Source organism: Cynocephalus volans, chromosome 6, assembly GCF_027409185.1.
Source record: "Cynocephalus volans isolate mCynVol1 chromosome 6, mCynVol1.pri, whole genome shotgun sequence".
Lineage (NCBI taxonomy): Eukaryota > Metazoa > Chordata > Mammalia > Dermoptera > Cynocephalidae > Cynocephalus > Cynocephalus volans.
The window spans coordinates 125,863,540-125,927,412 of record NC_084465.1 but is presented as its reverse complement, the minus strand read 5'-3'; the positions used below and the strand labels follow the sequence as shown (position 1 = coordinate 125,927,412).

At 42.9% G+C, this 63,873-nt stretch overlaps 1 protein-coding gene across 1 annotated transcript; it reads left to right on the top strand.

Annotated features, from left to right (window-relative positions):
• Positions 1-25,532: 25,532 nt before the first annotated feature.
• On the top strand, positions 25,533-54,514 carry ASB13 (ankyrin repeat and SOCS box containing 13). The gene is made up of 6 exons (XM_063099984.1): positions 25,533-25,660; positions 43,059-43,246; positions 44,491-44,641; positions 46,838-46,972; positions 51,879-52,070; positions 52,716-54,514. Exons 1-6 carry the CDS (start codon positions 25,618-25,620, stop codon positions 52,841-52,843), a joined length of 837 nt encoding a protein of 278 aa, XP_062956054.1. The 5' UTR covers positions 25,533-25,617; the 3' UTR covers positions 52,844-54,514.
• Positions 54,515-63,873: the final 9,359 nt, after the last annotated feature.

The following is a 63,873-nucleotide window of genomic DNA, read 5'->3' as shown; positions in this document are numbered from 1 at the left end:
AAGTGAAAACTGAACTGAGGCGTCCCCCAGGAGACTGTAACCAATCACGGGGGAGAAGCCAAGGCGCAGGCGCGGGCCGCGGTCAGTGTTCACGCGGCGCTCACTTCTCCCCTCTGCGCAGGCGCGAGGCTACAACTCGCTCTGGGTTGGACAGCTGAACCCGGCGCCCACGCGGCTCTCGCGGGACTGGTGCCCCGCCGGATGCGGAAGGGGCACGAGGGAAAAGGTGGGACATGCCACCGTGGCAGGCCTGCGCTTGATGTGGTGTTGCTCTGCGACGCTGGCGCGTGCCTCCCGCCCTCCCTGCGTCTCCTGCCGAAGCTGCAGCGAGGATGGTTGTTCTCTCTGGTCCTAAGGCGACATTTCCGAAATCTTGCCCTTGTTTTAATTTACCAAATATTAAATCTGTATAACACATGTCTCTGTGCTAGTTCCCTCGGAAAGCATCTCTAGAGGTTTATAATCTATGAAGAGTGAGCTAAGGTGACTGTAAATAGCATTAATTCAGGTCTACCCTTAACCTTGGTAAGTAATAATGCGAAATTTAAGTGCTTTGGGTACTCACCATGAGCCAAGCACTGTGCCTTAGGGATGGGAATACAAACAGATTTAGTCATTCGTGGGATAGTTTAGTGTTTACTGTGGCAAGGTGCTGTATTAGACACTTGGATTACAATCGTGACTACGCTAGACAAAGACCCTGCCCACAACGGAATTTATTCCAGAGGTGGGTGACAAACACAAGTAAACCACCACCACAAGTATAGAATATCAGAGCACAATACTGCTGTGAAAACAAACTAGAAATGCTGGTGGATGGGTGACAAGCTGGAGGCCAAGACATAAGAGGTAGATCTACAAGGTTTCACCGAAAGGGGGACATTTGAGGCCAAATCCTAAAGATGAAAACCCACCATATCAGCACTTGGAAGATCTGGAGGAAAAGCTTTACGAACAGGCAACACAAGTGCAAAGTCACTGAGAAGTGAAACTAAGCCCGTTTAAGAATTGAAGAAGGCTGACTGTAGACGTAGACAGTAAAATGTAACAATTATTTTAAAAATGCACAAAACCAGAATGTACAACTCCATGATTTATCACAAGGCAAATATTCATAAGACCACCACACAGGTCAAGAAATAGAACATTTCCAGTACTCCAGAAGCTCCTTCTTGTGTCTCCTGATCAATATCACATCCCCTTCCCTACCACCAAACCTAACCACTCTTCTGACTCCCATGGTAATCTCTTCCCTACGTTTAAAAATAGGCTTGGACATGTAACACTAAGGTCAAGGGTTCAGATCCCCATACTGGCCAGCTGCAAAAGAAAAAAGAAAAAAAAAAAAAAAAAGGCTTGGCACCTAAATATCCATATTTAAATGTTATCATTTTGCTTGGGGTTTAAACCCCATATAAATTGAATAATTTTATGCCTATTTCTGAGACTCATTTTTTTGAGTATACTTGTTCTTCCATTTTTATTGCTGTATATGTAGGTGTGGATGCAGCACATTTTCTTTATCCACTGTACTGTTGATGGACATTAGGTTGTTTCTAGTTCTTGGCTATTATGAATAATGCTGCTATTAACATTCTTATTCATGTCTCTTGGTGCACATGTGCACTTACTTCTGTTGGGTGCATACCTAGTATAAAAATGCTGTAAAGTGTATTTGGATTTTTTGTTGCTGCAAATATTTGTTCTTTTCCTCCTCCCCCACTGATGCCCAAGTTTACTTCATTGATATTGGGCTTGGTTAAATAAGTTCTTTTGGCTGATAAAATATTAGCGGACATGACACAAGCAAGAGTCTTATGTGTGCTGGTGTAGTATGACTTGACTCTTGCACTCAGGTGATTCACATGAGGAAAATGTGTCTCATGTAGATGTTGCACCTTCAGACTGGGTTTCTAACAAACATATGTGAAGCAAGTGTGATGCCAATACACAGCCCAAGACACTTTGGATTAGCAGAGCCTTAGACATCCCAAAGATTGATGAGACAGAATTAATACTGTTATCATAAGCTTATGAGTTTGAGGTGGTTTATTATGCAGCATTATTGTGGCAATAAAGGCAGCATATGTTCAACTTTAGTAGATATGCCAAACTTTCTGCAAATTGGTTTTACCAAGTAACGCTTCCACAAGCAATGTATGAGAATTTTAATTCCTTTACATCCCTGCCAACACTTTTTAATTTTAGCTACTCCAGAGGGTGTATTGTGGTTTAAATTTGTATTGCCTCCAACTTTGTTCCTTCTCAAATATATTTTGGCTATTCTAAGTCTTTTGAATTTCTGTATAAATTTTAGAACCAGCTTATTTTCAACCTAAAAAGACCACAAAAACCTATTAGGATTATGTCAAATATACAGATTAATTTGGGAAAAAAATTAATATCTTAATACCTGTTCCTCAAATCCATGAACTAAAAAACCTATTTATTTAGGTCTAAAATTTCTTTCAGCAGTATTTATAGTTTTCAGTGTACAGGTCTTGCACATATTTTATTATATTTATCTCTTTATATTTTTGATGCTATTCTTAATGGTATTTAAAATATTTAATTTACAATGGTTTGTTGCTAGCATATACAAATACAATTGGTTTTTTACATATTAACCTTTTATTCTGCAACTTGCTAAACTCATTATATCTAGTAGGTATTTGTTTGTATGTGTGTGCATTCTTTAGGACTTTCTAAGAAAAATGTTGCCTGCAAATAAAAATATTTTTATTTATTTATCTACAATCTATATATTTTTTTATCGTTATTGCATTAAGACCTATAATGTAATGTTGAATATAAGGGATGAGATCAAACATCTTGTCTTGTCCCTAATCTTAGGGGGAAAGCATTTAATTTTTCACCAATGAGTATAATATTAGCTTTGGCATTTTTACCCTTTTTTGGATTTAGAAAATTCCCTTTTGCTCCTAGTTTTGGAGAGCTTTTTTTCATGAAGGGGGTTACAGTTTTGTCAAAAAATTTTTTGCATCTGTTGAGATGATTATTTAATTTTTCTTGTTTAGTCTGTTAATATGGTGCATTACATCAACTGATATTCAGATGTTAAACTGACCTTGAGTTCCTGGGATAAACCCAATTTATTCAGGATGAACTATCATTTTTATTACTGAACATGAATTGTTGATATCTTGTTAAGGATTCTGATATTTATGTTCATGAGGAATACTGGTCTGTATTTTATTTTTCCTATAATGTCTTTGGTTTGGATATCAGGATAACTTTGGCCTCATACAATGAATTGGGAAATATGCCTTTCTCTTTTAATTTCTAAAATGCTTTGATTAAAATTATTACAATTTTTGACATAAAATTGAAAAGCAATAATCAGTGAAGCTATCAGGGCCTATATTTTTCTTTATAGGATGGTCTTTAAGTGTAGATTATATTTCTTTAATAGATAGAGAGCTAAGTACCATTGTCATACGAGGGTGATTGTGGACATACTCAGAGTTGTGTCTCCCCAAGGAGCAACATCAGAAGTTAATGCTCTGTATGTGAGAAAATAGTACAAAGAGTTGGGGCAATATGTTATGTAAAATGTCCAGTTTCTAAACAAGAATTATGAGGCATATAGAGAAACAGAAATGCGTAACTGGGGAAAAGCAAGCAACAGAAACCGCCTGGAAGAGTCAGATTTAACAACAAAAAAGAACTTCAAAGTAATCATTATAAATATGTTCACTGAACTAAAATAAAATGTTGAAAGTCAAAGACAAGGACAAAATCTTGAAAGCAGTGAGGGAAAAATGACTTGTTACTGACAAGGAAACTCGAATAAGATTAACAACTGACTTAGCAGAAAAAAGAAAAGCTAGAAGGCAGTGGGATGACATATTCAAAGGGCTCAAAGGAAAAAACTGTCAACCAAGGATCCTGTATCCAGCAAAGCCATCATTCAAAAATGAAGGTGAATTAAAGATTGTACCATAGAAACAATAACTAAATTTGTTGCTAGCAGATCTGCCTTACAAGAAATACTAAAGGAAGCGCTTCAGGTGGAAAGCAAGTGACTCCAGATGGTAATTTGAATCCATACACAAAAACAGACACCAGTAAAGATAATTATGTAAAAACTTATAAAATGTAAACATTACTTTTCTCCTTTTTTCTCATAGCTAATTTAAAAAGCAATAGTATGAAAGACTGTGTACATAATTTAATGTTGGCGCTAACATAGAGAAATGAACTATATGTGTAACGTATTTGCCAATAACAGCACAAAAGAGGTAGATGAGAATAAAGCTGTGTTTAGCCAAAAATATGACCACAGATGGTAAAGTAATAGTTATAGCAATAAATTGTTGGGTATGTGTAGTGGATTGAATTATGTCTCCCCAAAACTCACTGGATCTTAATTGTATCCCCCAAGCTTTATGTTTGGAAACTTAGCCCCCACTGTGACTGTTGAGAGGGTGGAAAATCCTATTATGGTAATTGAAAGGTGGAGCTTTAAAGAGATGATTAAATTATAGGGCCATGCCATAGTGAATGGATTAAAAATGGTGGTCAAGGGTGTGGTTCTGAGGGCATTAAAAAAAAAAAGAAGAGGAGAGTCTGTCTTCTCTCTCTCTGCTCTCTCTGCTTCCACCATCTTGTAATGTGAGACCCCTGGGTCACTGCTGCCACCATCAGATGGACTTTGGATTTCCCAGCATCAGAAACTGTAAGCAATCAATTTCATTTTTCTTTATAATTACCCAGTACCGTGTATTTTGTTATAAGCAACACAAAACGAACTAATAAAGAAAATTGGTACCAGAGAAGTGGGGTATTGTTTATAACAAATACTTGAAAATGTGGAAGCGGTTTTGGAACAGGGGGTTGAGGAGAGGTTGGGGGAATTTGGAGGAACAGGGTAGAAAAAGTCTAGATGCTAGTGAAAGTCTAGAAGACAAAAAAAAAAAACAGGCAAAATTTTAGAGATTGGTTAAATGGTGGTGACAGGATGCTCACAGACATATAGATCATAAAGACCATTCTAAGGAAGTCTCAGATAGAAATAAGAAGGAGTTTTTCAGAAATTTGGGCAAAGATCACCCTTGCTGTGAACTGGAAAGGAAATTGGCTGCATTGTGTCCACACCCTAGGACTTTGTGGAAGTTGGAACTTAGGAGTTGTGAACTCGAGTATTTGGTGGAAGAAATTTCTAAGCAGCAAAGCATTAGGGAAGCTTCATGGCTACTTCCAACAGCCTACGCTGAGTTATGGCAGCAGCAACAAAGGCATGACATGAAGCCAGAATTTAAAAGGGAAGCAGAGAGTAAAGATTTGGAAAATTTACAGTCTGGCCATGTGGTAGAGAAGCAGAGAATATTTTCAGAAGGAAAATTCAATGGTACTAAGAAGATTAACACAAAAGAACAGGATTATCAAGAGAAGGGGGAAAAGGCCCTGAAGGCATTGCAGAAGCCTCTGGGGCCAACCCTTTCATTTCAGGCTGAAAGGCCTAGGGAGACAGAATGGTGTTGGGGAACAGGCCTGAGGCACCCTACACAGGCTTGCTGCTCAGGGCCACCCCCAGAAGCTGCTTCTAGCACCAGCACCCCAGCTACTTTGGCTGCTCCAGCTGTGGATAAATTGGCCCCAGGTGTGGCTGGACCTGCTGCTTTGGAAAACACAAGCGGGAAGTCTTGGCAGCATCCACGTGGTGTTGGGTTAGCAGGCTCGCAGAATGCCAGAGCTGTGGAGGCTTGGGAGCCTCTGTCACAGTTTCAAAAGATGTATAGAAAAGCCTGGGGACCCAGGAAGAGATCTGTCACAGGGGTGGAGTCACTGCAGACAGCCTTCACTAGAGTAATGCCAAGCAGAAATGTGGGGTCAGAGTTGCAGCAGAGAAACCTCATCAGTGCCATGTCTAGTGGAGCCATGAGAGCGGGACTGCCATGGAGACCCCAGACCTGTGGAGCTACCAGAGTGGAACGCCATCCTGGGAGAGCTAAAGCATCACCTGAGAGATGGAAAGCCATTGAGGTTGAGCTGCCTGAGAACTTGGGGACCCAACCTCCACACCAGTGTGCAGAGGATGTTGAACATGGAGTCAAGTCACAAGATTCACCAGCTTTAAGATTTAATGCCTGCCCTGGTGGGTTTCAGACTTGTTTGGGACCTGTTTCTCCTTTCTTTTGGCCTATTACTCCCTTTTGGAATGGGAATATGTACCCTATGTTTGTCCCACCATCATATCTCGGAAGTAGACAACTTGTGTTGATTTCACAGATGGGACTTTTAATTTTGGGCTTTTTAGTTGAAACAAGTTAAGACTTTGGGGATGAAATGAATGCATTTGCATGTGAAAAGAACATGAGTTTTGGGGGGCCATGGGTGGAATGTAGTGTATTGAATTATGTCCCCCTTAAACTCTCTGAAGCTTGAATTGTATCCCCCAAGTTTTATGTATTAGAAACTTATCTCCCACTGTGACTTTTAACAGGGTGGGAACTCCTATTCTGGTAAGGTAGGGCCTTGAAGAGGTGATTGGGTTGTAGGACCATGCAGGAATGAATGGGTTAAAAATGGTGGTCAGGGGTGTGGTTCTGAGGGCTTCAAAAGAAGGGGAGAATCTCTCTCTCTCTCTCTCTCTCTCTCTGCTCTCTCTGCTTTCACCATCTTGCAATGTGAGACCCCTGGCTCACTGTCACCACCACCAGATGAAACTGGACTTCCCAGCCTCAGAAATTGTAAGCAATAAATGTCGTTTTACTTTATAAAATACCCAGTTCTGTGTATTTTGTTATAAGCAACACAAAGCAGACTAATATGGTATGTAACATTAATATATGTAATATGTATAACAGTAATACCATGAAAAAGAAGGAAAAGGAATAAAGCTATATAGGTATAACATTTCTACTTATCACTGAAATTAATATAAAATCTGAAGCTGATTCTGATAAACTGAGATGTAATGGTAAACTCTGGAGCAGCCACACACACAACCCCCCCCCCCCAAAAAAAAACTCTCAAAAATGTAGTGAAAAAATCATTAAAGAAATGAAAATGCTACATTAGAAAATGTTTACATAATGCAAAAGAAAACAGTAAAGGAGGAATAGATAATGAACAAGACATGGGTCATATAGAAAACAAAAAGTAAAATGGCAAACATAAATCCAACTATATCAACAATAACATTAAATATGAATGGATTAAATGATGCAGTCAAAAGGTAGAGATTGGGAGGATGGATAAACAAAATGATTCAACTATATGCTGTCTACAGCAGATACACTTTAGATTCAACCATGCAAATACATTGAAAGTTAAAGGATGGAAAAAGATGTATCATGCAGACAGCAACCACAAGAAAACTGAAATAACTATACTAATATAAGACAAAAGAGATTTTAAAACAAAAAATTGTTACCAGAGCCAAAGAGGGACATTGTGTAATAATGAAAGGGCCAATGCATCAGGAAGATATTACAATTATAAACATGTATGCACCTAATAACAGAGTGCCAAAACACATGAAGCAAGAACTTCCTGGAGAACCTTCAGCACATTTGTGTAGCTTTTTAAAAATGCAAGTGCTGAGCCCCACACCTGGAGTTTCTTTTTAACTAGGTAAGGGTGGGGCCCTGGAACTGGTCTTTCTTACTATCTTTCTATCTTTCTCAAGTGCTTCTCTATAAGAAGTAAGACACAGAAAATAGCAAAATGGTAAGTATAAAACCTACCTTAACAATAATCACGTTAATTGTAATTTTATTAAACACTCCAATCAAAAGGCAGAGATTGGCACATTGAATAAAAAAACATGATTCAACATTATATTGTCTACAAGGGACACATTTAAGATTAAAAGACACAAATAGGTTGTAAGTAAAAGGATAGAAACAACATACCATGGAAACAGTAACCAAGGAAAGCTGGAATGTCTATACTAATATCAGTCAGAATGGACTATAAAAATTGTTACTAGAGACAAAGAAGGGCATTTTATAATGATAAAAGTTTCAATCCATCAAGAAGATATAACAATGATAAACATACGCACTAAACAATAGAGTACTAAAATGAATTAAGTAAAAACTGACAGAATTGAAAGAAGAAATAGACAATTCAACAATAATAGTTGGAAATTTCAATATCTCATTTTCAGTAATGGGTATATCAACTAGACAGAAAATTAGGAAGAAGGTGGAAGACTTAAACAAACTATCAACCAATTAGACCTAACAGACATCTAGAGAACTATCCACCCAGCAACAGCAGTATACACATTCTTCTTAAGTGCACATGGAAAATTCTTCAGGATAGGCCATATGCTATTTCTTAAAAAGCTTCAATAAGCTGAAAAGGATTTATATCACACAAAGTAGTTTATCCCATCACAATGAAATTAAACTAGAAATCAGTATCAGGAGGAAATTTGGGAAATACAAATATGTAGAAATTAAACAACACATGCCTAAATAACTGGTGAATAAAAGAGGAAATCACAAGGGAAATTAGAAAATCTTTTGAATGAATAAAAACAAAAACACAGCATACTGGAACTTATGGAATGCTTAGAGGCACATTTATAGTTGTAATTATCTGTATTAAAAAGAGAAGATCTCAAGTCAACAACCTAAACTTCTACCTTAACTAGAAAAATAAGAGCACACCAAACCCAAACCAAGCAGAAGGAAGGAAATAATATGATTAGAATAGAAATGAACAGAGAAGAGAAAAGCAATAGAGGAGATCAACAAAAGCAATGGTTAATTTTTTGATAAGATAAACAAAATTGACAAATTTTTAGCTAGACTGATAAAGAAAAAAAGAGAAGACAACTTACTAAAGTCAAAAATTATAGAGGGGACATCTTTACCAATCTTACAGAAATATTTAAGGAAGAGTTAACACCAATACTTCACAAAGTCTTCTAAAAAATAGAAGGTGAGGTAATAATTCCAAAATAATTCTATGAGTTCATTATCACCTTGATTCCAAAATTAGAAAAACATAGTGAGAAAACTACAGACCAACATCCCCTATGAATACAGATACAAAGATCCTCAAAAAACCCCCAAAACCCCAAAATAGCAAGCTAAAACCAGCAACATATATTAAAAAAAAGGATCAAACTCTATGACTAAATGTGATTTATTCCAGGAATGCAAGGGTGTTTCATCATCTGAAATCAACCAATATAATATGGTATACTGACAGGTACAAAATAACGTTCAAAAACTTCATGATCATCACAATAGACGCAAAAAATTATTTGACAAAATCCACCATCCTTTCATGATAAAAACACTCAAAAAACTAGGAATAGAAGGGAACTTCTTCAAACTAATAAGAAGTATCTACAAAACACTCATTCTAACATCACACTTAATGGTGAAACGCTAAATCTTTTTCCCCTAAGATAAGGAACAAGACTGGATGTCTGATTCCACCAATTCTCTTCAGCATTGTACAATGGTGCACTTAAGGGCACTTAACCAAGAAAATGGGAAAAATGCATCCATGTTAGAAAGGAAGGAGCAAAACTATCTCTATGTGAAGAAAACATAATCTTATATATTGAAAATCCTAAGGAATACACACAAACTATTAGAACTAATAAATGAGTTCAACAAGATTGCAGGATATAAGATCAAAATACTCAAATTAATTGTATTTCTACACTTGCATGAACAATCCAAAAATAAAGTTAAGAAAGCAATTTGATTTATAATAGCATCAAAGGGAATAAAATACTTAGGAATAAATTTAACAAAACAAGTGGAAGACATGTATGCTGAAAACTACAAAATGTTTTGAAGGAAATAAAAGGTGTAAATGAATGGAAAGTTATCCCATGTTAATGAGATTTAATACTGTTAAGAAGGCAGCTCCCTAAATTGACCTACAGATTTAATTCATTCTCTATCAAAATCTCAGCTGTTTTTTTACCCCTAGATTAACAAGCGGATCTTAAAATTACTGTGAATGCAAGGGATCCAGAATAGCTCAAACAATCTTGCAAAAGAAGAACAAAGTTGGAAGACAGATTTCTGGATTTCAAAATTTATTACAAAGTTACAGTAATCAAGAAAGTAAGGTACTGGTATAGGATAGATATATAGACCAATGGAATAGAATTAAGATTCCAAAAATGTAAGATTCTTTTCATTTATGATCAAATGATCTTTGACAAGGATGCCAAAATAATTACTTGGGAGAAAAAAATAATATTTTCAATCAACGGTACTGGGATAATTAGATAATCACAATATAAAGAATGAATTCAGACCTGTACCTCACACTATATACAGAAATTAATGCAAAATGGATTATAGATCTAAATGTAAATGCTAATACTATAAAACTCTTAGGAAAAAACTATAGGAGTAAATCTTCATGACATTAGGTTAGGCAATGGTTTCTTAGATATGACAATAAAATTATAAGGACAAAAGAAAAAATGCGCAAACTGGACTTCATCAGAATTAAAAACTTTTGCAGGGCTGGCCTGTGGCTCACTTGAGAGAGTGTGGTGCTGAGAACACCAAGGCCAAGGGTTCGGATCCCTATATAGGGATGGCTGGTTAGCTCACTTGGGAGAGCGTGGTGCTGACAACACCAAGTCAAGGGTTAAGATCCTCTTACTGGTCATCTTTAAAGAAAAAAAATAATTAAAAACTTTTGCACTTTACACCATCAAGAAAGTGAAATAGGGGCTGGCTGTTTAGCTCAGTTAGTTAGAGAGTGGTGTTATAATATCAAGGTCAAGCATTTGGATCCTTGTACTGGCCAACAGACAGACAGAGAGAGAGAGAGAGAGAGAGAGAGAGAGAGAGAGAGAGAGAGAGAGAGAAACTGTAATACACAGACTGGGAGAAAATATTTGCAAATCACATTCTGATAAAAACTTGCATCCAGAATATATAAAGAACTCTCCAACCAACAATAAAATGACAACCCAATTTAAAAATGGGCAAAGAAGATATATAAGTGGCCAATGAACACGTGAAGAGATGCTCAAATCATTAGTTATGAGAAAATGCAAATCAAATCCACAATGAGACACGACCTCACACCCACTGGGATGACTAAAGTAAAAAAGATAATAAAAAGAGTTGGTGAGGATGTGAAGAAGAAATTGAAACTGTCATATTTTCCTGGTGGTTCTGTAAAATGGTGCATCCACTTTGGAAAACAATTTGACAGTTCTTCAAAATGTTACCCATAGAGTTACCATATGACCCAGCAATTCTACTCCTAGATGTCTATCAAAGGGAAATAAAAATATATGTTCTTGCATATACTTGTACACAAATGTTAATAACAGCATTATTAATAATAGCTGAGAAGTGGAAATAGCTCAAATGTCCATCAACTGAACAATAGATAAACAAAAGGCAATATATCCATACAATGGAATATTATTTGGCAATAAAAAGGAATAAAGTACAACTGATACATTTTACAACATGGATATATCTCAAAAACATTATGCTAAGTGAAAGAAACCAGTCACAATATTGTGTAACTCCATTTATGTGAAATGTTCAGAGCAAGCAAATATATGCAGACAGAAAGTAGACTGATAGTTTAGTTTAGGGTGGGAGTGGGGAGTGACTGCTAATGAGCAGAAAGTTTTTGTTGGGGTGATGAAAATGTTCCAAAATTAGATTATGGTGATGGTTTCACAACTCTGTGCATATACTGAAAACCACTGAACTATATATACTTTAGAAGGATAGATTTTATGGTGTATAAATTATATCACTAGAGTTGTTATAAAACACGTGTTTAATAAAAATAATAACAATGTATCATAGGGCTTAAAACAGATGTAGGAAGAAATATTTGGTAATAGTACCAAGGATAAGCATGGAGAAAATGGAGGTATATTGTTGTAAGGTTGTTAAATTATATATGAGTGGTATAATATTATTTGAAAGAAGAATCTCGTAAGTTCGATATACATTATGTAATCCCCAGATCAACCTTTAAAAAATAAAAAAAGAGGTATAAAAAATAAACAATAAAGTAGGCAAATGGAATGCTTAAAAAAAGTCCTTAATTCTAAAAAAGGCAGAAAAAGAAGGGGAAAAAAGAACAAAGGACAAATGGGACAAATAGAAAAAAACAGCAAACCCAACTATATCACTAAATACATTAAATATAAATACACTAAACTCATTAATTAAAAAGTGTAGTTTGTCAGACCCAAGTATATGCTAAGTGGAAGGGATATACTTTAAACATAAAAACATAGGTTGAAAGTAAAAGGATGGAAAAATATATACTTAAAAACACTAATTATGAGCAAGCTGGAGTGGCTATATTCATATCAGACAATGCAGAATGTCCAGCAAAAAATATTACCAGAGATAAAGAGGAACATTAAATAATGATCAAATGGTCAATTCATCAAGAAGATACAGCCTTAACTGTATATGCATTTAATAAGAGAGCTTCAATAAACATAAGGAAAGACCCTGGTGCTGAAAACACCAAGGTCCAGGGTTTGATCCCTCTACTGGCCAGCTGCCAAAACAAACAAACAAACAAACAAACAAATAACCCATAAGGCAAAATCTAGTAGAACTGAAAAAGAAAAAGACAAATACACATTCATAGTTGGAAATTGACCCAACTTTCTCAGGAATTGACAGAAGTAGATGGAAAATCAGCAAGGATATAGAAGACTTGAATAACATGGTCAAACAATTTAAGCTAATTGAAATTTACAGAAACTTCACCCAACAACTACCCGATATGCATCCTATTAATGTGTATATGGAACATTTGGTAAGACAGACCAACCATATGCTGCACCATAATATAAGTCTTAATAAATTTAAAAGGATTGAAATAATATAGAGTACATTGTGTATATATTCTGCATTAAATTAGAAATCAATGACAAAATGATATCTGGAATATTTCCAAATATTGGAAAATTAAACCACACATCTATAAATAAGCCATGGGCCAAAGAAGAGATCATAAAATACATTAGAAAATACTTTGTACTGAATTAAGATGAGTCATAACTTATCGAATTTGTGGGATACAACTAAGGCAGTGATTAGAGGGAAATTTATACCTGTATCCATTTTATTAGTCTCTCACCTCATTGACATGGCTAACAGAAGGTGCTGGTTCCCTTCACCATGGAGCCAAACAGACTCCTGGCCCAGGACTTTGAGAAGCTGAAGATAGAGATCCAGGGATGGATCTTCATGGAGCCAGTTGCTGCTTATATTGGAAGAGAAAAAAATGTTTAAAATGAAATATATTTAGCATCAAAAATTCAAGGGAGCCTATTCAGCATCGTGTTTCTTAGTTGTTGGAGGGGTCAGATGCAGTCAGTTTCCCTTCACTTTGGGGGGGAGATATCTTGATATGCCCCAGATCACTAGAAATTTCCCTGAGATGACAAGAATCTGAAATTTTGTGGCATTTATTTCCCACCCTCTGTTATGCGTTTGTCTTACCAAGATATCTAGAGTAGATGTTAATTCCCACTCATCAGATCTAGTCAGCTCAATATCATCAAAATAATGGACTAGAGTGATGCCCTGTTGCATAAGGCAGTCAAGATTCCTGCAGACTAGATTGTGACATAAGGTTGGAATGTTGATAAAGTTCTGAGGTGAGACAGTAAAAGTGAATTGCTGCCATTGCCAGCTGAAAGCACGCTGTTCCTCATGGTTGTCACTAACAGGTGTAGACAGAGAAAGCATTCATCAGGCCAATAGCTGCCTACCAGTGATGAAACCATTTCAGAAATAGCCACTGCAATTGAAGTCATCCCTGCTCAAATTCACGAGAGATCCAATATCATTCTCCAGTGTCCATCTGTCTTCTGCACAGGCCAAATATGTGAGATGAATGAGGATGTGGAGGGAATCACCACCCTGCATCGTTCATGTTCTTGATGTGGCACTGCAGTCCCTCCAGAAATATGAGGTTACTTTTTATTGATTTAGCAGACATAGGTAGTTTTAGTGGCCTCCACTCCATGATTTAGGGAATGAATGTAGGGACTCTGCCAGTTGCTAGTGTATCTATTTTAATTATGCATTCTGGAACTGGGAAAATAACTACAGGATTCAGAGACCCACAGGGCCCATCCGAGATGGACCTGAGCCAGAACTCATGGGTCATTTTCTCCATCAGTCCCTATTCTGACTGGTAGACATAATGGCATTTTAGCTCTCCAGGACTTAGTATCAATTCAGAGCTGGTGACCAGTAATCCTTGAATAGTCTGATTATTCCTCCTTTTCAGTGAATAGTCAGTACACAATCTAGTAGATATCCATAAGATTCTATGGGAAGGTTAGGAGGAAGATTTACAGTATGAACTCTGTGTATCAGAGTCCTTCCTCAAGTGGAACTGGTTTTTCCTTCATTTGAGGAGCTCTGGGGTTGTGAACTGGCACAAACTTCGGAATTGGCTGAGAAGCTAAAAGTCCCTCTTGTAGTGATTCAAGACAGTATCACTGTTCACCAGACCTAGAACTTTTCTGCTTATACAAATCAAGTAAGACTTTAGTAGGCTACCCATGTATTTCAGCTCTAGAGACACCATCAACTAGTCAATGCCAAAGCTCTCTAAGGACAGACCATTATGATTGCTGCATTAGAACTGCTGCCCATGATGGTAACTAGTCCCATGTTGTCTCTGGCAATTAAGTGCCACCACTTGGTTCCTGTCACCATGGGACCTTTCATTCCAGTGAATTCAGGGAGCCCAGCTTAATTCAGTGAATTCAGGGCAGCACTCCCCACTGTTATTACTGACCTGGAGATAATAGACATCATAAAGCTCTTCAAGGATTATGGGGCTCCCCCATGAATGCAGTAGTCCATTTCTATTCCTTCTAACAAAATACCCGGAACTGGGTAATTTGTAAGAGAACAAAATTTATTGCTTATACTTTTGGAGGCTGGGAAGTCCAAAGTCCAGGGAACACATCTGGTGAGGTGACTCTACAGCAATGCAGGATGTCACATGGCGAGAATGGCAGAACAGAAAGAGACAGACTCTAACATGCTTTCCTTTTTGTAATCTTATTTAAAAATTTTTAAAATTAATTTTTATTTATTTATTTTCATGCTGTCCTTTTAAAGCCCTTAGAACCATGACTATGAACTAGGCATGGTCCTTATAATCTAGTCACCTCTTCAAGGCTCCACATTTCAGTTACCATAATAGGATTTCCCACCCTCAACAGTTACAGTGGGAATTAAGCTTCAATGAGATTGGGGGAACATAATTCAATCCACTGCAGTGAAGAAGTGTTGTTCTTTGGATCCTTCTGAGAGCCTGATATAGTTTGGATATGTGTGTCCACACAATCTTCATCCCCCAAAAGCTCATGTTGAAATCTGATCCCTAATGTGGCAGCATTGGGAGCTGTTTGGGTCATGAGGGGGCAGATCCCTCATGAACAGATTAATGACCTCCCTGGGGAGGGGTAGTGAGTGAGTTCTCAATCTCTTAGTTCCTGCAACACCTGGTTGTTTGAAGGACCCTGGTTCCCCCTCTCTTTCTCTTGCTTCCTCTCGCCATGTGATCTGCTTGTACCCGCTGGCTGCCTGCCATTTTCTGCCTGAGGCCTGCGCCAGATGCAGCTGTCCCAGAATTGTAAGCCAAATAAGCCTTTTTTCTTCATAAATTACCCAGTTTCAGGTATTCTGTTATAACAACACAAAACTAGACTAATACAGAGCCAAAGTTGGGGGATAGGTGGGCAAGTTTTACACGATAAATCCACTGTAGCATTCCAGTCTCCCTAAGCCTTCAGGATACCTTTCTCCAAAGTATACCAAGGAAGTTCTGGCATTTCAAGTGTAGAAGCATGCCTAGCCTTTTGAATGCATACTTTGAATGTAGAATTGCTGTGTAATAACCTAATGAAAAACTTTGGCCTGATCCAACATTATTTTCCTTCCACCCTGATTCAATACTCCTTTGATCCATCCCCATATACATTCTCCAGATTTCTCTCTATCTAAATTGGCAAAAATCTTGTAATTCTTTTGGTGTGAGTTGTACCTTTTTATGCCTCAAACATCCTTGTATCTTACCTTCCATGGTCTAGCAGGTCAAGTCTGGTTATAGGTCTAGAAGCAGTGAGAGGTGATGGGAGCAGGTCCTGAGGAGGATCAGCAGTCCTTTTGCAAAGCAACTACCTTGGGTAGGTCCATTGTAGGTTCTTCAGGCAAGATTAACCATTCTCAGTAAGTAGAGGACAAATTCCTTCTACTGGCAACGAAGGCTCAACAAAATTTAGGAGTTTAAGGTCTCCAGCTTCACTGGAATTTGCTCATCTGCGTCCATCCCATTTTTCAGCAATGCACTCCTTTCCAATTAACACCCTAACTTTACCATAAGAGGCTCTGCAAGGTTGAGAATACAATGTGTATTAGATCAGTTGCCTGCGAGATTATACTTTGGGTTTAGTTTTCAGAAATCTTGGCTCTATCACTAGTCATCAGAGAAATGCAAATCAAAACCACATTGAGATATCGTCTTACCCCAGTTAGACTGGCCATTAGTGAAACTGAGAAAAACAAATGCTGGTGAGGATATAGGGAAAGGGGAACTCTTCTACACTGTTGGTGGAACTGTAGATTAGCACAGCAATTACAAACAACAGTATGGAGGTTTCTCAAACAACTACAGATAGAGCTACCATATGATCCAGCAATCCCACTGCTGGGTGTACATCCAAAGGAACGGAATTCATCATGTCAAAGGGATACCTGCACTCCCATGCTCACTGCAGCTCTATTTACAATAGCCAAAATATGGAACCAACCTAAGTGTCCATTGGCGGATGGCTAGATAAAAAAAATATGGTATATATACACAATGGAATACTACTCAGCCATAAAAAAGAATGAAATTCTGCCATTTGCAGCAACATGGATGAGTCTGGAGAAAATTATGTTAAGTGAAATAAGCCAGACAAAGGAACAGAAATACCACATGTTCTCACTCCTAACTGGCTGCTATGAAGGAAGGGAGGTAGGTAGGGAGGGAGGGGTGAGGGAGGGAAGGAGTTGGGGGAGAGAGGGAAGGAGGGAAGAAGAAAGGAATAAAGGAAAGAAAGAAAGACCACAACAGTATGTTGAACTTTCAGAAGGACAGAACAAACTTAAGGATACTAGAGATGGGAGGGAGGAAAGGAGGGGGCTTGGGAAATGATAGGTTGGGCAAAGGGCACAAAGAAATATCACAATTCGTAAAAATGAATATGATAATAAAAAAAGAAATCTTGGCTCTGTGACTACGGGAGATAAGGGTTTCTTTCATAATAATCATATAAGATCTCTGGCCCTTTGCCTGGGCTTTGAGCTGGATAAAGCCGTAAGCTTATCATTTTCTTTCCCTTAAACTCTCCTGTGCACTTAGAAGTAACCAATCCTTTCATTATAACCTTTACTTTCATTAAAATGTTCTATGGCAGCAACTACTTGGTCACCTGATCCTTGTCTTCTTTTAGGTGTCTACTTCTACAGGTGACAATTTTAGTAATTTCTTTGCCGCTGCATGCTACAGACTACCAGTATTTCCCTTGTTACTGACAACAGGGTGTTAACACCTTAAATCTAATCGGATCAGGACTTCTTGAGCCAGCCAAGACGGAGTCAGCCATTATAGTTGATGTTTCCTGCTGCTACACCTAAAAACAGGACAAACTACCAAGAGCAAACTCCTGAGGACTCTGAAAAGCTAACAATAGCAGGAAGACTGGAGAAAGGAACCAAAACTTGGAGATCCCTGTGCACTCTTCAATACTCATATTTAGAAAAATTATCAAGAAATATGTATTTTCAAAGGCGTGTTCTTCTATACAGCCTTGGGAAGACAGGGAACAGCAGTGTTTGTCAAATTTTTTTATGGTAAGAATCACCTATAGTAAAATTTTTTATAAAAGTACAGGGCTACCTCCTAGGTCTCTCCTTGGAGTTCAGAATATCTGGGGAATGTACATTTTTAGCGAGAACCTTAGGTGATTCTCTTAATTCAGCAAGTTTAGAAAAATTGGTTTACCCAAGCAAATAGAATTGAACTCTCTACAAGTTCAGTCCTCATTCAAGCTGACTATCCCTTTTCAAGGTAAAAGGAGAGTATTTTTTTTTTTTTTTTATGACCGAGATGATTCTCATAATGTGGTATGAAGACTGTATTAGAAAAACCAGGGGTGCTGATAATCATTTGTTTTTGGCAGACAGGGCCTAGAAGTCTGCATTTTAAGAATTTCCCCCCCCAGGTGATCCTTATACTCTAGGTTTTGTTAGAGAGACAGGAAACCAAGATCTAATCGATGAAGAAAACCGTAAAAATGACAGATTATAAAGGACAAGAGTTATGATATAGTTAAGGACCGCAAGTTAGAAACATGGAATTTCAGAAAAGGTTTCCACTACCGACATGGAAAAAGAAAAATGTGGCTGATGGATGGTGAAGAAGAGAGATGCAAGCTTCCAAATAGTTCAGAAAGAGGCTTCAGGGTTACAAACGTCTCTTAGCGTTGGCCTCTTTGTCTACAGAAAGAGGCCCCTGGATTATGGAGAGCGATTTTGAAAGCTTTGCAGATTGCAAAGGCATTTCAGTCTTGCATTTGATGTCTGCGTGGAACATATGGTAAGGTATTGCCATTTTACAGAGGGAAAATAAAAAAGATAAAATTCTGATCTCTTAAAAATGTAAACCAGACCCTTTTGCTTAAAACCCTCCAGTGCCTTCCACTGCACTTGAAATGAAATTCAACCTTTTACCAAGTTCTTACCTTTGCCTTGGAGAGATGTTCCCATCTGCTGTGACCACTGGGGACTTCTCTATTTTATATCTTACTCTTGAGAATAGCGCCCGGCTCTGAGATGATCCTTTAAAAAAAATGTGTTGAATAAATGAGTAATTAGATACTGGCTTTCAGGAATGTTTTCTCCCTTTCTGCTGGCAGGAAGTCCGTTGAGATGCTGGCTTGGAACCTGAAAAGACTCGGATGAGAAGAAGGCTTGGAGCTAAGGTGTGGAGGAGCAGCAGTCTGGGAGAAGCCGCTTTCTGGAAGCTCTACCCTGGCAGCCCTGGGCAGCCTGTCTGACTGCCAGGGTGGGGGTGAAATACACTGTCTTGTGGAGCATCTGTGCTTTGGGGTGCCTTTGTACCCTAAATATATTTGGTCATTGGCTCCCCACCCCAGAATGTCAGAATGGCTGGCGATTTTGTGCTTCTTGTAACCTAGATTCCAAGAACAGGGCCCGGCACAGAGCATGGGCTCCAAAACTATTTATTAAATAAATCAATGAATAGTCAAAAATATGTAGATCCATTGTTACATATGTAATCGTGGTTCAGATGAAATGTGTTCAAATAAAATGACAGACACCCATCAGGAGAAATAAAAGAAGACACGAAAAAGCAATTTTTAACCTAACACATTCCTGATTGTTAGGTTAAATTTAAAAGGATGACCTCATTCCCGAAGCAAGAGTCTTTTTAAGATGTATGTGCCTGCCACGTAGACCTTCATTCCTCTATAAAAGCTTTTGTAAGTATTTTATTCTGCTTTTGTTGCTATTTCTTATGCAGAAAGGGAGGGGAAATTACCCCTTCGATCCCTGTCGTAGGAAATTGGATCTGAAATCAGCTGGGAGCGCTGACATCTCAAGATAATTTGGTGTAAGCCTTAGTCATAAAGGTATTACTTTTCTGGGGTGGCATTGTAATCTTAATATTAACCCTGGACAAGAGTATTAACATTTTAAAAAGGAAAACATAGACTTACTCTGCCAGTTATAACATTAAAAAATTTGTCATACCGTTTTTAAAATTATAAAAGTAGTACATGTTTTTATCGTTAACATGAAAAGCAGAGAAAAGTAGAACAAATAATATCACCCCCTCAAAAAAATAATCCCATCTAAATTACTGTTAATGGGCTGGTTTATTTACTTTGAGATTATTTTCTATGACTAGATATTATTTAAAAATATAGATGTAATCATATTATTTTTATATTTTTGACTTCTGAGTTTTAACTTAAACTTATGATTTTTATGTTGTTTTATACTCCCCCTTAACATTGTTTTTAAAGATCTCATCATGGCATTTTGAGTGAAACATCTATAATTTAACCCTGTGCCTGTCACTTTGTGTTTAAATTGTGCTATATCTTTTCATTATTGTTAATAATCCTGTAGTGAACATCTTCTTATATTTATTCCATATTTACTATTTTTTAAAAATAGATACTAAGATAACCAAAGTGGGTGAACATTTTAAACACTCTCTTGATATATAATGCTATGTTAATTTTTAAGAGTTTCCTAATTTACACAGTTGCCAAGAGAATTGTAAATTCTAATAGGCTTCCCTGAATTCTCACTTAAATATTCTCATTTAATATTTTAAAAAATGAATTAGTATTAGTTAAACTAATTATCCTCTATTAGGATAAACGTCCTAATTCCTGTTTTATTTTGCATGACCCTGATTAATATTGAGGCTGAATGGTTTCCCATATATTATAGTCAAGTAATTTTGTTAGCTCTTTAGTGAACCTGCTTAGTAAAAGAAGTGAGGGCTCTGGATCTAGATCAAGGTTGGCTGTAATTATGGCTCTGACACCTACTAGGTGTGGCCTTGGGAAAGTCAAACTTTCCTACATTTAGTTCCCTTCCTTATAAAAGCAGATAATAATTCTTCCAGGTAGGGTTTTATGAGAATTAACAGTAGCAAATGGCACACAGCATATAGTACATAGTAAATATTCAATATGTGTATTAAGTCAGGGTTCTTCAGAAAGACAGACCCATGTGTGTGTGTGTGTAAATATACACACACACACATATTTATAGATATATAATATATATATCCTATTGATATATAATATATATATCCTATTGGGTGGGATTTGGCTCATGCAGTTATGGAGGGGAATTGGCTCGTGCAGTTATGGAGGCTGAGAAGTCCCATTACAGGCCGCCTGCAAGCTGGAGACCACAGGATGCTGGTAGCATGGCTCAGTCCAAGTCTAGAGGCTTCAGAACCAGAAAAGTCGATAGTGTAATTCTTAGTCTGAGGCCGAAGGCCTAAGAACCTGGAGGGACTGCTGGTGTAAGTCCTGGAGTGTGAAAGCCAGAGAGCCTAGAGTTCTGGTATCCAAGGACAGGAGAAGAGTATATCTCAGCTCTAGGAGAGAGAGTTAAATTGCCTTTTTGCTCTATCCAGGCCCCCAGCTGATTGGATGGTGCCCACCCATGTTGAAGTCCAATCTTCCCTGCTCGTCCACTGACTCACAGCCAATTTCCCCTGGAAACACCCTCACAGTCACACCCAGAAATAATCCTTCACCAGTTCTTCAGGTAATCTTTAATCCAGTTAAATGGACAGCTAAAATTAACCATTACAATGCATGTTTTATCAGGAGCTACCACATGGCACAATCTGTTTTTGCCTTTGCCATTTGTGGGTGTTACGTGTTTTCTTTATTGTTTGCTTTCTACAGTTAATGATATATTAATATATTAGCCATTTATTTATTATATTTTCTGGAATTATTTTCCAAGTTTGTTTTTTTACTTCCAATTTTGCTTGTAATCCAATTTGACAGTCTTTCTTTCAATAGTTAATTTAGCCTGTTTCTAAGTATTGAAATGACAAATATGTTTGGCCTAGATTTATGACAATATTTCTTGTTATGGTTTCTACTTTTATAGCATTTAAAAACATCTTTCATTTAACGTTCTTTGTGTGTTTCTTCTGAGAATTAGGTAATAAAATGTTTATGTTTAATTGTGAAGTGTTTTAAACATATAAAAATACAGATAACGATACAACAGATATATGAATTTACCAGGAAGATTAAACAGATGTTACTATTTTGCTATATTTAAGATACCTCTTTTTTTTTTTTTTAGAACTAAAAACGCTATAGACGTAGTTAAAGTACCCTCCCTCCCCAGGGGAAACCATTCTCTTGAAATGGAGACATGTTCATCCTATGCACATTCCTGTCCTTTTGGTACATATACGAAAGAATCCATACCTGTTTTTGTATTTTTACACAAATGCCATCATATTTCAAGTATTCTCTTGCCCTTTCCCTTTTCATTCACAATTTAATGGGTTTGTTTTTTTGGTGGCTGGCCATGTGGGGATCTGAACTCTTGACCTTGGTTTCACAAGATCGTGCTCTAGCTAAATTTACTCACAGTTTAAAAACCATTTTTGATATTTATTCAGGTTGATACATGTAAATATAGCTCACACCACTAATGAGACAACACAATTGGCTTACCCTTAGACGGCTTCTACTTTTTCTCCTATTACAGCAGACAGTCCTGCAGTGAAGATCCATGCACATGTCCCTCAGTGCCTGCGTGGGAGAGAGGTGGACGTGCCGGATCACACACACCTGTAATTTGTCATCTGGCCAGGACATTTTCAAGATGAAAGGCAGCGTTACTAATAATTATACTGGGATGAGAGGCTTAAACCATGATTGTGGCAGGAAAGCCTTAGGTATGTGCATCTTCAGGTTTACTCGGCTTTGTCAAAGTGATTATACCAATTTGCCCTTCCAATAGTTGTAGTTAGGGGTTCTTATTTCTTTATATCCTCACCGAGCCTCTTATTTCCTTATATACTCACCGAGCCCCGTCATTGTCAAACTTTAACACTTTTGCCAAGCCAATGAGTGTAAAATGGCATCTCACTGGCGTATCAAATGTTCATTAACCATTTAATTTTTTTCTCTGTGAATTACCCATTCATATCCTTTGCTTAATTATTTTTCATTTATCTTTTTCTCACTGATTTGTAGAACTTTATTAGGTTGTACGGGAGAGTAATTTTTTGTGGGCTACGTGAGTTGTAGCTGTCTTCTTTCTACCTGTGCCTTATCCTCTCCCCGTGTTTATGGGTCTTTTGTCCTACAAAAGCTTTTTATTGTAATGTAGCCAAATAGATCAATATTTTCCTTTATGCTTTGTGCTTTTTGTGTCTTGTGTAAGAAATCCTTCCCTATCACGATGTCATAGCAATTTTCTCTTATAGTATAGTCACATTTTTGCTTTTCACATTTAGCTGTTTAAGCCATCTTGGATTAATTTTTGTGTGTGATGTGAAGTAGGAAGCAAATTTGATCTTTTTTCATATAGACAGATGTTTGACTCAGTACAATTAATTGAATGAGTTTCCCTTTCCCATTGAATTGTAATACTTTTTTTTTTTTTCCCCAATACAAGCCACCCTTATGTAAGTGAATCTATTTCTGGGAGGCTCTCTTTTGTGTTCTGTGTTATCATACTGTTGTAATTACTGCTTCATAGTAAGTATTGTTATCTGGTAGACAATCTAACTTTTTAAGACATCTCAACTCATGATGCGTGGAGAGTCCCTAAATATACCACTTTCAAAATAGTTGCCTTATCAGATTTACAACTCTAACAAAACAGTTGTAATCTTATAAAATTATGTTTATTAAAAAAACCCATGTAGTGGTTAGTTTAAAAATTAGCTACCTTAGATTAGGTAATCACTAAATATTTGCTAAATGAATAATAACACTTTACTAATATCACAGAAGTTCTTACAATAGATTCAAAAGATAATTGGAACCTAACATGCAGTAAAAGGAGATTAACACAAAAACAGATGATTGTATTACTAGTTAATGAATATTTTGGGAACAATTCTGTTTTAGTTTAGAAAAGAATTAACTTAGATCCTATATTTTCATCATATACATTGCAACAAATTCCAGATAGGTCAGAGACTTAACAACAGAACAGAATAATATCCATATTCTGGCTCTAGGTGGGGAAATACATTTTCAATACTGAAAAAAAGAAAATACTTTTAGAGAATATATTTCTGAACACATAAAAATTTAAAAAAGCTTTCCTGCAATAAAATATTGAAATCAAGCAACAGAATGGAGAAAAAATTACAACATAAGGAAATGATAAGCAAACACTTGCTTTCTAATGTATTTAGCAAATACCTGCATAACGCATATACACATATGAATATACGTATGTTCTATATTTATATTCTTTTTTTTTTTTTTTTTTTTGTCTTTTTCGTGACCGGCACTCAGCCAGTGAGCGCACCGGCCATTCCTATATAGGATCCGAACCCGCAGCGGGAGCGTCGCCGCGCTCCCAGCGCTGCACTCTCCCGAGTGCGCCACGGGCTCGGCCCTATATTTATACTCTATATGGTCTATACTCAGATCTAGATGATACTTTCTGAAGGAAGAAATATTAAAGAAATACAAACATACAAGCACACAGCATTGTCACTGGGAAACACATAACATCCTATGACAAATATATTAATACAAAAATCTATTACATTTAGTAAAAAATGCAGAAAACTTGCAAGAAAAATTCAAGAGCTTAATTCCTGGAGACAAGTAGCAAAAAGGGTGCAAACACACACTGCTAATAGGCTTGTAATTTCATCCCCAGGCCTGGTGCTCTGAATTTCCAGGAGCTTTGGATTCCAGCAGATGCTTCAATGCCTCCTAAATACAGAGCATCAGAGAGGCCTTGCATGAAGCCAGACATCATATTGCTGTCTGCTAGTCCTTACCTATTTCCAGACCAGATGAGTCCTGATATTTTTACTTTCCAGTTCAAACTAACTTGCACATTTAGGCTCAGTACAGATCAGGGTGACTGAGGAATTTTGAGACGAGGATGCAACAAACTTTTTGGCAAACCTTCTGAAATCTGGAAGCTGCTTTGCAAAAAAACAAAGCTCGCTTACTCGTTGACTTGGAATCATTTGGGAAACGGGTTCTTCATTTCTGCCAGGCTGTGCCTCCGCTTCCATCTGCTAAGCCTCTTAGGGGAACATTGGATTAAAAACCGTCTGTAAAGGAAAGGTGTTAAAAAAAAAAAAGTGAGTGATTTGAAATTTATGATATATCTCAAAAGACAAAGAAACAGGGATTATGAACACCGGCTCCAATACGGAGCATTTCTTTCTTTTTTTTTTTTTTTTAAAGATGACCGGTAAGGGGATCTTAACCCTTGACTTGGTGTTGTCAGCACCACGCTCAGCCAGTGAGCAAACCGGCCATCCGTATATGGGATCCGAACCCAGGGCCTTGGTGTTATCAGCACCGCACTCTCCCGAGTGAGCCACGGGCCGGCCCCAGCATTTCTTGAAAGTTAAAGCGTGGAGGAACCCTGGGCGCTTTCTGGAGCAACATTAATACAAAGAAAGGCTCATAGTCAGTTTTGGCAAGTGGACACGTGTTTTGCACAGGACACGTTTTGCACGCAGGCACAAGGTTGCATAGCAAACACACGGACACATGTCTTGCACAAGGACACATGGACGGACGCATGTTTTGCACACAGACACATACTTCATACATCCAAGCATGCACCCTACAGGGCGGACCCCACAAAGTGCAGCAACAGCGGAGCGGGCACGCAGGGACGGCGCCGGGCTGGCGGGTGTCCTGGAACTACAACTCCCGGCGGCGGCCACCTCTGGCCAACGCGCTGCCCCGCGCAGGCTGGCCCCGCCCCGCCGCCCGGCTCAGGTCCCGGCACCCAGAGTCGCTGGGCCAAGGGCCGGGGCCGCGGGGCGAGGGGCAGGCCGGCGAGCCGCATGGAGCCCCGGGCCGCGGACGGCTGCTTCCTAGGGGACGTGGGTACGTGCGGGGCGCCGCGGGGGCGCAGGCGAGGGGGCGGGGAAAGGGAGCTGGCGAAAGAGCCCGAGCCGGCGCTTGGGGATTGCGGAGGCGCATCTGATGGCCTTCGTCCCGGAGATGGTGACGTACCCTACGACTACCCGAGCTCGTCGTCAGGGGCGTTTGGGTGGGTGGGCCGCGGTGGGAGCAGGGTCCCGGTCGTCCCGAGCATCGCGCCCTGCAGGGCTGGCCATCCGTGTGACCCGCCAAGTGTGGGGTTTCAGAACCGCGGACCCCCCGGAGCGCCGGGCACCTTGGGGAAGATGTGGGACGCGTGCGGGGTCACTGCGCAGCTCAGGGGGGAGCCTGGGAGGTGCCCACGGGGGCGCATTCGAAGGGCAGCCCCGGCACGAGCCCGCTGCCGGAGCCGGCCGCGGCGCGGGGTCAGGAGCATCCTGCAGATACACCCAGCTTTGACAGGTGTATCTCCACTCCAGATGGAGGACCGCTCTCTAGACACCACGGCACACTCCGAAAAGGGTGATCTCAGTTCCCCACGCAATCTTCTTTACCGTTTGGGCAGCCCAAGAATAAAGTGGATTCGAGGGCAAAGGGACATTCTCCGGGGACGCAAACTTCTCCCTGCCAATGAAGTAATAAAACGGCAGATGAAAGGGCAAAGCACTTGAAAGCCCGGCCAGAAAAAAATCTCAGGTGTTATTACACTGGTAAAAACAGCGGTGCAAATAAAAGGGAAAAGTTGAAAGGGCAAATTCAACTGAAGAGGAAGTTGCAGTCATAGCAAGGCAGAGACATCCTAACTGATTTTGCAATACCACCACCTTCCACACGATCAAAGGCATTTAATAAGCGTCTGTCTTTACTTGGGATTCCATTCCAGGCCAGCCCAAGACTTTGACCCTGACAGTGTGATATGTATTTGATTGGCTCAGTTGAAGAAAAAATGAACAGCTAACCTCTGAAGCCTATTTACATATTTTAGTGTTTTTGTTCATGTAGAGGGTTCAATAGTGTGACATCACTTCTGAGGATGTTTTCTGCATAGTTTGTTAAGGAATGTATCTGTAAAAGAAAAGCACGTTTTAAACTAATGGATCTACAACTTCTGGGGTTCATGAGTATTTTTTACATTGTCATTGTTTTATTTAATATATTTCTCCAAACATATGTTCTGCTGACATTTTTTATTCCCAACCTAATGAATAAGCTGAGCGTTGGATCCAAAATAATACCGCTATCCCAGCAGAAGCAGAAGCAGACCATAGGAGCTTTCACCCATTTTAACATTCTGACTCCATTCTATAAGGGTGGTGTACTCCAACGAAAATATTTAGGTTTTCCATTTTTTGATATAACACCTCACAGAGATAACAATTACAGAGTCTTACAATATGGCCTTTTCAGTAAGTACAGAGAATTTAGGGAGAGTCATCTTCTAAAATGAATTCAATGTTTATATCTTAGCCAATATAAGACAAATCATTATTGACCTAAGGTAAGTGTCTATTTGCAAAGTTGAAAAAAAGATTCCCATATTCAGCATCCATATCCAAGAGTCTCTCTCTCTCTCTCTCTTTTTTTTTTTTTGGTGGCCAGCTGGTAGGGGTTCCGAGCCTTTGACCTTTGTGTTACAAAACTGCACCCTAACCAACTGAACTAACCAGGCAGCCTCAAATGCCAGAGCTTCTGGCTTGAAGTAATGAGCTGACAGAAGATGAAAAGAATGATTTAGGGAATTTGGGGCTCTAAGCACAGTGAGCCTCTGCTATCTTCTTAAGTTATCCTTAGCCAAAGACGCTAAACACGGTTCTTTGTCTTCTGGGGTGTTCAGAACATGAGAGACAGCTCTTGGGACCAGGATAAAGAGCCACTGAGCTGCTAGGTTACATGCTGGATGAGCTGCAAGCCTTTTGTCAGCTGCGAGATGGTTATCAGTATTGATGATTTAGAAATGAAACGGAGGGGCTGGCCCCGTGGCTCACTCAGGAGAGTGCGGTGCTGGTAGTGCCAAGGCCGCGGGTTCGGATCCTATATAGGGATGGCCGATGTGCTCACTGGCTGAGCGTGGTGCAGACGACATCGAGCCAGGGGTTAGGATCCCCTTACCGGTCAAAAAAAAAAAAAAAAAAAAAAGAAACTGAGGCCACACAGCTAGAAAGTAGCAAAGCTGAGATTAAACCCTGGTGTTTTTTTGTTGTTGCTTGGTTTACCCTAAAAGGCTCATGCCCTTCCCATTAAATAGGTTAGGCTCTAATCGATTTGTAGGGCTCCCTGGAGTGCTGGAATGGTTTTGTGACTGGGATGGATCAGTGAAGTCTGTTGTGGGTTTCTGAGGGGCCCTGGGAGCACTTTTACCATGTATTTATTGTCTCTGTATTACAACACATCGCCTTTCCCATTGTGCAAAATGTGTTTGCCTCAGGGGTCCACAATTGGAATCACAGGTTGGTTTGCATCCTCTGCTCAGTGATTGACAGACCCTGGACAAGTTCATTCTCCTGTTGAGTCTGCGGAGTTTAATTTTTTTTTTTTTTTTTTTTTAAAGATGACCGGACGGGAGACCTTAACCCTCCATTTGGTGTTGTCAGCACCACACTCTCCAAAGTGAGCCAACTGGCCATCCCTATATAGGGATCCGAACCCGTGGCCTTGGTGTTCTCAGCACCACACTCTCCCAAGTGAGCCACGGGCCGGCCCTCGGAATTTGATTTTTTAAAAACTATAATTGTATTAAAAGTTTTTTGAGAGGTTTAGAAAATCAGTGCCCTGGCTGGGAGGTAAACGTCACTAAGATCTTCTCAAATTGTGTTTCTGTTTCTGCCTTAAAAAAAGTTGCATTCTAGAAATCACCAGAAATTTCCTTTAGCGTAGAAACTGCTGGACACTGTGTTATACTGCTAATGAAAAATGTCTGAGGGAAATAAAAAGCAAATGCATTTGTGATGTCCCTAACACCTGCTGGGATTCTGAAGCAGTTGGTGTGGCCAGTAATGGTCACCATCTATAGCTGTACAAACAACGTTTAAATTTTTTGGCATCATTTTGCTGCCGTGGAGAATGAGGAGAGCTTTGGAGTTTATTCAGCTGAGTACTGAGAAACAGTAGATAAGAGCAAGGTATCTTGGGCTAGACCCCAAGGTCCTTCAGGAGGAAAGAAAAAAGGATAGCTGCTCTAGGATGCGGGCTCTGGGACATGGGCTCTGGGACACAGTGGGAGGTGAGGATATTGGGTGACAACCCCCCATACTGGGGAACCAACTGAACAGTGATTTGCAATCCTCGCTGCACAGTGGAATAACCTGAGGATCTATTAAAAATACTGGTTTCTCAGCATTTTATTCCTGGGTCCTAGCTCCAGAGATTCTGATTGTTCTGGGGGACAGCCTGGGTGCTATACAAGTTGAAGTGCCCCAGGGTTGAAAATGCGACCAAAATTGAGAACCACTGAACTAGAGAAAGTCTCATAAAAATGTGAACCTATGTGGCACAGGTCCGTGGACAAAGGGAGGAGAATGGAGCACACCCAAGCAGTTGGGCTCAGAAAGAGCCCAAGTCATGGTCGCTTAATGATGCGGGTACATTCTGAGAGATGCGTTGTTAGCTGATTTCGTAGTTGTGCAAACATCATAGAGTGTCCTCACACAAACCTAGATGGTATAGCCTACTGCACACCTAGGCTGTATGGTAGAGCCATTATCATCATATGGGACCACAATTGTATATGTGGTCTGTCGTTATGCGGTGCATGAGTGTACGTTTTTGGTCTAGAATTGAATACATAAAATAAAAACGGGCTGAATGTGACAGAATAGTGAGAGACTTAAGCTTCCTCATTGGGTATAGTCATCCTTCACTGAGACCTCTTGTGTGCCAAGGGTAGGATGAAGTGCTTTAAATTGTTTCCTGCCCCATTGATAGGTTCACATTGTCATCTTGTTAGCTAGGTGTTTTCAGCTCATTTCTTGAGGTGAGTTGCTTCTCCGAGTGGCTTGTCATTCCTGTATCCCTTAATAAATCTTACTTTCAGAGGGCAATCTTATTCCAAGTTCTAGAAGCAGACTCTCAGGTAGCCCTCTCTGTGCTAATTTTTTAATGGATTTGGGGCATAAAGGGACAAACTAATGGATTTGAGGTGGAAGGGGGCAGTATCTATCTAAATAAACAGGCAAGATAAAAATAATGTGTATTTTTTCCTTCCCATGACTTGTATGTTCAGTAAATTCCAGCTCTTGAAAGCCTGGTGAAGTGGTGTCCTTTCCCTTCTCCTTGGGGAGGTCGGCTTGCAACTGGGCCGTGTGCAGCCTGGTTGCCTTCCTGGGACTCACCTTTGGAAAAGATTTTACATATTTCGGTTTTAACAGATTTACCTTCCAACTTGTATTGTTGAAGTGGGAACAGAGGTCAGCACTAATGTCACCCAAGAGTGTAATTGTTATGATATGGCAGAATCCGATGGAAAGGAAGGAGAAAGAAGGTTTCTGTCTCCTACTTGTACTTTTCTAAAGATTTAATTTTCACCAAAATGCAGTCTGAGATAGTGTATTAAGCAAATGAATTAGCAGGGCCAGTTTGAAATGTAGATTTTTTTGAGATGCACAAATCACTAGCAGCTATTTATTTTCCATTTTTTAATTATGGTTAAATACACATAATATAAAATTTACCATCTTAACCATTTTAAAGTGTGCAGATCAGTGGCATTAAGTACATTCACACTGTTGTGCAATCATCACCGCCATCTATCTCCAGAACTCTTTCATCTTGTAAAACTGAAACTCCATATCATTAAACAGTAACTCCTCATTCCCCCCACCCCCAGCCCCTGGCACCCACCCTTCTACTTTCTGTCTTTATGAATTTGACTACTCTGGGAGCCTCATATAAGTGGAATCATACACTAGTTGTCCTTTTGTGACTGGCTTATTTCACTGAGCATAACGTCCTCAAGGTTCATCCATGTTGTAGCATGTGTCAGAATTTCCTTCCTTTTTGAGGCTGGATAATTTTCCCCAGTATGGGCGTGCCACATTTTGCTTATCCATTCATCCATCAGTAGACACTTGGATTGATTGCTTCTGTGTTTAGCTATCGTGAATAATGCTGACTAACAGCTATTTTAAATAGCAGAATCCATAGGAATGATGGGAGGATTTTAATTATCTGGCTGTCCATTCCATGTACAGTCCAGGCTCAGCTGACTGGGGAAGTAATAGGCAAAAGCTGAGAAAACACTTTAAGGTCTTTGCCCGGAGATCTGCCTGTTGGTTTCTCAGCATTTTATTCCACCTGCAATGGACAATGACTCCTTCTACCTGCTGCAGCTCACAGATGCTCAGAAAGCAGAATAGAGTGAGTTCACCTGTTCTGTCATGGCTGCGGTTGAATCAGTATATTTTTAAGCACAAGCACAGACAGATGCATCCTGCTACAAGATAAAGCAGAATTCTGCATGGTTGGGTAGTTTTGGACCTCATCAAAGATACCCATAGTAAGCCAGATATCAAAGGGCCTTTTTATTAGGAGTTTCACTCTAGGAGGTGGTTCTGGAGGACTGAATTATAGGAGGGCTCTAATGCTTACATTACTTACATTCCATCCATAGAAGCCTGTGCAATTCAGAAATGGTGACCTGCCAGGACTGGGGGGCCAGGGGTTGATGAACTCTATCCACCTGTGCAGCGGTATCAAGGATCATTGAGAACCCACTGGGAAGCATAACGGGGAGAAATTTTTCAAGGATGCAAACTTGTAATTACCTGGGCTTCTTGTCTGTATAATAAAAAACAGTGAAATGCATTAGAAGATGTTTGCGAGTGGTCAGACTTTGAGAATTTTACTTCAGTGGCTTGGGGAGGCAAAGCCAGAAATAATTAGTTCCCATTTGGGCTAGAGTGTATTTAATGTGTTTAGTAGGAACATGAATCCAAGGACCCCAGTAAAGCTAGTGGCCGTCAGTGGTACTTAGCTTTGCACTGTGACACACCACACAAACACGATGCACCAGCCTGGTGTAGAGGAAAGAGTCAGGGGTTCCAAGCTGTGTGATCTTAGGTGAGTCTTTTGCTCTGTTTCATTTTTTCCAAAATGGGTTGAATGAGAGATTGTAAAGGATTTCTTATTCATTTTTAAAATATAATTTTTTATGGATATAATACTGTGTGTACATAATTTTAAAAATCTAATTGAACCACAAGACTTATCATGAAAAATTTCTGGCTTTCTCCAGCCTCTACTCACCCTTCCCTGATTCCCGTACCCAAAGGCAAGTGCTTTCAACTCTTAGCTTTTCATCTGGTCTACCTCCATTTGTCTAAATAACGTGCCGATAGTGTGATTTCTTGACTTTCAAATTCTACATTCTATATCGATGTCCTTCCATGGGAGATGAAGCTTTCAACCACTAGGTGCTCCTATGCTCCCTCAGACATTTCACTCCAGGGTCCTCCAGTACGATTATATTTTGTGTTTAATCAGTATTCAGCATTCATATTATTACAACTGTGTGAATATGGCAGCAGAGCCACTTGCTATACTAGGATTACCTTTCTCTCCTTATAGAACTTTTTGCTTTTCTTGGAGGTAACCAACTATTCTTTTCGTTTACCTGTTTATTTAGTTTTCTCCATACACAATGCCTAATTTATCCCCAGATGCTCTGCCAGAGCTGTCTGTGTGCTCAGGCACCTCAGCTAACTGATTGGTCCTACTTTCTCTTTTTGTTTCGTTTTTGGAGACATGCCTCCCTGTGGCCTTGCGTCTTCCTGCTCCAATCTGCACAGGTAGAGCCTTAGCCTGCCTTAAAGGAATTTCCTGGGGAAAAGTGAAGAGGAGGCACATTGTCTGAGGTCTTCCTTATTACCCCGAAATGTCTTGATTGCATTTCCTCTCTTAATTGACAGTTAAGAATTCTAGGTTGGAGATAATTTTCCCTCCCAAGTTTGAAGCATTGCTTCCATCCTCTGGTTTTCAGGATTGCTTTAAGAGTTTGGATGCCATTCTGATTCCTGATTCTTTAAATGTGATTTTTTCCCCCCTTTCTAGAAACTTTTTTAGAGGTTTTCTTTATCTTTAGTGTTCTGAAGTTAGAAGATAATATGGCTTGGTGTGGGTCTTTTGTATTTATCACCTGGTTACTCATTGGACTCTTTTGCTCTAGAAACTCGTCTAGTTCAATTCAGGGACTTTTTAGTGTAATTTCTTTGACAGTTTTCTTTTTTCTCTTTTTCCTTTTTAACATCCCTGTAAATTGGATTTTTGACTTCCTTATAAATCCTTTATATTTCTTACTACTTTTCTTATATATATATGTGTGTGTGTGTATATATATATATATATATATTTTTTTTTTTTAATCTCTTTTTCTTTTTTTTTTCTACTCTCTAGATTTTCTGAACTTCATTTTCCAGGTCTTCTATTGCATTTGTTTTTAATTTTTGCTATCACATTTTTATCATCAAAAGCTCTTTCTTATTCCCTAAAATTTTCTTTCTTTTTCTTTTCCTTTTTTTTTTTTTTAGGCATCCTAATATTGTTTCAGAATTTTTTCTCATCTTTTCTTAGGTATCTATAATAGTTTCTTAGACGTGTTGCATTGACCCAGTTTCTTCAGAATTCCTTATTTTCTATTTGTTTTGATTTCTTTCTTGTTCTTCTAATACAAACCTTGGCTGCCATTCGTATTCAAGAGAGAGGCATTGGAGAGGTTGTCTGGAAGCCCTATGTGTCCAGTGGCAGGTTGTCAGTTGGTAGATTTCATTCAGGTATTTGGGCAGGACCTGCCTTTCCATTGGGCATTCTCTGTGGATCTTCGATGTCAGCATATGTACATCTTTTCTCTTGGGCAAGTCTGTTTCCCCCAAAGGAATTCTGCAATCCCCTTTCTGCAGCCAAGAGCAGGTGCAGAATGCAGGCCCTCCTGCAGCTCCTGCAGCTTTGGGTGTGGGCCCATCCTACCTGCCCATCCTACCCCAGCCCCTGCTGGGCTCTTTGGGAGTCAGTTCCAGTGTTTTGTTGGGGTAGTCACCCAGCTATGTGTGGGTGATGATGAGGGGTTGGGGAAGTGGCTTCCTGTTCGTTATGGAGATTTGCAAATTCCTGTTTTGAGTCCCCTGCTGGGGTAACTGGTGCCTCCTGCTCTGAAAGCTCAGATTCCTCTGATCTTCGCTAGCCCCCACAGCCCCACCCCAGGCACCAAGCCTGCCTTCATCCTGCTGGGTTAGTCACCACCTGCCAATCTGCTCTCCAGCTTCCCAGATTTTCTTGAAATCACTCCACAGCAGTTGTCTTTACACTTGTGTGTGTGGATTTACACCTCCACCCTCAATTTAGTGGGACCTTTGGGGAGGGGGCAGAGGAGATCCTCTGTGTTGAACTAGAAATGGCCCCAGCTCCTTCATTCTTTACTCCAATAGGGTATGTAGTGGATTGAATTATGTCCCTCCCAAACTCATTGAAGCTTGAATTGTGGCCCCAAAGTTTCATGTCTTGGAGGCTTAGCCACCACTGTGATGGTGGGGAGGGTGGGAAATCCTGTTGTGGTGGTTGAAAGGTGGAGCCTTGAAGAGGTGATTGGATTGTGGGACCATGCTGTGGTGAATGGATTGGAAATGGTGGTCGGGGGCATGGTTCTGAGGGTTTTAAAAGAGGAGAGTCTGTCTTTCTCTCTGCTTATATCATCTTGCAATGTGAGACCCCTGGGTCACTGTTGCCACCACCAGATGGACTTTGGACTTCCCAGCCTCAGAAACCGTAAGCAATAAATGTCATTTTCTTTATAAATTACCCGGTTCCAAGTATTTTGTTAATAAGCAACACAAAACGGACTAATACAGGGTAATAATCAGGCTGTCTTCTAGGGGTAGATAAGGGATATCACTTAGAAACAGTGGACACAACGTCCTAGAGAGTCTACCTCATGTGAGGCGCTTAGTAAATGTTGATTTCATTTCCTAAACGAGATCTCTCGATGCACTGGATCCTCAGGTACTTGTGGTTGCCCACTGGCTCCTTCCTTCTCAGATGAGTGGGAAGTTCCCTAAAACAGGAATTCAGAAAGGACTTGTTGACAAACACAACAGAAAAGCCTATTTAGGGCCAATGAAGGTATAAAAGGAAATAATAGTCAGTTACAAACACTGAGCACTTTTACGGGCCAAACTGATGCTAAGATGATTTAAAATGATAAATGTCCTTAAAGTTCCTCAACTGAGAAGGCGAAGAGGTAGGACGAGTGCTCAGGTCTTTCTGAGCCAAAGCCCAGGCTCCTGCTCACTCTGTGGCTGGGGCTTGGGAACCAGGGAGGGGCCCCCACCCCCACCCCCTGCCTGGGTAATAAGCACCTTGGGGAGGACCAGAGCCCAGGGAAGGAGCTGGGGTAGCAGATAATTGGGTGAGTGGTGAGGAGTAGGGGTGCTCCTGAGTCAGGGGAGGAAAGTGGAGGATTAACGGGTCTAATTAAGTGAGTTTTTGCAGGATCTGCCCTTGGAAGGAAACACCTGTTATTTATGCAGCTGCTCTTCCTGACTCCTGGTTGTCTTCCTCTCCCCGTTTCTTTCACTTCTAAGATGATCTATTTTCACTTTTCTCTGTCTTTTGCTTTTACTTTTTCTCTTTTACTTTCTTTTTCCCACTCTTGTCTAGTTTTGACTGTTTTGTCCCTCTAAGAAGGCACATGTTTTATATTTAATTTAATTATTTCATCAGATGCCTCTCAAAACCATACACTATGACACTTGACCTCAAGTTTAGTGACAAAACATATTTTGGGGATTTATAATTAAAATGTTTAAAAAGACCTGATTGAAATATACCTCAAAAAGCAGCAAAACGCTCTGCCCAAACTTTTAAGTAAGGGCTTCTACAAATAAAAATAAAGAGATCTGTATTATCCTTTGGGAACCAAGGTGACTGCTAATTTCAAGTACACTAAAACTTCAACTCAGACTGCACTATTAGAAATTGGTGACAACGATAAACACCATTTATTAAGCACGCACTTTGTGCCAGACGTGTTTTGCACATTGTCTTTAGTTATCACAATGATCTTGTAGGGTAGGTGTTGTCACCCTCAGGCTCTGGGGGAGGCTGGTCTCCTTGTCTTTATGGGTTTATCTCCTCCTGTCCTTTCTCTATTCCTTTACTGTCATAGTGCAGTTTGGGGAGTGGCAGAGATGAATGGACCATGCACTTTCCATCCTTTCCTGGGAGTGTTGATTGTCAAGGATTCCTAAGGTCCTTTCCAGATCTAATACTTATTACTCTATGCATAAATCTTAGCTTTCTGGGACCCTGGGGGATAAGTCACTCAGGACCCCTGACTTTTCCCTCAGAGCTGAAAATGAGCCCGTGGAGAGCAGCCTTCAGAAAACTGTCCCCATGACTTCCAGGGCCAGTTTGTAGTTCTTCCGCAGTGGTTCACCCAGCATGTCTCCCACTCACTTCCCCCCTTCACTTGCACCACACTTATCGATGGGTATTCCTCATCATTTCAAGAATGTCTGCAGGGATATTTGGGGGGAAGGGCTTATTCCAGAGCCTGCAGATTGTTTTCAATTTAGAAACAACATTTCTGTAGCCAGGACCTCAGATTCCCCTTACTGATGTATTTTGAACAAAATTTAAGCCTGATTCAAAGCCGGCATACTGGGTCAGCTTTGTCTTGAAGGTGTCCTCGGTAGCATTTGAAGACACTCTGTTGGAGTGGGGCTGCTGATCGCACACAGGTGGCTGGGCTAGGAGAGGAGTGGCTTGTAGCACAGTCACGGTCACGGTCAGGGTCGAGTCAGGCTCACCAGAGTGGACACAGATGGAGCAGAGTGGAGGACGGTCTCTGGAGAGTTTGAGAACGGTCCACGAGTGCCCTGCTCTGCAGTGGCAGTGCCAGCCGGCCAGCTCCATCCTGGACACAGGCTCTCAGGGAGGGCGGCCTAGGCTGGGGCTGCTGCTGCTAGAATGACTAAGTGGGATGCTGGCAAACCAGCTCTGGACAAATACAGGAGAAAAGGAACAAAACCAAAAGTCTGACTTACTGCTTCCCTTCTGTAAATAGTCCCACCATGGCTGGTTTCAAGATGCCTGTGGTCTCAGGCCAGCAGAATTCCTGGCTGTTTAGCAGCTGCCTCTGTCAAGCTGGCCCCACCACACCACTGGACAACATTCTTTTTAAGAGTGCAGGAATTAGGGGAGAGGGAGAGGTTGGTATAAGGATACAAAATTACAAAGTTGTAGTTCAATAGGAAGACTAAGTTCTGGTGCTCTAGGGTGATTATAACTTATAATATTGTATAGTGTATTTCAAGGTAGCCAGAAAAGAGGATCTTAAATGCTATAACCACAAAGAAGTAGTAGATATTTAGGTGATAGATATGCTAAGTATTCTGATTGGATCATTACACAATATGTGCATGTATTGAAACAACAAACTGTATCCCATAAAAATGTACAATTAAAAAATTTTTTTAAAAATAAAAAAGAATGCAGGAACTGAGCAGATAAAGTAGTCAGGGATTCAGTCCTTCACCCGAGACTTAGACAAAGATCAAGTTACGGGAACCGTAGTTTAAGGTAGGGCTTGTATGAAACAAAGGTGAGATAGTGGAACTGGCACAGGAGCTCCAAACAGGCCACATAGAAATAGCGGTAGCAATGGTAAGGATCCCCTGATAGGGCATCCATCACTTAGTGAGCATTTACAATTGGCCAGGCAGTACAAAATAACATCCAGGCATTATTTCACTCCGTCTTCGCAGCCGCCCAGTGGAGTGAGCATGAATATCTCCATCTGCAAGTGAGGAAACTGAGGCCTTGGGAGGGTAAGTTGCCCCAGGTGGCAGGGCATGTTGTAAGTGACAGAGACAGGATTTAATCTCATGACCTAGGTGATTCCTGAGACTAGGTGATTCCTAGGTGATTGCTGCTTGCTCTGAGGGTGGGCTGATGTGAGCCACTTGAAGTACCCAGCTAGGGCATCTTAACTTTTGAAGGTTAGGCTGTGTTCTGGGGCAGGCCTCAGATGTGAGAGTGTCAGGCGTTCCAGCTGGTGAACTCTTGGAGCCCAGAGTGTCCATACCTGGGATCTGGGCTGAATCAGCGAGCCCACGTTGTGGGCAGAAGACTGGCGAGAATGTTCTCAAGCATGGTCATTCCTTCTTGAGGTGACATCTGCGATTGTCTGGCTGTAGATATGTAGATGACTGGATCATGACACTCCGTGGTTTTCAAAGTAAAGGCTTTTACTTATCCATTCATAAGCTTGGGCTCGTGAGCAGCAGGTAGGATGGGGAACCATGGAAGTATCTCCTTGAGCCAGAACCTGCCTAGCAGGACTGGATCCCAATTCCCAAATGCTCTGTTTTCTAGGGCTGCAGACTTGGCTCTTGCTACAACACAAATTCTTCTTCTATTTGATGCACTAGCTGCTGGCAGGGCCAGAGCAGGGGATCGTGACCTTGGTGGGTCTCAAGTTATTGTCTGGGCCTGGGTAAACTGTAAGGGGCTGGAAGGTGGTTGTGGTTTGGTGGAGCAGAGGGCAGAACCCAACTTCAGGCATAGGGTGTTCAGTCTGGCAAGATGCTTTGGGAAGTGTTTATTCATTCTGATATCTGTGGGTCAGGCCTGTGCTGGAGCCAGAGGTCCATCAGCCATGGCGCTGTCCTGCAGGTGTGCATGGACTGCCTTAGGAAGGGCATGGCTGGGTGGCTGCACACCTGGGGGGCTTCCTGCAGGAGCAGGGCTGAGCGGGAATTTACTCACTCAGCCAGGAAGGAGGTGGGTGAGAAGAAATGGCACCTAGGAGAGCATGGAAGCATGTGACCCTCTGGACCATGTGAGTTCTGTATTACTGGAGGCAGGGGTGTGCTTGTGGCAGTGTGGGAGAGGGTGGTTAACAACGCTGGGACCATGTTGTGGCGGCTGTGCAGTTTGCATGCAAATTTCATTCTGGGGAAGGGAGAATTATGAGCAGGCCCCGCATGACCCACTTGTGATTTTGCTGCATTAGGAAGGGGCGACCGGAGACCTGTTATGGTGCAGGGATTGGGGAGGGGGCACCTTGTCATAGCTGGGGCTGGAAGCAGCCTGCAGTCAGGCCTGGCCATGAGTTGACTGACCAGCAGCATCTCCTGTGCTCTCTCTACGTGGACAGACTTAATGTTCATGACCACAGGCCTCCCTCCCCACCTCTTCACAGTGTGTTGACCTTGCCAATGTAGGGCTCCAGCACTGTGGCTCTCTGACTCTGGCGGCTGGTCTTTATGCAAAGAGTGACCCCCGCCCCCCATCACCACCTGCACTGCAGTCCTAGAAGGGCCGTCCAGTGGTTTTGGAGTGTCAGGTGTCAGGAAAGGCAATGAGGTGCGCCCATCCCTTCCCCAGTGTAAAGCTGTCCCCTGTCGAGGACAGTTTCCTCCACATCCCAGGCTCTCCTCTGTCTTTTGATTGCCTTTTTAAAAAAAATAATTTTTCATTTTTAATTATGGTAAAGAACACATAACACAAAATTTACCATCTTTTTTGGGGGAATTTACCATCAATTTTGGGGGGAATCTCCATACAAGTTTCCACAGCAGCTGTCCCATATTATACCCACACCAATAGTGCACAAGAGTTCCAATTTCTCCACATCTTTGTCAGCACTTATTTTGTTTTTTGGACAGTGACCATCCTAACGGATGTGAGGCGATACCTCGTGGTTTTGATTTGCATTTCTCTAATGATTGGTGATGGTGAGCATCTTTTTCATATGCTTCTTGGCCATTTGTAGGTCTTCTTTGTAGAAATGTCTATTCAGATCCTTTGCCCATTTTTAAATTGGGTTATTTGTTTTTTTGTTGTTGAGTTGTAGTTCTTAATATATTCTGGACATTCGCCCCTTCTCAGATAGATGATTTGCAAATGCTGCTATATTTTCTTGTGTTCCACAGATTGTCTTTTCACTCTGTTGACTGTGTCCTTTGATGTGCAGAAATTTCTATTTTTTTCTTTTGTTATCACATCTGCTACTTCTGATCTCTGCCCTTAATTGCTGTGGCTGAGACCAGAGCATCTGATGTTTATTCACTAGAAAATACGGTTACCAGTAAATTGCATTTCCTCTATAGACTGGTCCTATAAAAAATAAAAGAAGATTTTCTTTTAAAAATTGTATGTCCAGACTTTATAATTCATTTTAGTAATTTCTTCCATCCATCCATGCATTTACTCAATCATTCAGCAAGTAGGTGGATACAGCAGCTTCTCTAAGCCAGGGACTGTGTCAGGCTCTGTGTGAAAGACAGAGACTGTAAGCAGAGTTTGAGCTGTCTCAGCTGCAGCCCTGCCACCTCTGCCCTGACACTCCCTGGGTACTCTGGGGATCTTGCTTCTGAGCTCATCACTTGAAATGATCTTCCACGATCGCAGTTATCATGTTTTGAATTATTTGCATATTCCCCTTGCCCCGGACTGTGAACAGCCTGTCTCATACCTGGCTCATCTTTGTATGTGTCAGTGGAAGATGCTAAACCCATCTGGTGTGCTGTTGAGTAGATCCTGTGGGAGCTGCACACACCAGCCTGGGTCAGCGCCAGGCCTTCCCTGGCTCAGGGAAGCACTTTCGACGTGTGCTGCAAGACCTCGGGCCTCAGCCTGTGCTCCTCTGCTTTCTGAAATTACAACCTCTCGTTCTGTCCTTGGGGTTTTGCTCCCCCCAGATGGTCTCTAAAATGATACATAGCTAGTTGTCACTGCCCTCAAGACAGCACATTGGACTACTGTTCATTACTACTGTGGGGGGTCCCCTTCTGGAGATGGTAAGTAGAAAGCTCCAAAAGCTTTGCTTTTATACTTTGTGGGGATGGAGTCTTCCTCTGCCTTTCATGCCTCCTCTTATCTCCCACCCCCACGATCAGGTCCCCATTTCATAGGGTCCCATGGGCTCTTTCGCTAGTGATCAGGACAGGTGGGTTCAATTGGAGGGGTAGAAGTCCTGCAGATAGACATTTATTGAGCACTCACTTGGTGCCAGGCCCCATCCTAAGTGCTTTTACCTATTTTAATTCATTTAATTTTCATAATCCCCCTATGGATAGAAACTCTTGTTATCCCAATTTACAGGTGAAGAAACTGATGCTCAGGGGAGTTGTGTTCTTGGGCAAGCCAACAAAAGGCTGAACTGTTTCGAATCTGAGCAGTTCTGGCTGTAAGAACTCTTACCCCCTCTTCTCAGTGCCCATGGTAGAGCTGGGGGTGGGGCTGGGCCTGGTAGAAATGAGGTGATCTCTAAGAGCAGACAGTCATCAGCATGTAACCCATGAGGGCATCCACCTGCAGAGGAAATCCACCCCAGATATGGTTTATAAAAGTGCTCCTGGTAAGACCTGGGGAAGAGCTGGGTGATCAGCAGTTCTAGGGAGATGTGGGAAGAGGAAACTTTAATGTGAAGAGGTGTGTGGTATAGTCTCATCATCTTGAAGTAGGGGAGTTGACAATGAGGATGTGTTGGTATCAATCCAGCACTGTTGTCCTCCAGACATTTTAAAAAGTGTCTAGAAGATTCTGCTGTGTCAGAGATAGGTGCTGAGAAAACAGGTATGGTTTTGGCATCTGGGGAATTCCTACTATTAGCGTGCTTTTGTCTGCGTCTGGCTTGGATGGTAAGGACACGCGCATCTTACCAGACAGGAGGCCCACTGTTGGCTTGGCTCCAGGCCCTGTATGATCACTGACTCATTGTCCTCCGGGCTCTGGTACTTTCCATCTCCTCGCTTTGCTGTTTTTATTGGTTCTGTCTTCAGGCAGGTGGCCAGATGGCTGCAGCTGGTCCAAATTCATATCGAGACTATCTTCTTAGCTCCTTGGGAGTGAGGCGAGTGTTGAGGCTTTGAAACCTTTTTGCAGGCTCTCCCTTGCTTCTCACAAGCTAGAGTTGGGTCAGAGGATCTTCGGGAAACAGGATCACTGTGCTGATCTAGATGCAGCATCAGGGGTGGGATGCATGGGTCTCTAACACAGTCCATTTCCAAGGCATGTCGAGAGCAGGCAGACAGACTGTTCACGTGGCACAGTAAGGCCCAAGGAGGTTGTGGGAGCATAGACAGCGACCCTTGTGTTTGAGTCTTGAAAGGGGCAAGTAGAAGTTATTTAGTATTGGGGGGGTGGGTTAGGTGAGATAAGGAGGCAGAACCGAGGCGACAAGAAGGCTTTCCTCAGAGGGAGACATACTGTCTAAAGCAGTGGTTTGCAAAGTGTGGTCCCCAGACGGGCAGTGGCAGCATCACCTGGGACTCTTCCTAGACATGCAGATTCTCAGGCCCCGCCTGCACCCTGTGGACTCCGAAACTCTGGGGTGGGGCCCAGCGGCTTGTGGCTTCACCAGCCTCCGGCTGAATCTGATGTACATTCAGTCTTGAGACCCTCCAGCGAGGTGTGGGAGGTCAGCACACAGCTCGCCCTGTAGCTGCAGGGGACAGGGCGGGAGAACAAGCATGGGCGTGCTGTCTGTAAGAAAGAGGGAAGATCTCAGAGAACTTTATTTCATTTTGGCATAGGAGTGAGTAGTGGCTCATTCATTAATCAACAAACATTTGTTGAACATTACTGGGTGGGAAGACAAAAGTGAATAATTACACTTTGAAATGAATGAAATTGAAGACAACAGACACTAAACTTCTGCGATTTAGCCAAAGCAGGACCTCGAAGCAGGACCTCGAGGACAACACTGTACTAGAAGTCCTAGGCAGAGCAATTCAGCAAGAAAAATAAATAAAAGGCATCCAGATTGGAAACGGAGAAATAAAATTCTCTTTATTTGCAGATGACATGATCTTGTATATAGAAAATCTTGAGGGATCCATTAACATTGAGTAATTAAAACATGGTTCATACTTTCAAGGCACTCCCAGGGGAGGAGGGAGACACTGTAAATTCTGTAATGTGAATGTGTATAAATGTGTATTGTGGGAGAATTGTTTCCCAGAGAAGGAGATGCTTCATCTGGGTCCACATGGGGGATGTAAACATTTAAACAGGAGATCGCAAAGTGGACAGTAGGGGTGGGGGACAAAGATGGGCATTTTAGGCAGAGAAAGACATATGCAGAGGCACAGGTGTGCAGCTGTAGGGGCAGAGTTGAGCTGCACATGTGCCTGCAGAGTGGGGTTGAGGTGGGGACAGTGGTGGGAGGTGAGGTGGTAGAGGTAGCAAGATCTACATCACAGGGACCCTTATGTGCCCTCCAAGGAGTTTGGACTCCACCTTCCAGGCAGTGGGGATTGCTTGAGGATTTTAATAGGGGCATTGGGACCAATTATGTGATCATGTAGAGTCCCTTGGGTGTCGTCAAGGGGCCCTGGTGTCTTACATATGTTCATTTGCCCTAGGTGGAAGTGGCAGGGTCTTAGCATGAGGTCCCATTCTTTTCCAGGTTTCTGGGTGGAGCGGACCCCCGTGCATGAGGCAGCCCAGCGGGGTGAGAGCCTGCAGCTGCAGCAGCTGATCGAGAGTGGCGCCTGTGTCAACCAGGTCACAGTGGACTCCATCACGCCCCTGCATGCGGCCAGTCTGCAGGGCCAGGCACAGTGTGTGCAGCTACTGCTGGCAGCTGGGGCCCAGGTGAGTGGCCCTCGGGACAGACTCCGGACCTGTGGTCAGCTGTGGGCTGACCCAGGAGAAGTGCAGAGGGAGGAAAAGAAGTGGTTTGGGATTAGCTTTCTGTGATCTGCAAACACACGGATAGCAGAGACCCTGGAGGAGGAGCGCAAAGAGAGGTGGGAGGAGGGTGTGCTGGAGGCTGAGGGAGAACGGGATGGCATGTGTCAGCCACACAGTGGGGACAAGGAGGTGGGGGCCTGGAAGTGATCGTGGACTTGGCTGTGAGGAGATCACAGTGGCTGAAGAGAAGGCAGTTCTAGCGCAGTGGTGGTGGACTGCCCTGCTCTGCAGTGGCAGTGCCAGCCGGCCAGCTCCATCCTGGACACGGGCTCTCAGGGAGGGCCACCTGGGCTGGGGCTGCTGCTGGGGCTCACAGAGCAGGGTCCAGCCTCTAGGATGACTAAGTAGGATGCTGGAAAACCAGCTCTGGAAAAATACAGGAAAAAAGGAACAAAACCAAATGTCTGACTTACTGCTTCCCTAGGGTAAACACGCACACCATGGCTGGTGTTAAAGCTGCCAGCAGTTTCCGGCCAGCAGAATTCCCAGCTCTTCAGCAGTGGGCTCTGAGCTGGGTTCAAGCTGGCAGGAGCCAGCCCCATGCACCACTGGACGATTCAGGAGGAGTGCAGGGCTGGGGTCTCAGAGTTCCAGGGGTGGAGAAGAAGTGAAGATGGTCTGTTGTTTACTCTTTCCAAAAGCTTGGGATGGAGCAAGCTTTAGTGTGTACCCAGATGGTGTCTGGATTTGGACAAAGTCCAAGTAGAATTTGCCAAATGGGGAGTGGCCGTTTTCCTGCCTGTGATTTTTACCCTGGAGGAGGCATGGGGAGCCATCTCAGGCACTCCTTCCAGCGGAGGCTCAAGTTGAAAGCCTTTTATGCCCTGCCTCCACCAGCTTGCAGCAGCTGAGGGCTCTCCTTTCCCATTCTGTGCTTAGTGTTTGCGGTGGTGGGGGTGAGGCTGAGCTTATCCTGCCCAGAGAGAAAAGAACCCATTGGGATGACTTCTGTACTTAGGAGGCTGCCAGGCTGCCCCAACCATGTCCTTCTCTTTGAATCTCCTTGCCTGTCTTGGTGCCTTAGCCCATGCTAGCAAACCTGTGCTTCTAAGAAGTGTGTCTGCAGAGATGAATCCACATCGGGATGAGAAAGTAGGTTGTGTGTATCTGCTGCCCTCTGACACGTGTTTCTTCCTCCCCATGAGGTGGATGCCCGCAACATTGATGGCAGCACCCCACTCTGTGACGCCTGCGCCTCGGGCAGTGTTGAGTGCGTGAAGCTCCTGCTGTCCTATGGGGCCAAAGTCAATCCCCCCTTGTACACAGCGTCCCCCCTGCATGAAGCCTGCATGAGTGGTGAGTGGGCAGGCAGATAGGCTGGCCTACTGGGGACTCGAGAAGTCTCCTTCTTGTGAAGAATGCAGTGTAGACAGAATGGAAGCCCTGGGCTGGCAAAGGAGAGTTCTGAATCTGTTTCTAGCTCTGGGCTGCTCAGCTGTGGACATCTGAAGCTTTTCCTCCACCAGGGACAGTCTTCATCCAGGGCTGGGGCAGTTGGTTCTCTGATAGGATTCTCTTCTGAGCTGAGTCTCCATGTGAATCTTGGATCTCAGCTAGCTCCACAGTGGCTCCCGGGGTCATTGCCATAGTTTGTCTTCCATGATCCTGATCTAGATGGGAGACCAGCAAGACCCAAACATGTCCGGACGACCTGGGCCAGGGCGTGCTCTGACAGTCACTCCCAGAGGAGGGGGCTGGTCCTTGGGTCTCGGAGCAGGTGGGTTTCAATTGCCCTCAAAGAATGGGTGGATTTCAGATGATGGGAAGGTAAGTTGAAGGCCTCTCCCAGCATGGGAGAGTTACTTGTCCAGTCTTCCGAATTGGAAGCTCCCACATAGGAGAAACAACAGATAAGACTAGGAGTCTGGGGCAAGACTGGCTCATGGAAAATTTTAAATGACAGATCAAAGAGCTGGGATTCTACTCTTTTGAGCAAAGTTTGCGGATTGTGGCCTATATTTTGACTAGCTGGCATGGTGTCTATTTCTCCTTGGGTGTGTTTTGCTGGGGAGTGGGGTGTGTGCCCTCTTATGGAGCCATGTGGGGCCATATTCCCTGTTTCTCAACCCTAGTTTACCTTTTGACACCTGCAGGCCATAGGGATTGTTACAGCAGATGTCAGATGGCAAGAAAACAAAATTTTGGAGGGGCTGGCCTAGTGTCCATCCATGTCCTGCAGGTGTTGAAAGGTGACCTAATGGCAGGAATCAGGGGTGAGCAACAGAGCAGTGATTTTCTTCAGGAGTCAGGAGAGCATCCCAGATTTTTAATCTCTCATATAAAAACTTCCATAAGCTGGTCTTGCCCCAGATTTCCAGTCTTATGTGTTGTTGCTCCTGCATGAGGAGCTTCCGATCCAGAAAACTGGACAAGTAACTCTCCCATGCTGGGAAAATCCTTTGACTTATCTTCCCACCATCTGAAATCTGCCCATTCTTTGAGGGCAGTTGAAATTCCACCTGCTTAGAGGCACCAGGGCCAGCCCCCTCCTCTGGGAGTGACTGTCAGAGCATGCCCTGGCCCAGGTCCTTGGACAGGCACACACTGAGATGTAGGTGGGGGGTGGAGCATACCCTGGAAGCAGAGGGAGGAGTTGGGGGCCCTTGCCATGATCTAAGTGCCAAGCACCAGGGCCCAGAGTAGGATGGTGGTTTGGGATGGATTCACTTAAGTTTTAGGACTTGGTAGGAGGAAGAAACATGAGGGGCAAGAACAACTCAGGTGTGAGCCGGGAGTGATGCCACTGGCTGAAAGGGGTTCCCTGGGAGTGGGGCCCCCAGGAAGGGGAAAGAGAGGGCTTGTAGTGGTCAGGGCACCCAGGGAAGCATGGCCAGCAGAGGTTGTGGGTGTGGGACTGGGCTGGGTTTCGGGGCCAGGGCTGCAAATTGGGTAGCTAGCAACTGCCAAGAGAGAGGCAACTGCCAACAAGAGAGGATGGAGTCTGGGATGGAATGTGCGGGAAAGGAGAGCAGAGGGCCCCAACCCTTATCCAAACCCGCATAAAACACACAGGAAGAGGAGCTGGAAAGTGGCCCAAGAGGCAGCTGCCTCTGAGAGCTGGAGGTGGCTGCATGGTAAGAAAGTCCGAGGGAAATTCATGCAGGAGGCTGGGCCCCTGGCAGCCGCTGGTCGTGACCATGACTGGGTGCTCCTGGACACAGAACAGGAGACAGCTCGGAGGTGGGTGCAGTCAGGAGAGTCAGGTGGTTCCCAAACGTTTGTTCTCTCAGCAAGACAGCGGCCAGGCCCCTTTTCTCCCAATGTCAGGCTGGCTGTGAACCACCCCTCTGGAAGAAGGAGTACCATCTCCTGGCATCCCCAGGGCCACGTGCGGTCGCACCACTGCTCCTTAGGTTGGGATCTAGGCCTGGTCCTCCATTCCCCTGCAGCCAAACATGGGGTCAACCTGTTCCAGCTGCTGTTTCTGTCATGCTGGTTATTTCCCATGTACATATTTACGGTTGTTTTCCATCCTTTTCCATTTATTTTAAGGGAGTTCTGAATGTGTGAGGCTTCTTATTGACGTGGGAGCCAATCTGGAAGCACACGATTGCCATTTTGGGACCCCTCTGCACGTCGCCTGTGCCCGGGAGCATCTGGACTGTGTCAAAATGCTGCTCAATGCAGGTGTGTGGTGTTTACCTGAGCTGGTATTCACCCGACCAGTGTTTACCTGCATGGGTGGTTTTCTTGCACTGTGCCCAGTTCAGGTCAGACAGACCAGGGTTTGTAGTTGGCTCTCCCACTTGCCAGCTGAGACCTTAGACCTCATACCTCAGTTTCTATATCTTAAAACTGCAAAGAACAAAAGTTATTTTTCAGAGCTATTGGGAGGATTCATGATAATGATTCCACAGTACCTGGTGTGTGCCTGGTGTGCTACACATGCCTATAATTATTTTTAGAGGACATAGGCAACTATCGCAACATCTGCCTGATGAGGCTGCTGTCTGAATCTGGGAGAGACTGGGGTATATGGGAAATGGAGTTGGCAGCGTTTAGGAGAGTGGAGCATTTGGAATCCAGGCCATGGTCAGCTGTTCAAAAAAGGCTCAAGATAGAGAGATTCTCAAGGTGGAAAAACCCCAAGACCAAAAAACCCCAGCCAACTGAGAATTAGGTTCAGGACCTGCCTACACCAGAAGTTTTAAAATGTAGCCAAAGTGGATATTGGCAAGGTTTTTTTTTTATTGTGAAGCCAAGTTAAATGTTTTGTTGAAGTAAAATTTTAGCTAAGCCAGTTCATCCATGATGGGTGTGGCGTAGGATTAAAAAAAACCAAAAAACTGTTCAGAAATAGGAAGATTATGAATCCCCCCCCAGACGATTGTCATTTGAGCTTAAGTTACATATAGTTTTTTATAGAGAATCTTATTTACTTTAATGTACCACTTTTAGGTCTTTTCAGTGGAAAAGATTCATTTTGGGTAAAGTTAGTTATTGGGATTTTTTTTTTTATTTTTAATACAGTGATAAAATATCCACATTAGAAATAGCCATAAGTTCTTCCAGCTGAATAGCTTATCTGATGATGGATCTGTTTCTATCAACACAGGGCATTTCCATTCCTGTCTGGCTTTTATGGGCTCAGTACACATCAGATCCATTTTTTTCTTTATTTCCTTTTTGTGTGGCTGTAAGGGAGAGGATCAACTGAGCATTTTAACGCAAGCATCCTTTCTGGATTAGTTGTGACTCCTTAGTAAGTGACAGGAAATCAGTTCCAGTGGGGGGAACAGTGAAAGGCATTTCTTGGTTCAGGTAACTTAAAGGAGGAGAAGCAGAGCTGGTTTAGGGTCAGTTTGACCTAGTGGCTCAATAGTATCACCAAGCCCTCAGTTCCTTTGAATTTTGCAATTCTGCTTTCTTTAGCGTTAGCTTTACCCTAAGCCTGGTTTCACTGATAACAGTCAAATGGCTGCAGCAGATTCAGGTTTAAAATCTAAATGCTTTGCTTTTTAAGGCTTCTGGTAGCTTTTTCAGGAGAATGAAGAATTTCCTTTCCTGCACACCTCCCATATGTCCCATTGTCCCAAACTGGGCCTCATGTCTAAATCTTAACCAATCCCTTTGACCTCAACTCTGCTAATTCTGACTGGCTCAAGCCTGGGTTATTTGAACCAATTACTGTGGTGGGGGGAGAGGGATTGAACCAATCAGAGCTCACACCTGGAGCTGTGATTAGGTGGGCCCTGCTCACCCCACCCCAGCACCCCTGCTCCACATTACAGGGTGGCAGCATGGGGGCGTGGGCGGAGATTGGAAAGGAAGCAGGGGCAACCATAACATCCATTATTATAGCCTTAAATCAGGATTCCTGGTAGCTCTCCAACAGTTTCCATATACCTAGGGAATTAAAGATGAACAGAATTTTCTTGGGGAAGCCTCTCTGGTGTGATGTCAGGGTTAGTATGATGCTCATTGTTACCCTCAAGCTGTCAGCTCTACACATTTTCTAATCTACTCAGATAGTCACGTTTAACATCCCTTGTTAGATCCGAGGGATTATCTTTTTCTTTTTCTTTTTTTTTTCATTAGAAACGATTTCTTCATTGTGGGAAATATCGAAGCTACAGGGAAGTAGAGAGCAGCAGCAGCATGCCCCCATGAACTCCTAGATGGTTTAAAAGTAGTGATTCTGAGCTTTTGAGGTCGGCTCACAGACCCCCTGGAAAACCTAAGTAAAGTCAGGGACATGTCTCTAGAAAAATACGCATGTGCTTTCACGTGTAACTTGAAGAGGGCCCAGGCCCTGTGTGAGAAGCCGAGCTACGGAGCAACCACCTTGTACCTGCGGGGTGGTTCTCCTTGTTGGCAGTGAGGCCAGGTCAAGGAACTAGATTATATCTGCCAAGGAGGAAGGCTGGGGCGGGTGAAAGTCCAGTTATTATGGTGAAGCAATTTTTAACCTGCTCACTAAATGTTTAGCTCTGCCGGGAGCATTCAGAAGGAACTAACCAAGGACTGCAGCTTCTACCTTCTCGGCACAGTCCTTGGCACGATGTTTTTCCATTTATTGTTACAAAAAGCGTGTACTGAGCCATTTGTGCACCTGTTCCAGGATTGTGCTGGCTCTTGGTGTGCTAAGGTGCGTTAGTCTCTTCACTCTGCTGGCCACGGTTTTACTCTAATTAATTAGTTCACTTTAATCCTATTTCGCTTTGGAATCAGGATTTTGATAATGAGCTGACGTTGACCCCTTTTCTCTGGAGTGTGAAGCTGAGAGTTTTTAACACCAAGGTGGTGTGGGTTGTTTTGCTGGATTCCAGTGTCTGTCTGTGTCTCTCTGTCTCTCTCTCACTCTCATTTCAAGGCACCCTTGGTTCAAGGTTCACCATCCTGCTCCACACAAAGCCTCTTTCTTTCCCCTCCCTTCCCCCTGCTTTCTCCTTTCCTTTCTTCCTCTGTCTCTGTTCATGCCGCCGTCCCACCTGCAATGTGTGTGTTTTATCTCTTTGTGGTTTTTTGAGCTACACATATCAGTCGAGGCATACCAGGGCACTTCAAAAAGTTCATGGAAGAATAGAATTAAAAGATAATAGGGATCTTCCCCTGAACTTTTTGAAGTGCCCTCATATATATTTGTAGTGGACACAGATGGCATCTTGCTCTGTCTTCCTTACATGCAGCACTGCACTTCCATGCTCCATCCGAGTTGCCTGGTCTGTGCACGCCGGGTCTGGCATTTCTATTGGCGGCCAACGAGCCCAGCTTCCCTCCTTATTCACCATCCTTTCTTTACACCCAAACGATGCCAAGCACATGTTTTAAAAGATCTCACTGAGTACTCTGAGAAGGCCACCTCTTTGGGAGCGTCACTGTCCCTGGCCTTGTTTGTGGACCTGCCATTGCCAGCAGCATGGAAGGGAGGGTGGTTTCTAGAGCTCTTTCCAGCCCCGGTTTTCTCTCTGACCCTAAGAGAGCTGCTCTGGTTCCCTTCTGCCCCTTCTCCACTATTAAACAACAGTAATGACAGTCACTTTCCTTCCCAACAGCAAGAATGTTGCCAGCATTAATCACATGAGAGAAAGCTATTTGGATGTTAGATTCTGTGGCCTTTACAATTGATTTTTCATTACAAGTGCATGTTTAGTGTTAGAATGTACATTTGCATTATTATTGCTACACTATAACAATTATTTATTGCTACAGTACTAGAAGAGGACCCCTGATGTGAGAGAGTGTTTGGATTGTGGGGAAAATATTTCTTTTATGTAATGGATTGCTTTTTATTATTATTTTTGTAATCCATTTCTGCCAAATTAAATAATTAAGTAATCCAGCCTTCTTTCTAATCGAGGGATCCTTTTCCCTGACCCAAATGCTGAGTTTCAGCTGTTGGAAGTGGAACAACCTTTTCGTCGCTTGTGTTATCGTGTTGGAGTGCCTGCTGTATTCTCGGGATCTCACGTGAACACTGTTACGAACATGGTTCTTACGTTCTGTTAGGGGACTGAAAATATTTTTAATCAGAAGGCAGAGAGCAGGATTTTTTGAATGTCTTTTGGGCAGTGGCATTAAAAATTGTAAAAGCCTGACCCTCTAAAATCACCGTTAATTGGTGGCATGCTGGTGGTCTGATTTTTTAAAAATCCTGCTTCTGATAATATTTTGTGATTGTGGTTTGAATCTGTTTGGGAGGATTATTTTATTCTTGCTCAGCTATTTGCTTGGTTTCTTAGAAATACTTTTCTCTTTTTTCGCTTCTCTTATAACCTTTTTATCTACTCAGGAGGAGACTTCAAAGTTGATATTTTCTTCCAAAGAAAAATTTGAGGCTCCGGGAGATCCCATTGTATACTCACAGAATCAGTGACGGCCGTGTCCTAAGAATGGCATTTTACACAAATTGTATTTTTATCAAAATATTTATTTATAATGCATTGAAAAATGCCATATTTAGTTACAAATTCTCGCATCTTTCTGAATGTCTGCTATTATCCTGAGAAGGATGAGGAGGGCAGAGCTGAGTTCACAGTTAGGAGACTTCATCTCTTATCTGAGCTCCATGTCATTCTGGGTACATTATGTTTTCCCTTTGTTCTCCCCTTTTGTGAAAAAAATATTTATATTTAAGGAATATTCATTCTTGCATTCAACCAGTATTTTTAGAGCCTCTGTCTTGTGAGCAGCTAGGAAGAAGTAGGACGTGTCTGTGCACATGGGCGGCTCAGCCTGAGCTTCCAGAAATCTAAGGACCTCTGGGGCAGAATGCATAGGGTGTTAGAACTGGTGGTTAGAGCATGATGACATTTTTTGTTTTGTTTTTCTTCTTTTTGGTTCTATTTCCAGTTCTATTTCTTTATCATTTGCTACCTGTTTTTAGCTCTCTTCTCCTAAAAGAAAATAAAAGTAATCACTGCTTTCAGATTTTGCAAAACTTTTGAAAAAGCTCCAGGAGAAGTCTGTCTTGGTTTTGTTTGCTGGATGGGGACTGCTTTTGCATACTGTGCTGAATGAACTACAAGCCACTTTTTCTCTTGGCTCCAAATCCTCTCCTTGGTGACATTTGTTCTCTGCTTTGGGCCTCCAGGGGCCAATGTGAATGCAGCCAAACTTCACGAGACGGCCCTTCACCACGCGGCCAAGGTGAAGAACGTGGACCTCATTGAGATGCTCATTGAGTTTGGAGGCAACATCTATGCCCGGGACAACCGGGGCAAGAAGCCGTCCGACTACACGTGGAGCAGCAGTGCCCCTGCCAAGTGCTTCGAGTACTACGAGAGTGAGTGGCTTCCCTCTGCAATATCCCTTCCCCAAGCAGCCAGCACCTCCTGCTTTCTGTCTGCGCCCCTGCCTTGCTAGTTCCCCCTGAGCTTCTGCTGAGGGCTTGGTCTTTAGCCCTGAGTGCCTGTGCTTTGCCACTAGGACATGCACTTGAGACTAGTCTGCTGGGGCTGTTTCATGCAGATGCACCAGTTCCTCCTGGGTGCCCTGGGCTGGCGACACTCTCCGTGAGAGTTGGACACATGCCTGGAGCAGCAGGAGCTCACTGCTAGCACCTGCCCTGCCACCAAACCCTCTACCTGTGCCTTGTTTGGCTGGAAGTTTAACAAACGAGCCCACTAGCTGCAGATTAGTTCTTTGCTGACAAATCTGCATGCTGAGCTATAATACGGTGGCTTAAAAAAACAAAACAAAAAACCTCCCAAACCCAAAAAATGAAATCCCAGTGGACATTACCCCCATTCTATTTCCTGATCTTCCTTCCTTGGGTCCCTTTCTGGCAACCTTCCAGAGAAGACATGCCAGGCACATCCTATTTCTAGGGGAAAGGGAGGATTTTCCAATTCCATCTTGGAATTGGTCGAAGGACATTATGCTCTTTCCTGAAACTGACCTCATGTCCTTCCTCGTTCCTTTTTTCCAGAGACACCTCTGACCCTGTCACAGCTCTGCAGGGTGAGCCTGAGGAAGGCCACTGGCGTCCGCGGGCTGGAGAAGATCACCAAGTTAAACATCCCTCCCCGGCTCATTGATTTCCTTTCCTACAACTGAACAGCGGGAGCAGGGGCCAGGCAGGCTGGGACTCACCTGGCCGCTTCCCTGGCTGTGCCCAGTGCTGGGTTGGAGAGATTCTGCCTGTTTGTTTGAAACGGCATAAATGCTATAGATAGAATGGCGCTCCTTTGAGTGCTTTCTGGCTGTCCTGTTCCATCTTCTCTCCTGAATCCTGGGATATTTCCAAGGCATCGGGAAGGCCTGTGTCTCAGATCACAGTTGTGGCTGTGTCCCTGTGCTGTCTCACCAGTCTCCCTCTTTTCTCCAACCTGCCTCAAAGGCTCTCTCAGGACAGGTGGCTTAAGGAGAACCGAGGAGGCAGGCGGGGCTGGGGCCCCAGGCACTGCTGTCGGTTTCCATGCTACAGACACACCTGGTCCCAGCTGCTGGCCATCTCTGAGCCAGCACCAGGCAGCCCTTCGTGTTCAAAGGTGGGATCCTGACCCCGTGGCCTGGGACAGCCACTCTGCTACCACTTGGATGCTTTTTCTGGAGAAGTGGTTGGCATTCTCCATGCCCACCTGTGCCCGGGTGTATCTGTCACTCAGGGGCTTTATATGGATCTTAGTGGGGGAAGGCTCTGGCTTTGTACCCCCACAACTAGCACAGTGTTTCTTAGGAAGTTTGTCTTCAATATTAGGTCTCAACTCTTTAAAAAAAGTTTACGTGGGATAAAAACTTTTAGCAGTTGTCGAGGCTGCTGTAACACTAATGTTTTGTAAATGAGCCATTCAAACAGAAGAGGACATGATGGCATGTTAGTGTATGTCTCACGGAAGTCATTTCCATTATAAAGGGCTGTTGGGAGACTCCTTAGGGATTGTTTTTCATCTGTTTCCACAGTTGCCAAATGAATTTTTCACCCACCTGAAGTTTCGCTAACTCCTTGAAGCTATAAAATGAGGAGAAGCAGTTGCCAGCACCCAGTGGGTGCTATCACTCGCTAATCCTTCCATTTTTGTGGATAATAACAGTAACTGATTCTACATGATAAGCCACAAGGTGAAATATTTAGTAGTCTATTCAGACTGCATTTGCCCACCTAAAATTCTGTATCTCAACAACAACAAAAGCCACACACAACAGGGAGATGAACTAGAGGAATTTTGTATAGTTAATTCAGGTGTATCTGGTTTCTGGGGAAATGGAGACAGCACCACTTATGAATGTTCACGTGGTCAGTGTGCCCAGAAATGGGAACAGGGTGGTCACCAGATACTTCCAGGTCTGCCTCAGCCTCCCACCCCTAAATAGCATGAGACGGAGCCGGCCCAGGTGATGCCAATTGTGTCACATGACCAGAGGCATCTCTCCACACGGTTACTTGGGTGGGGCCACAGATCTGGTGAAAAACTTCATGCTGGTGCCCTGAGTATTTCCTTTCTCCAGTGTGTTAGCCGTCGTCGTGGCGGGACTTCCTCTTAAACCGAGAAGAGCCATTCTCATTCTGTTATAGTCTTAGATACAAGTTCTGGATAAATCATTGTTTCTGCATGGAATAATAATTTTTTTAAAAAAGCGTTGGGTTCTGCCCCTTTCATCTTCATAAAGAAACTTGCCTCTAGCCATGAAATCTGCAACCATGTCTACCCCGTATAACACTTAGTACAGACCAGATCCCCACACTCAATGAAATATTGCTCAATAAAAGTGGGTGAATGAGGTTTATTCTGTGTTCATGTGACCTTGTTCTTACGGGGGGTGGAAACACTGGGATAGGCTTCATCCTGTGTGAATGAAGAGGGTCGCCCTCCGCTTCGTGTGTTTTAGAAGGTCAAGTGATGGCTGCTGAGCCTGCTGTGCAACCACACACACCTTCTGCCTCCTCCCCTCTCTCCTGTCGCTCACTTCAGCACCACCGTGATGTGGACCTTCTCGGGGGAGACATACACTGTCCAAGGAACTGGAAGACTGGGATTTTAGGTCCTCCTCCACCCTTAAACAGGGCTGTGACTATAGACAAGTTTGTCTGCTCCTCTGGGCCTCGATTGTCCCAGCTGCAAAATGAGGATGACAGGTCAGACTTTGACGTTGAAAGGAGCTTGATGACAGCCATTCAACCAGTCCCTTCATCTCACAGGCCCCAATAGCCTTACAGGTTTCTATGAGGCTGAAGCAGGTTTTTAAAAGATGCCTTGAAAAGTGTAAAGTGCTCCCCAAATGTAAAAGGTACGTGGCTATGACTGCAGATCTTATAGCTGTGTAAACTATTCTCATCTGACTTTGAGATGGTACCCCTATTTCAGGAGGACTATAGTCAGGAGACACCTCAGTTTACATTTTGAAACTCGATGTGCAGTTGACAGATTTGAAGATGACATTTGCAACACGTATAACAAATAATTGTTAATCAAAATATATAAAGATATATCTATAAACCATCAAAGAAAAAGATTAATAACCCAATAGGAAAAAAAAAAAAAAAAAAAAAAGAAAAAAAAAACAGGCAAAGAAAATGAACAGGGAATTTACAAAAGAGGAATTTTCTAATGTCCACTCAAGGGAAAGGCTGCTCAATAGTGATCAGGGAAATGCAAATTAATGAATATTTAACTCAACAAAGTGATACCATTACATACCATCATCTTGACAAGCATTGAAAGGTCTGAAAATTTCATGATGGGGAGGGACTCAGAGGCTGCTACTGGGGAATAAATTGATATCTCTACTTTGGAGAGCTATTAGGTAATATCTAGTATAATGAAAAATATGCATCCTCCATATCCCCAGTAATTATTTTATAAATACACCTTAAAGAAACTCTCAGACATACCATAGGAAGATATGTATGAGGATGTTTAGTGCAGCAGTATTTATAGCAAAAGACCCCATCAATAGGGGCTAAGTTGTAGAATATATTCATATAATGCCTATGCTCTATAAAAGTTAATATGAATTAGAGACATGTTTTAACAAAAATAGATCCAAAAACTATAATGGTAGATGAAAAAAGTTGCCAAACCTTATTTATATACAGTATGCATCTACTTGTATAAATTTAAATACGAAACAGCCTAAGTATTTAAGGATACCGATGTATGCAGTGAGTGTGTAAAATCACAGAACCCTACACCGGCGTCAAGGCTGTGGCCACCTCTCGGAATTGAGGAGGAAGATGTGACTTGGGGATAGGAACAAAGAGAACATCAATTGTAATATTTCATTTCTTAAAAGCCAAATGAAGCAAATATAGAATGCTACTGTTTGTTCTTGTTGGGTGGTGAATAGACACAGAGGTGTTTTTCTCCAGGTGTTTTAGTATATAATTTTTTTTCATAATAAAAATTTAATGTGTACAGAAATTGAAAAAGAGCAAACATGTCTTTCTTTAAAAAAACCCAGCAAAAACCAAGGAAGGGATCTGTATGACCATTATCTGGATTCTGCTTAAAAATACCTTTCAGCTTCCTATTGGCCATGAGGTTGTGGTTTTGGTTGTAAGATGATCTTGTATTCCACGATGGGTGTTCATGCTTTTTTGGAACTACTCCTCTAAGGTAAACTAGACGTTAAAAGCCAGCCTGTGCCCGGCCACCCTGTTGCTGGGTGCTGCCTGCCCTCTGCAGGTGGGAGGCTGGGGGGTGGGCGGTGAAGGAGGGAGTAAGGCCCCACTGGGGTCCCAGCAACAGCTCCTCACCCCTGTTGGGCTCCTGGCTCCTTGTGCTCTCTAGGTGAGGGAGTAGGGTCTCGTCTCCTCTTGCACCACAGAAATGCTACCTGTGGTGTCCCAGCCAGCTTCTGGATGAGTCTGCAGAGAGCTGTGAAGTCCTTTGGGACAAGAAAGCACCTCTGCACATCTGTTTCCTCCCAGGTTTGCTTGTTAGAACTGCTAGAACTGCTGCTCACGCTTTCTTTCCAGGGGGCAACCCCCTTTCCTTCATGAAAATGAGGATAAAGCTGACTCCAAGAACAAAGCGCCATAGTCACACAGACTGAGGCAGGCCACAAAGGATGCCGGCCTGGGCAGCCCTGCAGCATTTACCGTACTCCCAGTAATGGCCTGGAAAACAGTTCCAGACCCTGGAGTCTTTCCCCTTTCTTTTTCCTACATGATGGTAATACATGGCATTGATAGCCAGACCCTAGTTATATTGGCATGGAAGTCTTGTGATCTTCAGCAATTTACATGGAAAATGTCTTAAGTCAGTTCACTCTAAAGGGGGTGCCTCCTCAAAGCCTCATGTCTCCAAACCATGAACAAAGAAAGAAAAGATCCGTGATAGTGCTCTCTCTCTCACACACACACCCACTTGTTTATATAAAGATTTCCAGCAGCTGGTCTCCAGGTGTGTGGTTCTTGCAAACACAGACTTTAGAGCTGGGGAGCATCTGCCACCGAACTCTGAGCCAGTGTGCCCAGTTTAGCTGTCTGCATGCTGAGAGATCAACAGAGAAAACTCCGACTGCTTTTTGGTGTTAATCTGACTCCTGAAGCTCATCCTGCCGTGCTGGAGACTAAGGGCAGAGATGGGACGAGAAGCAGGAACGTTCACTCTCCACCTGGTCCGCTTTCCCATGCAGTCATCCCCATCCTCCTTTCTTTATTATTTTTATTATTATTATTTTAAAAAATTTTAACTTCTCCATTTACATTGCAGTTGATTTTCATGACCCTTTACTTGTTCCTCTTTCCCTCCTTCCTCTCTTCCCTCCCTCCCCGCATCATATCTGTTCACTTGTCTTAACAAGTTCAAGGAATTGTTGTGATTGTTGTGTCTTCTACCCCCACCCTTTATTTGTTTGTGTTTATTTATTTACTTTTAGCTCCTACAAATAAGTGAGAACGTGGTATTTCTCTTTCTGTGCCTGACTTGTTTCACTGAATATTATTTTCTCTAAGTCCATCCATGTTGCTGTGAATGGTAGTATTTAATTCTTTCTTATAGCAGAGTAATATTCCATTGTGTAGATGTGCCACAGTTTCCTTATCCACTCATCTGGTGATGGACATTTTGGCTGGTTCCAGCTCTTGGCTATTGTATATAGAGCTGCAATAAACATTGGAGTGCCGGTATCCCTTTGGCATGATGATTTCCATTCCTCTGGGTATATTCTCAGCAGTTTGTTTCTTTTTTTTTCCTAGTTATATTTTATGGTCTCTACTGGGCATGGAGGATACAAAACAGGTAAAAACAAATCTTGGCCCTGAAGGATTTCGGAATCTGTTTCTCAGTGTGTTAGTCCATTTCTGTTGCTGATAATGGAATACCTGAAACTGGGTAATTTATAAAGAGTGAAATTTATTTCTTACAGTTTTGGAGGCTGGGAAGACCAAGCTCTAGAGAACACATCTGGTGAGTGCCTTCTTCTGGGTGGTGACTCTTGACAGAAATGCAGGGTGTTACATGGTGAGAATGGCCTGAGTGAGAGAGAGCTAACCTGCTCACTTGCTTTCCTTAAGAAGCTGTCAGAACCACACCCATGACCACCCATTAAACCATCAACGGATTAATCCATTCATGAGGACAAAGTCCTCACATCCAATCACCTCCGAAAGGCCTCATCTTTCAAATTCCATAATAGGATTTCCCACCCTCTTAACAATGTTACAATGGAGATTCCAATACATGGACTTTTGGGGACACTTCTGACCCATAGCACTCAGGGAGCAGGCATGGGAACCAATGCTGCTCTAGTGACGTTGCAGGTGAGGGGCATGATGTGATCAGAATGCCTGTGTCCCCCTACTTCATACACTGAAATCTTCACACCCAAGGTGATGGTGTTAGGAGGTGGGGGCTTTGGGAGGTGATTAGGTCATGAAGGTGGAGCCCTTATGAATGGGATTAGTGTCCTTATAAAAGAGGATCCAGAGAGCTCTCTCCCCCTTTTGCTATGTGAGGATACAGAGAGAAGACACCATCTATGGACCAGGAACTGGGCCCTCACCAGACATAGAATCTGCTGGCACCTTGATCTTGGACTTCCAGCCTCCAGAACTGTGAGAAATAGATGTCTGTTGTTTAAAAGCCACCAGTTTATGGTACTTATTATAGCAGCCTGAGTGGACTAAGACAAAGCCTAAGCCCCAAACAGGACAGGAACAGCCCAGGCTAACTCTGCCAGGGGACACTGGAGAGGAGAGATGGCCTTTGACCCCATTCTAAAGTCTTGGGTTAATAAAGGCCGTTTATTAGCATCAGAAACAACGTCACTTTTATGTTCGTGGTGCTCTGCAGTTTACGAAGCTTTATGAGGACTTTGGGCAGTGCTTTTCCTGGGTGAGCATGAAGACACAGAAGCGTCATTGATGCAAATTCTTTTCTTTCCCACTTTTCTCTCAAGCACAGAAATGAGAATGAGGCTCAGTCCCATGGAATTTTACAGGGGTAGTAGGTTTACCACAATCTCTTCTTATGCTTATGATTTCCAAAGACCTGGAAGGGACTTGGCCAACAAGAGGAAGATCGGGAACCCCAGAGGGCATGGGATCTTGCCTGTGAGCATGTGGGAATCTGCACGTTACAGAATAGAAAAGGGTCATTAAAAATTGAATTGAGACAGAAAAAAATCCATCACAAGCTACCTTCAAAGAGTCTAATCATTAGGGCTTTTTTCCCCTTCTTCTTTGGGGTCAGCAGAGTCTCTTGCTTCTTTTAAAATAGCAAAGAATGTAAAACTCGATTCAGGAAATATAGGAAAAATATGATTTAGATGCAGTTTTGGTTAAATACGGCACTGATCAGAGCAGAGCAATGTTGCCCAAAACTCAGATGATACCAAGCCCGGATCCCCACATCTGGCCCCTACCTGTGCTTTTCCCACAGACCAGCGGCTCCCAACCCCAGGAGCAACTACAAATGGCTTATAAGGCCCTCAGACTCTGACCTGGCACATAAATCAATTCCGCATTGCTTTGAAACAGCACCAACACAATTGCTAAGACTTGACAAAGCCCAGCGATATTTCTAATAGCAAGTAAATCATGACCCCAGGATGGGAGCCGGTTCTTATTCTGAACACATTTTTCATGTAAACAAATATTGCAAATGACATTTGGGTTCTCAGGCCAGCCTACACCAACCTATTCCTTTGCATTCAAGAAATATTTAATTGATTGCCTATGATGGTTAGAGCATTCTGCTAGGTTCTGCTCAGGTTACAGAGGAGTAAATCTTAGAGTAAAGCACCCAGGTAGCAGATGTGAGGACTGCGCTCAGGCCTGTGGGAAGACTGCACGGTGTGAGCAGCCCCATCCCATTAAGGAGTCAGGATGCCCCTGAGAGACCAGACAGGGAAGAAATACGATTGCATCCACTGAACAAAATGCAGCACAATTTAAAATGTCAGCTTTTGTTTTATATTAAAATTGAGAAAAGCAGCGGGAGGCTGAGGAGGTGAGAGGAAACCTTTGTTGAGATGCTGAAGGTGCTTTTGGTCCTTGGAAGAGTTGCAGGAGTTGTTATTAGCACCGCACTCTCCCGAGTGAGCCACAGGCCGGCCCAGAGTTGCAGGAGTTGTAACATGGGTCATTCAAATGTGAATTCAAATGTAGGTGGTCCCTTTTCCTTAACACAGGTGCACTCCCAGGACTCCTGTGCAGCACAAGAAGGGACAACTTGGGGCCAGCAATGGAAGAAGAGTTCAAGAAATAAAATGAGTAATGAAAGAGGAAAATACGTTTCTCAAGTCATAGGTCAAAAGTTGGATGAGAAGAGGAAATTGTATGATGTTAGAAATCTAGCTCAGCTTAGCTTAGGTACTAGACAGAGTAATTTTCGGGAGCATGATGCTTTGGGTGAATTGAGAGAAAGGGATTCCATGATCAGGGCATAATTTGCAAGTCTGATTGTCACAATTCAGCAAGGAGGTGCTGACACATGAATTTAGAGCCCTTAATTTGTGAAGCAGTAATGTTGCCTGAACTTTGATATTTATTAAAATGGGTGGTGTAGCCTACTACTTACTAAACATTGTCCATTGTTGGGGGAAAATGTAGGAAAGCAGCTAGGTTGGGATTTCCAGGGCCTCAGGGTCAGGTGCACCCTGCAAGTAGCATGCCTCAATTTATCCGTGAGGAAATGAAGGGAAGTCATAGAACTTTCCAGAGCCACTCATCTTCTAACCCAGTGGTTGTTAAACTTGTAGCATGCATCAGAGTCACATGGAGGCTTGCTAAAATGCAGATTGCTGGGCCCTACCCCCAGAGTTTGTAGTCAGTAGGTCTCAGGTGGGGCCCAAGGATTTGCATTTCTAGGAAGTTCCAGGAGGTGCTGATGCTGCTGGTAAGGTGCAGGGAGGAACTGCACTTTGGGAACCATGGCTCTAGTTCACTGCACCGGCTTCTCTCATTTTAGTTTCTAGCCTCAGTTTAATTAATGGTCCTTGAAGGCTAGTATTTTGGGGAGCCCTCTTCCCAGATCTCATGGAGTCTGGAGCTGCTGGGCCACAGTGGAGGTCCATTTCCTATTGTGGACTCGGCTCCCCTCTTCCTGCTTTACTATAAGATCTTCTCATTTAGGAGGGGATCAAAGATGTATCAACAATATCAACATCAATCTCAATAAAAGCCAGAATGGAGTGAATGCCATTTGGGAGGAAAAAGTGCTTGAGAATTTGCTGGTTCTTTAATGTATTTGTCTGGATGCTTCATGGAGGAGGAACTTGGAGTTGGACTTTGAACCTCCAGTCAGGGAAGAACATGACCTGAAACACATGTGTTCTGGAAGATTAGTAGGGTTGTGGTGTGTGGTGTAGACAGGCAGCCAGCAGGGGCTGGAAGCTGGGATCTGTTAGGGGTTCCTCCAGGAGCTGTCAGGGAAAGCCAGGAGGAACGTGCCGGCAAGATTGTGCCTGCTGACTCAGAGGTAGAGCGGGCTGGACTGAGTGATGGTGGATGGAATCTGGGGGTAGGGGTGGCGACAGGTGGTGTGGATTCAAGCCTGAGTTTCTGGGAAAATGGTGGTGCCATAAAAAAGTAAAATAAAGGATCAAGAGATGGTCCCCCTCACTCACCTGGTGACCTACCTGGTCCCACCTTCAGAATCCCCTCTCTGCAGCCTAGGATCACCCTGTGCTATGGTCCTAATGTTTGTGTCCCCCGCCAAATTCATTTGTTGAAATCTTAACCCCCAAGGTGATGGTATTAGAAGGTGAGGCCTTTAGGAGGTGATTAGGTGATTTGAAATTAGAGTCCTTATAAAAGAGACCCTAGAGAACTGCCTTGCCCCTTCTACCATGTGAGGACATGGTAGTAAGCTACCTTCTGTGAGCTGGAAAGCAGGTCCTGTCCAGACAATGAATCAGCCATGCCTTGATCTTGGACTTCCCAGCCTCCAGAACTGTGAGCAATAATTTTTGTTGTTTATAACCTACCCAGTCTGTGGTATTTTGTTATAGCACTCCAAATAGACTAAGACAACTTGTTACCCCACGAATGGGAGATTTCCAAGGAAAGGGCCTTTCTTCCCTGGAAGACTGAGAGTTCAGTTTTGGACCTTCTCTAGCACTCGCTTCTTAAGTCTCTGTACTAGTCAGGGGAGGCCAGCTCTGTAACATACAGCCCCAAGACCCAGAGGCTTAATGCAGTCGAGCTTACTTTTCCTCCATGGCACGTGGGTTGGGGGGGGGGAGGGCTCTGCTCCTTGCAGTCATCTGGGACCCCAGCTCCTCCTGAGTGGGCTCATCATCATCTGGGGTCTTGACATTTCCCTTTGAGTCCTCTGTGCACACCAGGGGAGAGGGACATGCGGAGGAGGCAGAGACCCCACAACAGCCCCTGCAGGCAGGTGCAGACTTCACTGCCACTTGTACCTGTCAGTGAGGACAGGTTCCCCTAGGTGTAAGGATGTTGAGAAATGTCCTGCAGCTGTGTGGCAAGGACGATGCAAACGGAGATAGCAGTGAGCAACCAGCCTGTGCCTGCTGCAGCCCCCACGTTCGACAGAATGACAAGCATGCCACAGGCAACCCCCTTCCCTGAGAACATCCTCATCTCTGCAGGCCTGAGAAAGCCCACCCATGTCTGAAGTTCTTGGTGCATGCTGCACCATAAACACAGATGGATGGGTCTTTCCAGCATGAGGGCTGTGAATTGTGGTGTCTTTCTTGGAACCAGATTTTGCATTCTTACTCTCTCGTCTTCCCTTCAGGGCCAAAAACTAGGTGCCTTTCCCTATGTTCCAGCCCTCCAGAATACTGGATGTGCTCAAGGACCAAGCCACCAGGCAGATCAGAGTCTATGTTTTCTCTGACATTGTCAAATGCCAACATTTAAGGAGAAGGGAGATGGGGCAGCCATAATATTTCCCATCAGAGCTCATATGAGGCTAAGAAAATGTTATTTCCCACCTTACATGTCCTCGGGAAATCAAGCATTGAAAGGAGGGTGGAAATGTGAAGGGCAACACCCTTTATCTGTGTTAGCTCAGATGCAGCAGCACAAGTGAACAAAGACAGAGCCCCAAACAGCACCTTGTCAGTGTGTTTTTGTCCTTGAAATAGAAAAGGGCCATTTAATTTAGACTGGAGAGAAGAAATTATAGAAAATGAATTCACATCTCCCAAGTCTACACCTGCTTCTCAAACAGAATGTCCACCAGGGAAATCCCAGCATCAGACGCCCCAGCCTGAGCAGTGTTTGGGGAGCATGCAGCTGTGGCTTGTCTGAATGGAAATAGGGGCTGTCGCTTCCTGGTCCCCCAGGCCTTGGAGTTAAGCCATTTGCTATATTGTATTTGCCACTCTGAACAGTTCTCTTGAGCCACTTGCAGTGTATTTATATCGTGTGTTGGTCTGCTAGGGCTGTCGTAACAACATAACACAGACTGGGTGACTCAGACTGCAGAAATATACTGTCTCACAGTTCTGGAGGCTGGAAGTCCAAGGGCAAGGTGTCAGCAGGTTTGGTTTCTCCTTAGGCCTCTCTCCTTGTCTTGCAGATGGCCAACTTCTTTCTCATCATGTCCTCTCCTGGCCTTTCCTCTGTGTGTGCACGTCCTTGGTTTCTCTTCCTCTTCTGACATGGACACCCATCCTGTTTGGTTTAGTGTCCCACCCTTATTAGCCTTAAGTACACCCTTAAATTT

What these genes read in the sequence shown, in the direction of transcription:
- ASB13 (XM_063099984.1), top strand. Translation starts at nt 25,618, where the DNA reads ATGGAGCCCCGGGCCGCGGACGGCTGCTTCCTAGGGGACGTGG. An exon ending in GCATGAAGCCTGCATGAGTG is followed by an intron (nt 44,642 to 46,837) that starts GTGAGTGGGCAG and finishes ATTTATTTTAAG; the next exon opens with GGAGTTCTGAATGTGTGAGG. An exon ending in GTGCTTCGAGTACTACGAGA is followed by an intron (nt 52,071 to 52,715) that starts GTGAGTGGCTTC and finishes CCTTTTTTCCAG; the next exon opens with AGACACCTCTGACCCTGTCA.